General features: G+C 38.2%; 1 protein-coding gene across 1 annotated transcript; it reads right to left on the bottom strand.

The window, feature by feature from the left end:
* Positions 1-19865: 19865 nt before the first annotated feature.
* Positions 19866-65476, bottom strand: LOC145984911 (uncharacterized). The gene is made up of 9 exons (XM_083118299.1): positions 65150-65476; positions 63729-63838; positions 60718-60813; positions 59300-59456; positions 35721-35914; positions 30154-30292; positions 29510-29640; positions 27048-27285; positions 19866-23569 (listed from the first exon to the last, which is right to left on the bottom strand). The coding sequence occupies exons 1-9, from the start codon at positions 65198-65200 to the stop codon at positions 21377-21379; spliced, it is 3309 nt and encodes a 1102-aa protein (XP_082974425.1). The 5' UTR covers positions 65201-65476; the 3' UTR covers positions 19866-21376.
* Between the last annotated feature and the right edge of the window lie 6613 nt (positions 65477-72089).

Raw genomic sequence — 72089 nt, 5'->3', positions numbered from 1 at the left:
CTGGACCGAATTTAAAATGATTCTGGAAAAAGTTTCTGGACCGAATTGAAATTCATCCGGAGAAAAAGTTTCTGAACTGTATTGAAATTGATCTGGAAAATGGTTCCTGGACCGAATTTTAAATGCTTTAATTATGAAAAGGTTCTACTCTGTCTAGAACTCATTTGCTGATTTTCTCTCCCAGTCCGAAATTGAATTTATTTACAATTCCTGGACCAGGGTTGACGGATTAAAAGTTACCTTCTAAAAATGTCCGCAAGTACGTTTTACATTGGAATGTCACATTGCGGTTGTAGCGAAGGAAAAAAGTCAAAACTCTCTTGTTCTTTCGTGGGTCACGTTGAAAAACCTCTCTTGTCGAAGTGTTACCGAATGAACCATATTCGTGTGCCGTCACATTGAGTTCAAACAAACCCGTCACGTGCTGCTCCGGCATCCGATCCAGGAACGCAGCCAATAGGAACTGTCGATGAGGTAACGTGAGGCTGCAGCTATCAAAACAAGGACGGGCAGTGTTGCTACGTCAATGAACAAGGTTGTTCATTGTCAAACTTTTCCGGTGTCGACGCCACCCCTGTCGTGTCCATAAATAATTACGTTTGTCACTTGGTTGCCCTACGATTTACATTGAAGCGCGATGGTGTAGCTATTCGGACATTCTTTTCAACGAAGACAACAAGCAAGCGAACGAAAACAAGTGTCTGCGCAAGTAGTAACTCGTGAGGTCTCAACCAAGGGAAGGAACACGCACGAGAGAATGGGGCTACATGGAGAGGGGTAACGTTGAGTGCAGCGTTTGCATTTCGCCCATTTCTCGTTATGCGCGGCCTTGTTTCTTAGATTCTCGAGACATCCAGCACCTGCATTAGTCTTTCATGCTCACAAGTGGATAATTACTTTTCGTCAGGTTTGTAATGAGAAGCAGGATTGTTGAAGGTCCAAGAACCCATACATTTATTCTATTGGGTTCTTCAATAGGACCGGAACTTTTTTTATTATTATTGTTTCATTTAATACGGAACTTGGACCCTATTTAAACTGATTCGGGAAAAAAAGGTTCCTGGACCATATTTAAGTTGATCCTGGAAAAAAGGTGGGGAAGGGAGTGTTGTGGAAATTTTCCAAACTGGTTTCGAGACCTGGGTAAAACACTGGCGCAAATGCATGGAACGTGATGGGAAGTATGTGTAGGGGTAACTATGAGTAGAGGACACTACAGGCAAACTATATGTATGTTCAATGTTTTGTTTCAATCTTTCCAAAATTAAATAAATTATACCTCAACAGGCAAAACGTATTGATATGCTCTCGTATATTCATCATACATGTCTGAAGTTAATCTGAGAAATGAAATTACCATTATCTCAAAGTAACTGCTTGATGTTAGAAATGTTTGTGTCAGATAAAACAGTCTTTCATTTATGTCAGCCCCATTTGGGTGCATCAGGATAAGACCTTCAGTCATACCTTTGTTCCACTCTTTATGTCGAAAGGAAATGGAGCAGGAAATTGAAAAGAAAAACATTCTATTCCAGTAACATTACACACAAGACTTGAATTTTGGAATATGTTCTGCATTATTCTAAAAAAAAAATGCTCACTACCAAAGAACCTGTAGTCTTGTGCTCATCAAAGTGCTTCGAAACTGTTGACAGTACCTTTCGTTGAAAAATTGGAAGAATATTCACAGCAACATTAATGGTTTGTTCTTTCAGCTGGCCATACTGGTCCCTAAGCTCCTTCAACCTTTCTTTGCTTAATGTTAATGTAGATAAAGCCATTTCTAGATATATATATAAGAACAGCCCAAGCCCGACCCTGTGGCCGAGTGATTAGCACATCGCGCTGCGATGCCAAGGGTCCCGGGTTCGAATCCCAGTCGGGCTTGGTTGTTTGTGAATGTCCATTCATCAATTTCATCATTTCATCACTCATCCCCATCTTCGCAAATTAGCCAAGAGGCACAAAAAGCGAAGTAAAATAAACTAAATCAATCAATCAAGAACAGCCCAAGAGGCCGAAGCACACCTGAATCACCCAATCTATTATACTCCACTCTAGAAGATGACACATTATATCTGTAGTTACCAACATTCTCATTTGTGATTCAGAATAATACCCAACCTCTCTCACAAATGAGAATGACTCTAAAATCAAGCGCACTCGTTGCCAGAGTAAGAATCATATCAAACAACTTTTCCAATACCTGAGCCGAAAATTGTTTCTCATATTTCCTGTCATTTTTCAAAGTTTCATCTGCATTCTTACTCATTTTCCATTGATCGCTTATTAAGCATGCTGAGATACGATTCTGAAATTGGTCATGACTTTTATTTGACAAGCCCTACCACTCTCTTATACATTCCCTCCAGCCTCTTTACCCTCTCCACCTGAGAAAAAAAATCCAAGGCAGGCAGTAGACTCAATCCATCACCATAACCACTTTGAAGAAGTGGTAGTTTTATAATACACAGGTGATTCAAAAGTCCCTTAACAGCCTCTATAAAATGTAAAGGATTTGGGCTAGGTACAAATGGTCATGATAGAAACAGGTTAGCCCTAGGAAAAATCAAAATGGTGTGTTCCAAGCGGACATCCACCATATTGAATTCAACTCAAAATTTATAAATGGGAAAGGGATGATGTGATATATCAAATCAGGATAGAATTTCATGTTAAATGCAATGGTGAAGATTTTTTTCAACCTATCTTTAATCAAGAAAAGTTACGACTGCATGATTGTAACAAATGTCTCATTTTCCAGGTGCAAGGAAACAGTGCCAGAATGCTTGAGGAATGCATTGTGATCATACTGCTGTCTGGGAAGAGAAATTCACTTGCCTTTGCAAATGATTTTTAATTAATTAATGACATCCCCAATGAGATCCAGTGTCGCATGTGACAGTTACACAATTACTCCAAATGTTCCAGGAGACAGGATCAGTCAGCAACAGGCAATGATCAGGACGTCTCAGAACTTCCACCGACATGTTAGGAGCATTCTGGGACTGTTTTCTCACAACTGGAAAATGAGACATTTGTTACAATCAAGCAGTCATAACATTTTCTCGATTAAAGATAGGTTGAGAAAACCTTCAGCAATGCATTTCTCGTGAAATTCTAGCTTGATTTGATATATCACATTACCGCCTTCCCATTTAAATATTTTGAGTTGAATTCATTATGGGGGCATCCTGTCCTCTTGGTACACACCAATATGGTTTTATGATTGATAAAACCTTTTCAAGTAGGCCTCATCTCCAGGGAAATATCAACTCCATGAAGCCCCGCCACCTTTGAACCTGTTGGGTGAGATGAGTCAAGGCAAGGATTTATAAAACCCTGCTCCCCCAAAATAGCCAATAGTTAGGCTGGAGAGTTCAATGAACTAACCACTCTCGAACTACGCACGGGTAATAATTAGGCTGGAATGTTCATACGAACTAACCGATCACTGATTCAACACACACCAATATGGTTTTCCCTAAACCTGTTTCTATCTTGACCATTTGTAGCCAGCCTAACTCCTTTATGTTTTACAGGAGGTGTTAAGGAACTTTTGAATAACCGTATACTAATGAAAATTACCTTTTAGTATCTGTATACCTTGAAATAGGACCAAAGAGAGAGTTTAACAATATAATGGCTAAATTTCCAGTTCAAATGTCGACAATCGAAGTGATCTTTATCAGCTGGAATCTCTTTCATTATTAATTCATTCATGAAATCACGATCACTAGAGGTAAAGAGTCTGCTCTGAGATGATTCTGATACACTGAGATCTTCTGATGAACTTGTCCTCTCAGAAGATTCAATTCTGCCTGCGCACTTCACTCGACTAGGCTATGGACTAACACCACTATGGTTAAGTTATATACCTGTGATTCTGGTGTGGGGGTTGAACTTGGTTTCTATGAAAACTCAAATTATATTTTGTGGTGTAATTTTTCTGTTTCTAAAACCTGTAATCAACTCTTAAACCTTTTGGCTGCTCCACTGGTTTAACTTCTTTCCATATTAATTTTACTACAAAATCTATCGTCAGAAATCACAAGTTGCAAGTCCCAACTTTATTCTATAAAACTTCATAAATTCCAAGAAACATTTTTAATGATAAGTTATGATAATGAATATGAGAAGGAACTATGCAAGTATTAAAAAACTTCAAGCAATAAAGTAAAAGAAGTAAAGTGCTCCCCTGTGCATAGCACCATGCCATGAAGGCGTATAGGGGGTGTGGAGGTAACGCCCCACACTTTCTTGATCCGGTCGTGAGTGGGGGTGATGTGATCAGCATCATGCCCCTGACCACCTTTACCCCCCAGGTATTTATGTTATTCGACGCTGGGTGGGCGCCGGGGCCGCTTCCATCGTTAGAAAAGTTCCCGGATCTGAACCGACCGGGGATCGAACCCGGGACCTTTAGCATGGTAGTCAGACGCGTTACCGACTGAGCCACCACGGCCAACTTCAAGCAATATGTACCATATTTGGCAAGCCACAGAACTGCAAGGTACCAGGTGGTAAAAATCAAAGTTCCCTACCCCCTGATGGAAAAAAAAAAACAGCTCAAATTTTCACCACCAGGTAGAAATGTGGTGTTGAAATACCAACAAAATCGGACAAGCAAAACTTTATTTTGAGTTTATGTCGGTACAGCAGTGTTAAATATGTATGCTAGCAATGTGGAAGACCCTCTGAAATAGTGCTACAGGGAGAGGATTTTGCTCGAATTCCTACACATTTAATGAATTATACAAATTCCACATCAAAGTCACAACGTTATGCTCTCCATTGTTTGAAATAAGACAACATATATAGTTGCATGTGGATTTGATATACTCTGAAATAAAATGACTGGTTCAATCATCCTCTTTACTAATGTATATGAGTAAATAACTGCACTGGGCTTTGCCTGAGAAGAAACTGAATACATAATTTCCTTACAAATCCAGAGTAAATGAATTATAACTTTGTATTGATTAAAAAGTACTAAAATAAAATAATTTTGCACTAATGCGCCCGGCAGTGGGAGGGGATCTGCCAGCATTTAGACCCACAGCTGTGTGCTGACCTTGGCACTGGATGCATCAGTGCTTCAGTATCCAGATAGCTGGTGTCCAGTTTGCACTTGTTTGTGTAGTGTTAAGATGTTAACAAGTGTTTTAGATTGTTTTGTTTTATTTTGCATATTACTGGTGCTTTTCTGCAGTCTAATAATGCCACGCTATGGGTACAATTTAAAACAAGGGACTTTTATGTGTGACTCTTTTATGTCATTGCAAATTCTTGTACCGAAGTCAGAAGGTGCTTGGCAACATAATTCCCAGATGTTCTGTTCCACACAGAGACAATGTTCAAGAACTTATGAGCAAATTTAGGGAAACAGAGTCTGTTCTTGATAAGAAGCAAAGCGTGAAATGGTGTGTGTCCACTGGGGAGAAACTAGATGACATTGGAGCACAATTGGTACACATTTTTCAAAAATCCCTCCAGCATCTTGCACAAGAAATAGACATTTGCATGACGTCTGCATGGCGAGCTACCAAATTTTTAAACATGAAGTTATACATTAGAGGAATTAAAAGGAAACATCAGCAGGAGAAAATTGGAAGTAATGACGGAAGAGGACCTGTGTGTGTTACTGAAAATTTCTTAAAAATATGCCACAAATGTGTGGATGGAGGATATCATTTCCAACACCTCTTGTAACAAGGTATGTGCTCATTTCAATTTCAACTGTCCCTGTAATTGTACCAGCTTATTTCATTTCATAGCTAGCGGCTCCAGTTAGAAGGATGTTGCATCAACTTTACCGGCAAAGGCTCTCTCGCTGCCCGGTGTAATAGCTGCCGCTCTGCAGAAGACTCGATTGTGAAAGGCACTGTATAACACACACCACATATCAGTACATAAAGAATCTCTTCAGCTAGGTATGTACCTTACAGATGATTGATATGTGCAACCCTGGTGAAGCGGGAGACATCGATCCCAAAATCAAGTTCCTACCACACAAGTCCCAACAGGCAGCCAGGCTCCTTGAACTTTTACCACACATGAATTGTCTTGTCTGTAGGTGCTTGTTCAATATTTTGTAAGAAATCTCCATTGTACCATCACAACCGACTCACATTTAAAGAATTCTAAGATGCTTTGTGTTCACAAGTGCATACTAGGTTTGCGTTAACTGTGTTACACTGCCATTTAGTAGCTAAATCTACAATTATGTCATGGGTGTAATACAAGTGCAAAGTGGAGAGATTCTTTATGTACCGATATACACCTTCTTGCTGTACGTTATAATTCTTGTACTATAAACCTTGTAACCCCCGGAGGGGAATTATGTCCAGTTTAAAACTGAAAGAAGAAGAGTATATTTGGAATCATGAATCAAAAGTATACACAATGAAGGAATCATACATGTTACATTTGAAAGTGGGTTCTTCTGGACCAGTCTAACCCCAAGTCTCGACCAAACATGCCCCATTTTCTACTTCTAGTGCTGCTAGCTCTGTCTCTTCCTGTAGAGAAAGTGGTAGTAGCCCATCAACATGGTAATGTAATTCTACTAAACCTATGTCCTAATGAAAATGCTCCTCTGCTCATCACTATATTGTCTAGATTGTCCAGAAAGAAATCCAGTTTTAAATGCAGTAGATCCATCTCAAGGGACATGCAGCACCACAGCACAAGGAACATTTCAATGAGATCATTGACCAGTTGCACATGATTTGATTACAGTGCATGCCCTCTTAACTGGCCTTAGTTCAGTCTTCGTCTGTTTAATCGGCCACTCAGCTGAGAATAAAATATTGTTTTTTTTATAATACGTGTAGTACTGTATGTATTTTTAGAGATGATATCTACAATTCTTTAATTTTAAAAATGTGTACACACTGTACAGTGATACATATGCCATGTACAGTAGTTTTTGGTGGTTTTTTTCTGCTCATCCTGTGAAATTTACTGTATTCCATTATATAATTTGGTTTACCAGTTATTTCGTTATCTGGCCAAGGGTCTGGTCCCGTGGTGCGGGTTAAGAGGGCATCCACTGTACTTCGTATTTCCAAAGAAGGCAGTACACGCAGTGGCAAGTCATTTCCATGCTGCTGATCCAACTTTCATTACTGCTTCGAAATCCTTGTCAATGTGACAACAGCTTATTTGCGGTCCTATAAAGAATCCCTTCTTTTCTTTAGGTTCACTCAGGAACAATTTTCTTACACAGGAAAGTGTTGCCGGCCTTCTCCCACACTTTCAAAAAAAGTCTCATCAAATCAAGTTTCATGTAAAGTGCAGGTAGGATTATTTTTGCTGGAGGAACTAAGGATGTTTGGTGAACATTGCTCTCGTCAACGTTACCAGTCCCTTGTTTCGGCCATTTATTCTTCATGTAGAAGATGAGCGTGTCACTAAAGTCACAAAGGTAAAAAAAACAACAGTAATTTTTAAATTCTCCTTGCAAACCAGAAACTACTGCCACAACTTTGCTTTGTAGTTTATCACTTTCAGTAGTGTTACCATGGTGACATAGGTTTCCTTGATACCTACAGCCACATGAGAGGGAAGGGTAACTGCATCCTGTTATGAACAAAAGATTTTGTCATCGATTGAAGTTGATGTTATGGTTGGTATGGAAAACATTACACACAGGAACAAAGTACACAGCCTGAAACAACGTCACACGTCTGAGGAAAAAAAAAAAAAAATCTCTGCAAGCAGCTATTGGTTGACTGTTACCTAAAAAACTCATCCCTATATATTGACACAAGTAGGTTAAACAAATTAGATTTGGTGTTCTTAGGATTTTTCTGTGTGAGAAGGCTGCAAATATTTTGGTGGTAAAGTTTGTTTAGTCATATTAACCCTTAGTACGCCGCACGGTCTGACGAAAGTAAGCCCAGTGTCGCCGAGGCTTTGAGCGGGAAATTTGAATTCGTATACATAATGGAGAAAAATCGTAACAACTCTGGCACTATGGGACCAATCTACTTCGGATAACTTTTGTTTTGCAGGCAATACATCGGTGCATGCAACCATGTAAAATTTGGATGCCCCAACCGTGGGGGGGTTACGGGCGGAGGCTGCATCCCCCCAATTTCAATGAAAAAAAAAAAAAAATTGGAGTTTGCCCCCTCTTCTCCAGCTACTTTGGGGAGAAAACCGGAACTTTTGCTTTTTTTTCAAAGAATGGACCTTCCGCAACAGAATGAAACTTGATTCATGTTCGTGGGTGCAATACAATTTGAATAATAAGGCAAAACGTAAAACTCTAGCGAATTTTAGCCAATTTGCATATTATTCATAAAATTGTTATAACTGACACTATGGGACCAATCTACTTCGGATAACTTTTGTTTTGCAGGCAGAACATCAGTGCATGCAACCATGTAAAATTTGGATGCCCGAACCGCGGGGGGCTTACGGGCGGGGGCTGCATCCCCCCAATTTCAATGAAAAAATCATAAAAATGTGGAGTTTGCCCCCTCTTCTCCAGCTGCTTTGGGGAGAAAACCCGAACTTTTGCTTTTTTCGTTCGCACTTGCATCTTGTGCAGCTACTGTGAATCTATTTCTCCCTTTTGACTCGGCTCTTTGTGGAAATATGTCCGGAAGGAAACGTTTGTGCGTTAGGGAAATCGATGAGCTGTTATATGATACGAAGTGTTCATGGTGAGGCGTTTGTTAGTCCTAACAGAGGAGGGACGGAGCCTTTGCAATCCTTTCTTTTGTCTATACTTCTGGATAGACGCACGCTTTAGACTCATGCTTTTGGCCTCTGGCTATCGTCAAGCTTCATTGCATTTCTAACATAGAGGCGACAGAAAGCTGACAATGCCAAACCTCATCCAATCCCCTCTCTCCTTCCCGTACCCCCTAATCCCCGCCACTACTTCAGCTCGATCACCAGTTCTAAACACAAAGAAGAATGTGTGCCTTATCAGTACTAAATCACAGCGTTGGAAGCTTGGAGGAAAACAGCATCGTAAATACCAAGCATTTATTGTGTCTGTCAAATGAAGAGCGAACACGTGTTTGGGTGAACCCAAACACGTGACATATTCCGAGAAAGGAGGGGGTGGGGGAATTTGGAATTTTCGAAACATGATTGCAAAACATGTTCCCGAACGAACTGTCAGTGTTTCAACCTCAATATACAAATATAAGTGTGGCAAACCCTCGATAATTGTATCTAAAGCTGTTTGTAACATGTGTTACAGCGGCTACAAGGGACATACTTTTTTTGTAACATATGTGTTACGGCGGCAAACTAAGGGTTAAATGTTGGTTAGAGGCATGTTTGGTTGTGACAAATTTCCTAAAATTCATAATAATAATAATAGAAGAATTCATGCTAGTTTCCATTTTTCAAATACTTTCCTCATTCTCCCCTTTACAACTTGTAAAAAATCTATTGTTTTGTTAACAATGCTTCTTTGTGCTTCAGCAACTTTGGGATTAACACGACAGACACATTGAATTGCATAGTACTTTGGGCATGGGTGTGATCTCAGGGCCAAGCCATGACAACTTCCTGGCATTCTTGAATAAGATCCTTTGCTCTGTGGGTTTTACTTGTTTTCTCACCAAGGATTAAATAATATACATAAACAGAATGAAAGATACTATATACATTTATTGTATAGCCTCCAAATGTTTACACACAAAAAAGCCAAAAAAAATTGCTACACTGAAATGCAGGAACTTGGATATATTTACACAAAAGTTGCTAGCAAACTCCACACTTTCTCGCAAATCTAAGACTTACGCATATTTGTCATACAAGAACATTATATCACAACTATCTCACTGACTTTCTTCAATTTTATTACCATTATCAAATAAATTTTCAAAATAGCTGACATTTTGTACCCGAATCTTCATTTCATTTTAGAAAAACATTTTCAACATTTATACACTTTCTTGGTATTCCAGACTGTTCTTACCTTCAGAAACATACTGTACAATCTTCTTCTTACCTACACACAAACAGTATATTACACACACACATTCTTTCAGCCATTCAAGGTAAAATTTCAACAAATTTACAAAAGAAACTACCAAAATAATGGAAGAACAATCAATTATACTTAAGTACAATGTATCACGCAGAGTTTTGTAATCATTAAGATGGTAACTAAATACTGAAAATTATAGGTGGAGGTCAGTCTTTTTCAAAAATACAGTAATATTTCATTTATCATAATAATCACACATGCACAAATAACAATTTAAAAAACATGGGATATATTTTGCAATTTTACCATCTAAAGTAGTATGATGCAAATTAATGCATCCTCTTCAGTTCTTACTTTAAGTGGGATCTGGAGCACTGTGCAATGTACTATTGCACGAGATTCAACCCACGGCTATTTAAAAGCATTCCCAAACCATCAGGAACGGCCCTCTAGTAGTTGAAAGCCGAGTAATTGAGTTCAGTATTGAACACAGATTTCTTTTTTGTTGAAAGATATTACAACACCTGCAAATGTTTTATTGCTTTTTGCTAGTATAGATATGTCTGGGTTTCCAGAATTTAAAAAAGAAAAATTCTGACAGGATTTTTAAAAAATTAAATATACTGAGTTAGTCAAAAAAGAGCAGATTTCAAAATGTTAATTGCAACATAAAATACACAACAGGAACATAATCCGCACATCATTGGATAGATTAAGGTTCAAAGTATTGTTGTAGGACAATCTGTTTCGTTCATGCATGAACAGTGACACATGAAAAGTCATTTTGTGTATGACAATTTATGAAGTGTGAATCTATTGTGCAAGTGCAACGCAAAGTTCGAACCTTCTGTTACGGTCGCTAGGGTGCAATGCCTGCATTTACTGCAACTTGTACGGATGCATATCCACAACACAGGCAAGCCTACAACTGTTTCAGATCTTGAAGAGCAGCAGGCATGCTGTTTTTTGAGGAATGCCCAGATTTTCTAGGGCTCAGATACGCATGACATTTTCATCAGACTTCCGAGGGTGACCAGTGCTTTTCCCTTTGCATATGTAACCATCTTCAACAAATTCCTTATGCCACTTGTAAATTTGCTTATGACGAGGTGGCTGTTTGTTGAAACTACGGCGGAATTCATGTTGAACTTGCACAATGAATTTACACTTCACAAATCGTAGCACACAAAACGTCATTGTTAGTGCAGAAATGAAACCAATTGTCCTACAACAAACTCTGAACCTCATCTATCCAATGTGGTGCAGATTATGTTCCTGTTGTGTATTGTTTGTTGGAAATAACATTTTGAAATCTGCTCCTTTTTACTAACCCTGTATTTTTATAATGACCACTCCTGCATTACTTTGCAACAGATAAAAAGAATAAGGCCTATCATTTTGAGTGGGAATCTAATTGAAAAATGCCACAATCATGAATGAAAATAGATAACCCTCATGTTAGATTACGTTAACTTGGATTATTATTGGGAAAGCCTACATGAGTAAAATAGATGAAGTCACAGGGTGTACCTGGACCATAAAGCCTAAATTTTCGGACCAGCTTTGGTCAGTCTCCAGGGATGAAAAGGAATCTCAAGATGTTAACACATCCTTGTCATCTTTCATAATTTCCAGCATAGAAATCAAGCTTCTACATCTGTTCTTCCACCACACCTCTTGTTCTTTTATGAACCAATCCTAACCTCTTCTCACACACACTACTACCTAAATCTTTCCACCATCAACTTGGTCATCATTACAATTCATGGCATGAAATACTAGATTTTTAATAGCATTTGAAGTGCATTTTGCATCATTTCATGACAAAACATGGTAGGAAAATTCATCTCATACCTTTCAAAAACATGAAAAATTAACAATACAGTCTGTTGTTTCACATCAAAAACAAAATATGCATGCCTCCATTAATTGAATAAAAGCTCACGTGGGTCTTCAAGAGCTCATAGTCAAATTTGAGAACTGCCAGTTACACAATTTTGATTTCAGCAAAGTTAATAATTCAGTAGATTGAGTAGAACTTGAAATTTGAGGAATCTATTTTCCACTCTTGAGCAAAATGGATTTGATTTTCAGGAACTGCTTTGCTACATTGGACATTACAATAGTGACAAAGACAAATTTTGCAAAACTGCTGTTTCTGACTGATTGAAGAATGGGGAATGAAAAGTTTTGACAATGTTTCTTCCCTCGGGGAAAAATAAAAACATAGGCAAAGTCCAAAATAAACTTCACTCGAGAAAGCAGAGTTGAAGAATATAATTACTGTTTATGAAATAATAGTTGCAGTTTAAATGTTATAATAAACTAGAGCTGGAAGATCATTAGATTAACGATGACAGCTCTAAATATTGGAAATGTGTCTGTGAATCATAAGGTCAATAAAGAGATATACAAGACTCATTCATGTTAAAACCAGAAACTGCTTCAATACATGCTTGGTATTTACAATAACAACTATTCGGCAGCATTACTTATGGACTATCAGCACATTTGTAGTTTCATTGCATTTCAGTGATGAACATTATCACTTTGACGTCATCGCCTATCACATCACTGCCATTCTTTTTGTCGTCAAAGTTTCAAAATGGTAGTGAAAGTCAGGAAGTGCTTGTCTGGTTCCCCACACCACAACAAGCATTTCGTAGAGCTTCTGGTATGTGACTCAAGCTTCAGGTCACGCAAAAGCAAACAAAAGGAGTTTATCGCCATACAGAGGCAATTATTGACCTTTGGAAGCAATCTTTACAGCATGTATGTCTTGTCCATCATTTTCTGTCTCCTCTTCAAGTTATTCTTAACTTTGGAGACAGAAATTAATCGAAACTGAACAACTTCATGATAGATTGAACACAAAAACGTCTTGTATTTAATTATTAAAGGATACACCCCTACAACTTTTTAAAAAAAGATTATAGCGATGGATGATGATTAGACAAAAAAAAACATGATAGAACATGCAGACGCCATTACAGCAGGCTACAATTACCCACAATTCCTCAAGAACTCGCCACGTTATAGGGTCCTTACCCTATCCCTTTTTTTTTTTGCCGAAACCAGAATGCATGCCACGGTTGAGTCGAAAGCATTGCTACACCTTTCTCCCTTCTCGTCAATCAGCAGCCAGCACTCTTCTGGGTATGGTCACTACATTGGCCAGTGGCATGTATATGAGGGAAGGATGAAGACATGAACGTTAAAACAGAAAGGGACTGAACAGAATCTTTTGTCCCTCTCGAAAAACATCCACCTGCACCACCCTCTGCCTGCCCTGTTTTAGGAGATGGGAGAGTGTGTGTCAAGATGCTTGGCAAGTCTGAACTAGCCATCCTTTGTCGGTGTGCACTACAGCCCTAGATTTAAGGCTGTGGTGTTCTAGAGATTGGGGAAACGAAGAAAGTTATACCTTGGCGAACCCTGTAAAATCCATTAACAATCATCATCATCATCTGCATGCGATAAAACTGGTGGACAGAGATAGATGCATTACTGAATCCATTGATGAAATAACACATAATTGCACTTATGATAAAGTAATCAAATCAATTCAATTCAATTCATGCAAGTTATTGATTATCATCTTGGGAGTGAAGTTGTTAAATTTGCTGAAACTTTGAAAATATCAATAGCACAGTTTAAAGGAGGGCATGAAGATCTTTGTGACAATGCTGGAAGAGGAGGCTCCGATGGGACAGTAGTGAATGGTGTCAATATTCAACATGTACAGAACATCATCTTGATCAATAGAAGTGAACGAATATCCATATGTATTGGAATTATTGGAAAGATTTATCCAGTATCACCTGCACTTTTGTAAAGTATCCACTAGTTGGGTTCAGAGACTACTGATGACTTCTCCGAAAGCAAGGTGAAGTTCTCGGCTATTTAGAACTGCTTGATAATTGCAAGGTGGCCCTTCTATTTTGAAATAGGTAAGGCACCAGGGATGAGACAGTGTGACACACAAGTGTGAAATGGAAGAGTAAAGGGCCCACTACACACACATTCAGATGTGTTACACTGTGTGTTAAAGTGATTCCGATATCAGGACAAGTCCTATTCTGAGGTATAAATCCTCTCTCGCTATCGACCAGGTCAATTCTGGAACAGTGTCTGAGCTTTCGAAGGCTAAGATCACTGTCATCATCAGGATAGAAGTGAAATATAAACTTCTACCACTAAACTGGCAGTAACCTTGCTACTGGTAGTGTGAACCATGCCGAGAAGGGTGGCAAGGAAGAGCCAGACTAAGAAGGAACCTAACGGCTCCAAAGGTGGAATAAGATGAATGACCATGTCAACAGCAGAGGAGGCAGGAAACCAAGAGGAGTAATACCTCTTTAAAAAAACCTTGGTCCATCTGGCTCCAGATGGTAGCACCTTGTAAGGGCCCCTTGCCAGAGTTACGGTGAAGACCTCAACGGCTGATGCGGCGGAGGAGGAGTCCTTTGGTACGGTGCAGAAGGTGGAAAAGGCAACCCTCCCTTCTAGGGTTAAATAAAAAGGGAACCACTACCTTGTGGTGAAGAGGGATCTTCCTAGGCTAAGGGTGTAGTGTCACTACAACCCTGACAGAAAACAGCATGCTTGGATGCTTCAGGTGGCAGCCCCACCACTAAACTCGGGTACTGTAGGCCAATAACCTGTACACCTTAAATTGCTTTATTAAAAAAAACTAAAGTGAAACGCAACCAGACAGATGCTTTGACGACAACCTTTGATGTTAAAAGGAAAACGAATATAGGATGTTGGAATATCAGAACTCTGAAAGAAAACTCAAAACTAAAACAAATGGAAAGAGAAATGAAAAAATACAAACTAGAAACTCTTGTGTTGAGTGAGGTGTGATGGATACATTTTGGTGAAATAACAACACAAGAAGGAAATACAATTTTGTATTCAGGACAAATAGGAGATAATGCAGAACACAGGAATGGCGTAGGGATACTCCTAAACAGACTGGCAAAGAAGAGCCTAATAGAATGGAAGCCCATCTTCGACAGAATTATTACAGCTAGCTTTAGAACCCGCTTTAGAAATATAACTATAATACAATGTTCTGCTCCCACAGAGACGACAGAAATTGAGAGAAAAGATTAATTTTACCAACAATTAAATGACGCAATAAAAAATGTGAAGAAGATATATATTTTGATCCTCATGGGTGACATGAATGCCAAGGTAGGCTCGCAAAATGAAGGATTGGAACATATAATGGGGAAACATGGTTTGGGAGACATAAACGATAATGGACAAAGATTGGTAAACCTATGTGCATATCACAAACTGGTCACTGGAGGAACAATCTTCCCTCATAAAAACTGTCACAAAGTAACTTGAGTTTCACCAGATAGCATTACAGAAAACCAAATAGACTATATAACAATAAGCAGGAAGTTTAGGAGATTGCTAATGGATGTAAGGAATAAAAGAGGAGCGGATGTAGCCAGTGATCACCATCTTGTGGTAGCCAATTTTAAGCTAAAAATATTGCCAACATCCAAGAAGTTTGAAGGAAGAAAAAAGAAAATTAATGTTCAAAGATTGACAGAGAAAGAAAAACAAAAGGAATTTAAATTAGAAATAAATAATAGACTCCTAGCTCTCTCGGAAAGTACACAGCATGAACCAGATGTTGAAACAAATTGGGAAACTGTAAAGAGAATCTACTTAGAAACTGGAGAGAAGGTACTTGGAATTAGAAATCAGCTACAAAAGGACTGGATGTCTGAAGACACTTGGGAAGTAACAAGAAATGGGAAACAAGCAAAACAACAAATAAACCAAAGCAGAACAAGATTACAGAAAGCAGCAGCCCAAACAGAGTTCTCGGAAATAGATAAAAAGGTGAAGAAATGTGTGAGGAGAGATAAGAGGAATTTGGTGGAGGACTTAGCACAAAATGCAGAAGAGGCAGAAAAGAGAGGTGACTTAAAACAGTTATATGACATAACTAAGAAATTACCCAGAAAAGCATTCAGGAGAGTAAATCGGTGAGAGATAGAAATCGTAATTTATTGCTAACCCAAGAACAACAAATGGAAAGATGGAGAGAATATTTTTCAGACATATTAAATAGAGATGGGAAAAGAGAAGAAGAAATTTGTAACAAAACAAGAAAAGAGAAAAGATACCAAAATTAAAATAGGACCCCCAACTAGAGCAGAAGTTAGACTAGCAATAAAGCAAATTAAGAATGGCAAGGCGCCTGGAATGGATAACATTAATCCGGAACTAATCAAAGCTAATGTGGAAACTTTCATTGAGCTATTACAACTGATGTTAGAGAAAATATGGAATGAAGAAAAAGTTCCATTAGAATGGAGAGAAGGTTTGATAGTAAAGCTGCCAAAAAAGGGAGATACAACTAACTGTAAAAACTGGATGGGAATTACTTTGCTAAGTATACCAAGCAAGATACTATCGAGAAAAATCTTAAATAGAGTGAAGGATGTTGTAGAATCAAGATTGAGGAGAGAACAAGCTGGTTTCCGCAGACAACGTAGTTGTGTCGATTTAATATGCTAAGAATAATTCTGGAACAAAACAGTGAATGGCAAGCCACTTTATATCTTACATTCATCGATTTTGAAAAGGCTTTTGACTCACTAAATAGAAGAATCACATGGCAGACACTAGCAGACTATGGTATTCCAACAAAAATATTAAACCTAATGAAAGATATGTACGAAGGTTTCAGGCATAAAATCCTACATGAAGGACAGTTTACAGAATACATAGATGTTACAAATGGAGTGAGACAGGACTGCATTCTATATCCTGCTATTACTAGATGTAGTTAGGAAGAAAATGATGGGTTGCAGAAAAAGAGGAATACAATGGGGACTAAAGATAGACTAGAAGATTTAGATTTTGCAGATGACATCTGCTTAATAGCACGAAGACTTAGCGACATGATGGAGAAACTAAAAACATTACAGGAGGAAGCAAAGATAGCAGGACTCACTATTAATGTGAAAAGAAAAGTTGAATGTTTGTCATGAGCTGGTTGAACAAGTAGCGTCATTTACATACTTAGGAAGTGTCATAACAAAAGAAGTTAGGTTCAGATGAGGACATACAAAATAGAATCAAGAAAGCCAATGTGGCATATATACAACTGTATCCCATTTGGAAAGCCTGCAATATTTCTAGAAAGACAATAATAAGGATTTTCAATACAAATGTAAAATCAGTTTTACTGTATGCTTGCGAAACAGGGAAAACCATACAAGCTAACACAGGCATATGCCCAACATAAAATGGCCAGATATAATATCAAATGAAGAACTTTGGACAGAAACTAAACAACAGCCAATTGCAACCCAAATAAAAAGAAAATGGAGTTAGTTAGGAAACACCTTACGAAAACCAACTGTAGCAATAGAGAAAGCAGCCTTAGACTGGAACCCCCAAGGAGCTCAAAAAATAGGACGTCGAAAGAAAACAATGGAAGAGAACAGTAGAAGAAGCAGCCGAGAAAGAAAAAAACATGGAGAGAGGTCAAGGAGTTGGCAGTATCAAATGGAGGCGTTTCACTGAAGACCTATGCAAGTCAAGTCAGTAATTCGTTGCCAGGAAAGCATCAAAACTTACTTCAAGTCCTATTCTGCCAGTATAACACATTTGTATGGCAAATGTTCTGTGACACAAATGGAGACTATGTTGAAAAATAAATGTTTTTTACTCGTCACAATTTTAACACTCTAGCTGACTAAAATTTAAATTCCAGCTTTGATGTGAATGACATTTCATATTTATATTTAAAAAAAAAAAATCAGTTATCAGCTGCCATCCGTTTAGCATACAGTACTTTTATTATAATTTTTATTGGCATAGTTTACGAACCATTCTAAAAAAGGAACAATTTGAAATCTAAGGTAAAAGATTTTTTGGGATTACAAAAGCATTTACAAAGTGAGGGAAATTAAGGAAATGGTGAATCTGTAAAAGAGAAATCTCTTAAAATATAGCCCAAATTTTACAAGGTGTCAAAGATGAATATGTAATATTTGAGATAGTTCAATATGGAATTTTAACCATTACTGATAACTCTCACTCACTCTCTAGTCTTCTTAAACCTGAAGGCTTATGGCTGCAGCAACACAAGCCTTCCATCTGTCCCTAATCATGGGCAAGATCAATCCAATCTTTTCCATCCTTACTGATTTCCTTTAGGTCTATCTCAACGTTATCCCTCCATCTTCGTCTTGGCCTTCCTACAGGTCTCTTACCATCAGGTTTCCCAACAAGAATCCTGCAAACTCTTCTTTCCTCTGCCATTCGTGCCACTACTGATAAAGTGCCAATATAAAATTTACTGATATCCTTATCCAATATTAAATAACATACCATGAACCTGAATGGATCATTCTCCATTAATTAACAAATGTAAACAGATAATATGTGTTTAGATTGGCAGAAACAAAGTAGCAGAATTACTCCGTTACAGGTTATTCATAGAAACACTGATAAAATTATATAATATGGCTACACTCCACAATAACAATAAAGTACCAATCGTGCCCTACCTGTATTGTATGTTATGAATCTTAAACAGTGAAATGCACAATTTCCATGAATTTTGCAATAAGTTGGTGTAATTTCTCTCATGTCAAAAATGTAAGTGAAATAACATATAACATTAATGTAACATTGAGTTATTGTGAAGTCTTAGGGATGTAGAAATGGGGAGGAAAATTTGATGACAAACAATAATATATGAAGAAATAATTGTTGAAACATTAAATGGCAGGCTCGGTTGTTGCTTATTACTGAAATGTTTCTCAGAGCATAAAAATAGTTACAAATCATTAGAAACATATAACCACATACACATTTTATATAATGTGCAAAACTCATAAACTATATAATGCAACATTATAACTACACTCGATTAAAATATAACTGGGAAACAATTATAAAATAGCAATACTATCATTAACAATACAATGAAAAAATACGAGATCAAAGATTGTTTTACAATGTGCTTAGATGTCAGGTGCTTTTTGCAACATAACAGAAATTTTTGTGAAAAGAAAATAATTTGCCACAGAAGTTGGCTAAATAAAATGCACATGTATTTCATACATTTCAAACAACATAAACTCGCCAAAATGTTTATAAAACTGATGATCACATGATAATTAAAAAGGTAAAGAGTATCTTATGTGTCCATTACAATGATTTCTAATTTAACACTGCCCTTTATATTGGGCTGCATTATTGCAATCAACAAAATTTAAGTTTGTCTTAGCAGAATACTAAATATGATTAACTCTTCTTTGCATCTGTAAATATGCAGGCTAATATTGTACTATATTGTACAATGCTAACACAAACTATTTCCTTTGTGAACAAAATGTATTTTATAAAAAGTAATGAACGACATTATGATTGGTAAAATTTACATTACTAGTGATTAATTTTAATTGTACAAGCAATTTTTATAAAATTCTTTGTACTTATTAATCATTGTTAAAAATGTTATCTTGAAGCAGAAAGAAAGGGACAATTCATAAAAAAATGGAAGCTGAAATACTCAACTGGTTACAACTATAAATGCAAATTTTGTGAAACATGTCTCCCTATGGAATAAATGTAGCTTTTTGAACTTAAATTATAATCTGGTTTTTCCAACACAATGTAGGAAATCTAGTCTAAGTACATGTAGAATTGTTCACGAAACCACAAAACTGAATACACTCAGGCATTGGGCTTGTAAACTAACTATAGTCTGGGTATTATCTTGATCATCCTGAATTTAATATTCTTTAGATGGCATTCACAGTAAGATTGATTTTATACTGATCTGTATAATCAAATTGCGAGCATGTTACAACATAAATACCACATTTCCCATTCAGAATGTATGGAATTAGGCATTAGGCAATGTTAAACTTGATAGCACTTGAAATGTTCACAGGAAGCTAATAATTTATATGAAGGGAGAGAACAATAAACAGTATTTTTTAAAAATCATAAATGCCATTCTCATACGTTTATTTGTACCTTAACAGCTAAAAATTCGTAGTTAAACCATGCAGAGACCACAGGAATGTGCACCGAGATGGAAAATAAAAACAAGTCTCTTCATTGGCTCTTACAGCAAAGACATTTGAAAGTTTCAATGTATAATACTGTGCAAGCTGCCTTCATATATATATATTATATATTTCAATTTCTTTTTCCATATTTGTTAAATGCGGTAAACTGACATTCATTTTACCTTTGTTAACATGGTTTAATTTCAAATGCTCGAAAAAATCCACATTTTAAAAAGAAATATTGTATTTGTCCACTAGAAACAATACTGCAGGTGTTCAATGTACCAGAAGAGTGATTATTTACCAACTAGGTACTGTTCACCTAAAATCATAAAAACAAGCTTCCATTTAGAGTTTGAAACACTGGGATGATGCACACATCAATTGTAAATCAAACATTGGGTTTGTGAAAGCTACATATACAATTTCATGTGTACAAGCATGGTATTACTTTACTTTTGAGCTAAAACACACCTGATCCTCTCTAAATTACATAATTTATTACATGTTGAAGAGGACTTGAACATTGCTGATGTATGTAATTTTGTAGCACCACTTCATTATTACATGCCTTCATACTCATGCAATATTACAAGTTAAAAATACATCACAGTTACATGAATTTTTGCTCTGTACATATCTTGTATGGACAGATTCATATAGCACAATGATCAAAATAAAGTACTCGGTATTATATAAACCAATAGAAAAATACTGCTAATGCACCATACTTTCCAAAACAATTCAGCTCCGATTTAGCCTGTATAGCTTAATATTTACATTTTAATTTTTCAAATATATAAATTAAAATCGTAACTTTTTAGGTAACAATGGAATGTTTCATACATTAAAAAAATCAGTCACTGGTGACTAGATTATGCAGTCACTGCCAAAAGCTACATACTCAGTTCTTTTCCTACAATGCACAGTGTTACCATAATGTAACACACATGCTTGTTGAGAAAAGTATCATATCATCAAATACATTTATATCAACAGAACAAATCAAATACGGTTATTTCCACAGTTTAAATAAAACATGGCTGTAACATAACAGTACAGCTAAATCAAACAGAATACATAAAATTTAAACATTTGTGCTTCTTTCAAAATTCCATTCACCAAAAAATATATAAAATAAATATTAATACTTTTAAATATCTTCTATCCTTCAGTGAAAGAGTTTGTGCATAATGGATATATTATGCAAATGATTACAATATACTCGCTCCTAAGTATGCTGAATACGGAGTTAAGTACTACGGTTATTACTTAAATATTCCCTTTGCAGCTGCTACAATAAAATTAAAGTTTTGTAAAAACTAATTCATACATGCACCTGAAATTGCATTTATACATTCAGGTCTCCATTCATTTGTGCAGAGTTATTGTTTTGAGAGGAATTTTGCCTTAAATACGCCGCATACATTTGCCTAGCTTGATTTAAAACCTTAACAACATTATGCTTCCGAACCATTTTATCGAAATGCATTGCAAGCTCATTGTAGTCCATGTTATTTCTCATAATGTGGTCCCTGTGTTGACGCAGCACTGTCAGACACAAGAACATAAGAAACGGGTTACCACCACCAAATTCATTCGGAGGCGGTAGTTGTGCACCAGAACGAGGCTTAAAGAAATTGAACGAGTCTGCCATACTTGTCAACTCGGTAACTTCCTCACACGAGTTCGTCATCGTATTTTCTTTAACACCCGTGACATCTTCTTGGGTTTCTTTACTTGATGTGTCCGAGTTGCCTCTGACGTTTGAACTTTTCTCCGGAGCTTCTCTCGCTGAATGGATTTCACCCGTAACCAAAGGTGGTGGGGGAGGAATTATTTCCCGTACGGGCGTACTATGACCCCACCTTAGATCACTGTCTGAGCTATCACTTACATCCGAACTTGTTCTCTTGGGTTCACGAAGAAGCTTTATTGGTGTGACAGACTTCACTTGAACGCGAGCACCCGACTCACCAACTTCCTCATTTTCAATTATTTCACCATTGTAGCTGCCTGGGTTTTCCGATGTTTCACTTAATGTTCCATCATACTCAAGATCAGCCTGTTCGTCTGGTGTCGGACACTGCAAGGGGTTTTCCCATACAAATATTTCTTCTCCTTTCGGACTTTGCTTATTAGGATCTAACTTGAGGAACAGCGACTGCTTCTTCACAGACACTGAAGTATCACACACAGCAACCTCCGTCGTGTCGCTCTCGATCGATTCCAATTTGGACATAATGCAATCGCATTTCTGTCCTTCTATCTTCACTTCAACCGATCGGAACGACTCGCTACGAGGTGATTCAATATCTTCCGAATCAAGTGTTATAGTTCTCTTAAACTTCGAGCCAAACACTTGCCGGTCCAGATTTTCCAACTCCAATCTGAGTTCACGAGTCATCGAAGTTGTCATCGGGAAATAGTCGGTGGAATCGTCATTTGAGCTTTCGTCGCAGAAGCCATCTGAATGTGGTTCATTGATCCGGGCATGACTAGGTGTAAGATTAACGGAATGACCATTGTGATCCGCACCTGCATGAAGGGGCTGAGAAAATTTCCTCCCTGGTGCCGGAGAATGAGAATTACTTAAAAGTGGTTCACTAGCCATTACACTGGAATCATCACCACCACCTTTGGAAGTTCTTCTGTTATTGCTTATGCATTCATCTTTCTGAGTATCAGGTTCTTCTGTAAGCACTTGGTTTTTGTGGTTGCCACTGGATATAAACTTATTCTTATTCAACGACGCGAAATTCAAGAACTCATTTAGGTTTTTAACCACCCTCTTCTTCTCAGCAGCAATCTTCTCGTCACTGGAGGAAGACGACTCGCTTCTGTCGAAAGAGGAAAACAGACTTTTGCTGGAAAATTTTTCCTTCAACTCTCTTAAATTTACCTTCTTTTCTAAGGCTTTCGCTATGGTTGGGGTACTTGTTTTCACGGACAACGGTTCAGTTTTGACAGGGGAAGTTTTTTCACAGTTGTTTATTGTGTTATTGACAATGACTGAGTTAACACTCGAATCAGAACTTGCAGTAGACAGCACTTCAAGGGAAACACCGGTTGAAGCTTTCGACTCCAAGCTAAGAAGATCTCCACTGCCACACAATGCATCACTGTTCGTTTCATCGAGACTTATAAAAGGCTTAACCTTCCCGCCATCCTTCACGATGCCGACCCTGTTCATTATAGTTTCCAGATTTGTCTCGTCGAGAGACTGAATCTGCCGGTACGTGCTTGCGGAACTTACTTTCCTGGATGATCTACTACTACTTACCAAAGAAGCTGCTGAGCTTTGTCGTCTTAAAGCACAAACTTTGGTGTACTGGTTTTCTCTATTCTTGACTAGCGGACTACAAGGTGGAGGCTGAGGGGAGTGTGGTGAGAACCGTGATTCAAACAGAAACAGCTCCTTGTCTGGTGGACTGGCAGGGAGAGAACTCCAAAGAACTTCTAACATCCTCAAGGCATCATCAAATGCAAACTCACGCTTCATTTCAAGCAGAAGCCATCGATAGCAGAAGAGAAGATCATCAGCCTGGAAAGTAATACAAGATTTGAGAGATATCTTCAGGCAGACAAGACAGCATATTTTACAACTTATATTAGATCTGGGATTCAAATGCAGGACCTCTATCTTTATAGTTCATTATTGAGTGTACTTTCATTAAATTTCAAAGCTGTTCTTTTCTTCAAGCTCATATACTTCTTTACAAAGTATCTGAATTCCAGTTTAGGCATGTACTTACTTTTCAGTTACTCACGCTTTCACCATATCCTGCGGCTTCATAACAAGAACAGTCAATGTTTAAAACATGTGAAGTTGGGTTAAAAAAAGGTTAAAATAGGAGCCCTTTTACCTTCTCTTTTATCCTTTTATTACTTTGGTTAGTTGATTGATTTGGCGTTTTAAGTCCACTTTATGCACAGTAAGGCTAATTGGGACTGGACCTACAGCTTAAAATGGGATCTGAACCACTATGTGCCTCCACCGGGTATCGAACCCGGAACCCCTCGTTTACAAGATGATGATGCTACCACTGCACCATCGGAGGGGCCCTCCATCCTTTTATTATAAAAGAGCAGCCACACCTTAAAACATGTGGAGATTAAGTTGGGTTCACTCCTGAAAAAGCAACATGCTATGGTGAAAGCTTGAGTAACTGAAAAGTAAGTTCATGACTTCAGATACTTAGTGAAATGATGGCATGTAGTGTAAGGTATGCCTTATTTATTAGGTGCATCCAGAAAGTAAGTTTCCCTGGGGTCGTGTACAAAAAGCGAACATTATTTCATTCAATGATTTATTGCCACAGATACAGCACTTGTCCAGTTACTTGTAAACATAATTTCCGCTGGAATTCAGGCACTTGTCATAGCGTGGGACCAACTTCTGTATACCTGCATCGTAGAAGTCTGCCACCTGGGTGTCGAACCACTGTGTGACAGATGTCTGAACCTCTTCGTCGCTGTGAAAATGTTGACCGGACAGGAACTTTTTGAGGTGCAAGAACAGGTGGTAATCACTGGGAGCGAGATCCGGGCTGTATGATGGATGATCGAACACCTCCCAACCGAACTTGTCCAGAAGGGCTGCAGTGCACCTAGCCATATGTGGCTTCGCATTGTCGTACAGTAAGATCACCCTGCCACTGAGCTTACCGCATCGCTTAATCTGAATGACTCGTTGTAATGTCCCCAGTGTTTCACAGTAACGGTTAGCGTTCACAGTCTCACCTCTGGGCAGAAACTGTATGAGCAGAATGCCTTGTCTGTCTCAGAACAGCGTGCACATCACTTTTCGCGCCGACAGATTGGGAGACCAGCACAGGAAGTTCCATAGATTTTTCCTAGAAACATTGGATAAAACCTCACCCTCCTGGGAAGCAGATGGCAAGCTGAACCCAAATGTGACCATGAATGCATATAACTGCTTAGTTAACGCTGTGGGAAATAAACTATTCATTGCCAATTCTTGCTTGAAGCTCGTGGTAATAAGATAGGTGGATGTTTTTAAACCACCCACTTCGCTAATGCCGAGTAAGGTAGTTGCGTAGTTCTTGGAAGAGAGGGATGAAGGTCACTGTGAAATTAGCATTGTTTTATCTACGTTCAAGCAGGAAGAAGATTCAGCAATTTCTTCTTGTCCTCTTTCCTTCTGTGTCAGTCTTTTGTGTGACTGCAGGTATTGGCCAATGAAGGTTATTTTTTTCTAGCGAAATTAAATTGGGAACATGTGGCTTTGAATGACAGTACTAAGGAAGATTGAGTTTTTGTTTGAAATTCCCTTTATGCACAGATCGGTTAATAAGGACTGGACCTACATTTTAAAGTGGGACTAGAACCACAATGTGCCTCAACTGAGTATCGAACCTGGGATCTATTGATTACAAGGTGACGGCATTATCATTACACCATCGGGGAGGCCCCTCTAAAGATTTATGTACACCACCACTTACAATAATGTACATAAAATATTTATCAGGAACTTTACTTTTCATCAAATGGACGTATCATCATTCTTTTTGTTATTCAATAAACATTCAATTTTTTACTTTTGACATTCGTTTCCTTGACATGACATTTGTTTCTACACAAATTTTAGCAGTCTTAACTCCACGTAATCTAGATGATGAATATTTGCTGTTTTATCTCTGATTTTATAGCATCCTTTTTATTATTTATGTAATAACAATATTTTTTAGTCAAGAAACAAAGAACAAAATAGTATTAACGTTGTCTTTCCTCCGTTTCTTAGTCTGTAGTTACATGCAACAATACTCCATATGCATCGGAGAAATTAAGTACTAATAATTAATTTACGTATTATTATGTATCGACCTATAATTATATTAACATATTAAATAGAAACATTTTTATTATTATATTCCTGAGACACTTGGCTAGGACTGGCTCCCCAAATATATTTCTAGATACGTGCCTAGTGATGTGACGAGTTAGTATGACTCGGTAACCAGCCTTTGCTATTTTATACTAGAATTATACAAGTATTGATATCGGTAGAAATCGGTATCGGCTCAGCTCTAATTTTTATTCAATGAAAAACCTCTATTACAAGGCTGGTTAAGATGAAAACTGAAGCTGTACTTCACAAGAGATTTAGACTTGCTTTATTATTAATGCATGTAAAAATTAATGCTTCATACTTCATCCTGGATGGGGAATGGCCACATTACTTTATTTCATATTTTTACAAAACTTCATACATACAAGAATGTATAATTCTTAAGAAACAGAGTGAACAAATCTTAACCACAACTCAATACAATTTAAGATTTCCAAATATTCAAATTTATTAAATCTCAGTACTGGTACATAACAATCTAAATTCACTATACATACTGTAAAAAAAATAGCTAACATTCTTGACCACAAGCATAATTTCTTGCAGAATGTCAAGTTTCCAAGTTTGAATGTTGGTCAGGGCACAATATTCCAATTGCTTTTCAGTGTATTGGCGTTGAATGAAATCAACTTATTTTTATGATGGAATCATTATGTACGAGGTGCATCCAGAAAGTAAGTTTCCCGTATGGCCAACAGATAGCAGGACATGTGTCAGGTGTATGGGACAGACATCGTGAGGAAGCAGGCGGTGCGTCGCTGGTGCAGGCCATTTGCAGAAGGTCAGCAAAGTGACGAGGAGCTGGAGATGGCTGTCACACACTGGTTCCAATCCCAGGCAGCACACTTCTATGACACAGGGTTACAAAAATTGATTCCACAGTATGACAAATGTCTCAATTCTGGTGGGTAGTATGCTGAAAAATTGCTGTATCTGTTCCAATAAAAAAATTCCATTGCATTTGTGTTCCTTTCTGTAGGCGGCCCTAGGGAAACTTACTTTCTGGATGGGCCTCATAGTTTCAAAACTCTGTACACATGTAATTTAACAACTGTTTTATATTCTTAGAAACGACAGGGTGGGGTAATATGGTCTACATGCTAGACAATGTAATATCTGCTTGAACATAAAAGAGAAAATATATACTTACTTGATGTATTTTAAGATAGGTATAGAACTCTGGATCATAGTAAGCCAGTCCTTCTGCCAAATGCTGAAACTTAAGGGTCATCATGTCACCGTCCAGCATGAAATTTGAACGTAGTCTTTGCATTAAAGCACAAAAGCAAATATATGCATGAGCTTCGTCACCCATTGTTACCAACAATGGTGAAGCAAGATCACTCATTCCTTGACAGTAGCTAACAGTGGGATGGTTAAGGGCAAATCTGAAAAAGAAAAATTATATTCTATGTTTTATCAATGACCTTATTAAGGTAAATATTTATAACTAACAAATAGGTTTTTTCTAATAAAATTTGTCAACAGCCATGCAACTTTTATAACTTTATTTACGTGGCAATTACAATACAAAAATATATACCCTTGAAGTTCTAAAAATATATTTTTTTTCATATAATACTGGTGCAAAATAATGCATTTTTTACGATATTTAGGCTTAGTGTGCCACGTGGAATTTTGCGAACATTTTCAAAATATAGATCCATTACCATATTTGAAACCCTGGCATGAAAAACCGTGTCACTATTTTAAGTCAAGGGGAAGCCTGTAGTTTGCATATTTTCTGAGGTCTCAGGAAGCATGGCATTAGCATCAGCCAAGTATCATCCATTATCGGCGATTAAATTAAATGGATGATAGTGAATGTTAGTTGATTATAAAATGTCTATCTGTCAATGCTCTGGTATGTGTAAACAATTACTACCAGTGAAAATTAAACATTTATGTCATTGCTATGTGACGTTTGTAATAAAACCTTTGTCAGAAAAGTTCCACAACGAATTTTTTTATTCTTTACCTGCGATATTCAAACACAAGGAATGGGTGTTATTCAGTCACCTGATATGTGTTCTGAATAGACATGGCCTTGGAAGTGTTTACATGTAAACTCACTAGGTGGCAGGGCTGTGCTTAGCAACCTACTGTTCGGCTTGTTGGCACATTTAGTTGGAAGTTACACGAGTGACGTGATAGACGTGGATTCCGAGCAGAGAGTTAACATTAAGCTCTGCGTTAAGCTAGGAAAAACCTTACTGGAACATGGAATATGATACAGCAAGCATATGGTGATGAGGTATTATCGAGAAGCCGTGTCTTTGAATGGCGCATAAGGTTATGGGAGTGCAGAGATTCAGTGCAAGATGATCCCAAAGTGACAAAGACAATGTTGATCGCATTTTTTTATGCTAAAAGTTTGGTGCAGCATGGATATCTGCCTGAAGGTCAAACAATAAATCAAAACATTTATATTGATGTCCTGAAACATTTGAATCAAGCAATTCGGCAGCGCCGTCCTGATTTGTGGGCATCTGGGCAGTGGTTCTTATTGCACGATAATGCAAGGCTCCATACTTCTTTATCAGTCCAGTTATATCTGGCCCAGCATTGTATCCCCGCTCTACCACATCCCCCATATTCACCTGTCCTGTTGCAGTGTGATTTTTTATTCATTAGTGTGAAAATGTCGCTGATGAAAATATTGAAGCAATCCAAACAGCTGTGACAGATGTGCTGAGAAGCATCCCAGATGAAGCTTTCCCTGCTTGCTTCCACGACCTCCAGAAACAGTGGCAGCAATGCATAGATAGCTGAGGTTACTATTTTGACAATACCAATAGTTGCTAAGTTGAATAAATTAATTTTTACGAGCTCAGTCCTGGAACTTTTCTGGCAAAGGTAGTATTTGAAATTAAAAACATGACCAAAAATTTTACAGGATATTAATTTCAATTACCTTTCCGGTTGCCACTATACCTCTACATTTTTCTCTTGAGATCAACTATTACTTGGGTATGAAGTATTAAAAGGGACAAGACTGGAAAGATTCCAACCTTAGATTACCCACTCCAGGATTTGAACCTGGGCCTCTTGGTTAACACACTGATACTTTGTGGATCCTGAATGGTTCATTTACCTTTTAAATAGATTGATTGATTCATTTAGTTTATTTTACTTCACTTTTCTGCCACTGTTGGCTAATCAGGAAGATGAGGATGGAAGTTGATGAGACGAGATGAATTAAAGGACAGTCTCAAACCTCACAGAAGATTATACTGACTATACTACATGGAAGGGAGGTTGACATTTGAGTGTCTTCTGAAAGGGTCACCCCCTACACCCCTTGTAAATAAATGTTACGCTGCCATGATTGACGTATTTTCACTTACAAAAGCTATGTACAGCTACTTGAATTATGCTTGTCCATTCATAAGAAATGTAACAAAATTGCAGAATTTGGCACTCAGTTAAATTTTATTAACTTATACTTGATGCACTACTTTGATTTGAACATCAGAAATCCCAAAGAATGAAGCATTTGGTTGACATGAGCCCTCACAATAAGAAAAAAATGTCATAGCTTAACACTTACACACAAATCGTGCATGCCAAATTACTATAATGTACAACATAAAGAGCACAAATCCTTCTTACGTAGTTAATATATTGAAGAGAGAAGCAATATTCTGATTATCATCACTTCCTGCATAAAACTTGTGATGCCGGTCTGTTCTCAACACATCCTTCCGCACCATTCCTGTCACATAATTCAATTCTTCTGTAAGCTAGAAAATAAACAGAACTTTTTTTTAAATACATACTTACATGCAATGGTATGCAACAGCATGCCATATCACCACCTCTTTTCATAGCTAAGGTACAACAATCATTTGTGTTAACAAAAGAAATATCAATAAAATAAATTTGTATCAATGCACATCCATACCCTTATAATTAACTTTGTAAAATTATAATTTGTCACCATTGCAAACTGACTTGGAAGATTATCGCCCCCCCCCCCCCCCCCACCATACTTTCATGGAACTCCACATCAATTAGCGCAATAAGACTATACTGACTGGGAAAACATAATACATTATACACATATACAGAATATATGTTTTCACCAAATACAGCGGACTCTATTAAATTCAAATTTTGGATATTTCTAATTTTTTCGTGTCTCCTTGTAATTGAGATCAAATATTTACTTATATCGTAACACTCCTCTTTCAGCTTCTCATTTCTTTTACAAAATTTCTACAGATACACCATTTAAAATGAGAAAAAACACCTACCTGGCGATTATGTACCATATCTCTCCATGTATCACGTAAAGCTTCATATTCATAAGATTTCTTTTTCATATAATCCATTCTCTCTTTCCCAGTCATTCCATCTGGATATACATTAAGAATATGTTTCCACACAACTTTTCTGCAACACAAAACAACTCATCACTTAATAGCATTTGTGTTACATCATTAAAGTAACATTTATATAAAAATGAAAGTATTTTCTGCTTCCTATAATAATACACTGACAACAACATGTACATTATATTTTAATCTGCTTTACAATCTACTTCTCTCAACTCCATTGATTTTAATGTTATATGCAAATTATCCAAGAAATTAAATACTGTATATTGGTTTTAATGCATGTTTGCTTAATGCATTATACAACATTCCTACAATATTAATCAACATTTATATTAACTTTTCGTCGCTGCAAGTAGCAGGCTTGGGAAATTAGGCATTCAAATCAGTATTCTACTTGTCGAACTAAGAAAAGAAAGACACTGGTCAATTTGCAAACTAATGTGGACAGTCAATTGTTTACTCCTCTTAAAGTAATCACAGACAAAAAAAATCCTCTTTGCTTGTGCCCAAATGCCACACATTTAGATAAGACATCACCCATGGCCCTCTCGCTCGCTTAGGGCTGAGAATTTGACAACAGTGCCAGAGATTTCCTTTTCTTGATAAAGCAGTACAAATACATACAAAAACATGTAAAAGCACAATGAACACTTTTGAATTATTCTGAGCATCATGAAAAATTCTAAAAATATTGATTAATAGTAGAATTTTCAGATGAGAAAGATAAACTTAAATTCCTGTGTACAACCAGTGGTGATTTCTCTGGGTGTGTAAGTCATGTGTCAATGCCCAAAGGAAAATGAAATAAAGAATAAAGTATCTGTACTTTTATAAATTACGATTTTGAGCATTTTTCTTTAATTGCCAGTTTCGAATGCAGTGCGCAGTGGTTGTCAGACAGGCAGATCGGTCTGGAACGGGCAGGACGTTGGCGAGGAAATCCAGCTCTTACCACTGCCAAAAAATAGAATGACCGCGCATGCGTACCCTGCCACTGTCCACCATGGTTAGCTTCTCAAGGCGTTGTATTTGTTCTCAACAATTTGGCTTTCATTCACCCCGCGTTGTTTTGCACGTGATTGTTGTGCATTATTTTTTAAACGTGTGGTGTGAAGTGATGTGATTATTTTAAGATGGAGAATAGTGAAAGTGTTGTGCAAAAGTATTTAAATAATTCCTTTTCTTCGCTTTCGTATTCAAAGAAACCATGTCCGAATCTCACGATGTCAACATGTGTTAAAGGCAAAAGTGGTGTTGGAAAAGGTTTTGAGAGGCATTTTCGAAAATAACTATGAAATCTCAGACTGGCTTTGCGGGTGTGATTTGGTGAATAAATTTTACTGTTGGACATGTTCATTATTCTCGACTAAAAAAAGTGTTTGGAATTATCAAGGGTATGCAGATTTCAATCATCTTAATACTGAAGTGAAAAAACACAGTGAGTCTGAATTTCATCTTTCTATTTTCTTTAAATTTAGTAGTTTTCTTGCCACCCCTACTAGAATTGACGTTCCTTTGGATACTCAACGAAAAGCTGAGCTACACAATGAAAAAGGGAAAAAGAACAGGGAAATATTAAAGAGGTTGATTAACGCAGTCTGCTACTTAGCAAAACAAGAACTGCAATTCCAAGACCATGAGGAAAATGCATCATCTCTAAATAAGGGCAATTACATGGAATGCCTTATTGCAAGTACAGAGTTTGATCCCTCATTAAAAGAACATTTATTAAATTCTACAGTTTTATGTGGTACTTCGGCAGGCATTCAAAATGATTTAATAAATTCAGTTTCGGATGTTCTAAGAGATGAAATCTACAATGAAATTCAAAACACAGACTTTGTGGCTATCATGGTCAATGAAACATCAGACATTAGCAATCAGGTGTCAACTGTGTTACATTTTTTTTCAGCCTCACAGAAAAAAAGTCATTGAAAGATTTCTTGGATTTCATGACGTGAGCGCCGATAAAACTGCAAGAGCTCTTTTTAGTCACGTGACTGAAATAATGGATAAGTATAAGAGTGGGGATAAATTAATTGCCCAGACATACGATGGATCTTCGGTAATTAGTGGCCATTTGAATGGCCTTCAAAGCAAAGTTTTGGAAACGTATCCAAAAGCTTTTTTTACGCGTTGTTATGCTCATGTCATGAACTTGGTGCTGCAACAATCATTAGAATGTAACAAAGAGCTTAAGGTGTTCTTTTGTGGTCTTAAAAATCACTGCCTACATTTTTCTCTCATTCTCCAAAGAGGTTACACTAACTTTCTGCTTTCATGTCCAGAAAGCTCCAGTCATTAGCTCCTACCAGATGGAATTTTACCTCTAGGCTAGTGTGGACAGTCAATGACAACCGAGAAGCACTGCTTATGTTTATAATTTATGTAAAAAAAAAATAAAAAAAAATATAAAAATATAAAATATAAAAATAATTTACGTAATTTAATGTTATTCTAAATATTTCTAAATTTACACCAAAAATGTTCGTAGAATATTTGTAATATTTGTTCACAGAAATGAGAGGGGGGGAGGGGTTAAGATTCCTTCTTTGCCAACGCCTTAAGTTCAGGGTCAGGAAATGCCACTGTGTACAACATAGGTGATGATTATACCTGCTGGAAAGAAAATTCTTGTGTAAAGTTATAAAAACAACTTCAGATTTTATTCATCATAACAACACCACAATAAACAAATTATAGTTACATTAACATTAAGAGAAAAATTCTCTGTCCATTATAACCAGGTATCATATACTGTATTTACAGTTACAAGAAGGTAAATTTATTTAAATAATTAGAATAGCAGACAAAATTAATAATTCAGATATCACTTTATCGCAATGCAGCAATTGGTTAGTATAAAATGCTGTAAAGTCTTAAGTTCAAATTGCGGAAAAGCATGATGTGCCAGTGTGTTTTTCCCATGAGCTATTTCATCTCAGTGCATCACTCATACTCATTTTTGCTGTTAACCCAAGATGCAAAGAATAAAATAAAATAATTTTAATTGAATTGTTGAGAGGAGAGAAACGTAAGTAGATCCTACTCGTGTTTCGTCCCTTGATGAATTAAATACACATTTTTCTCTCTCTAATTCAATGAATAACGATGCTAAAAATGTTACTATTAGAGCTATAGCAAACCACAAAACAGAAATGATAGAGTTCAATTTTAACCCAGTCTATGAGTTCCAAGTTGCAACTGCAATCGGTCGGATCAAATCTGGTTCTGAAGGAGCCGACAACCTCCCATTGCGACTAATAAAGCTGATTTTACCTCATGTATTGCCATACATCACTGACATTTTTAATCTTTCTCTGCGCTCTGGTATTTTTCCAGATAAGTGGAAAATAGCACACGTTCTTCCTCTCGCCAAGACTTACCCCGCCACTTCCATTGACAATTTCCGACCTATCAGTATTCTTCCCGCGCTATCGAAAGCATTAGAATACATTGTTCACGACCAAATCAGCCGACATACAAATGAAGTTCTGGTTCCGTTTCAGTCGGGATTTAGACCTAATCACAGCACTAGCACCGCCATGACTCACATAACCGACGACGTCAGACAAGCTATGGACTGCAGACAGGCGACAGTTTTAGTTTTATTGGACTACACGAAAGCTTTCCAGTCACTCGACCATGATATTCTCATTTCCAAGCTAAAATAATTTTTTAATTTCACCACCTCTGCAACCGACTGGGTCAAATCCTACTTAACTGGACGTAAACAAAGGGTGGTTTATTATGGCAAGTGCTCGGCGCTATCTGAGATTACTTGTGGCGTTCCGCAAGGAAGTGTACTCGGCCCTTTATTATTTTCTTTATACATTAATGACCTACCAAATACCTTGAAACACTGCCGTTATCACCTGTATGCCGATGACCTCCAGTTGTACTATTCTGCACCCCCAGTAATGTTAAACGATGGTATTTCCAAGGTTAATGAAGATATAGAGAGGATTGTTAACTGGTCGCTAGACAATGGCATGTATATTAACCCTAATAAAACACAAGCAATTTTGATTGCTTCCGATAAACTGAAACGTTACGTAGATCTTAACATTCTGCCTTCCATTCTTGTAGATTCGACTCACATTCCATTTAACCAAACTGTTAAAGATCTGGGAATTGTATTAGACGGAAATTTATCATGGTCACATCACACAAGTTCGGCGTGTAGAAAAGCTTTCGCATCTCTGTATTCTATAAGACGCATGGGCAAGTTCCTCCCCACCTCTATCAAGGCCAAACTATGTCAGTCCCTAGTTTTATGCCATTTAGATTATTGTGACGTAGCGTATTCCGGCTTAACAGGTGAGTCAGCTAGACGTCTGCAGAGTGTTCAAAATGCCTGCGTACGATACATTTTTAATTTAAAATATTGGGACCACCTATCACCTTATTTTTTCTCAAATTGGGGTGGCTACGTATGCAAGAAAGACGAACGCTGCACACTCTGATTTTACTTTACAAAGTTCTCAACCTCAAGTCACCTTCCTATCTCCTCTCTCGCTTCCAATTTCTTCACGAATTTCACGATCGCGACACCAGATCACGCAGCTCCTCAGTTCTCTCTATCCCTGTCCACAGATCAAACTTCTTCTCCAACTCTTTCTCCGTATCGGCTGTAAGACTATGGAATCAGCTGCCAGAAAGCACTAGAGCAGTAAGCTCCGTCGGTTCCTTTAGCAGACGTGTTCGCCACTCTCTTCAGAGTAGTCGTTAGATCTTCCCCTGTCAAGCAGACTAAAAAGCATGTGCAAGTGAACGAATTCTTAAAATACCTTGCAGTTACTTAAATACAATTTTAAATTTTGCATTCTTTCATTCCATATTTAGTTTTTTGTGTATTATATATTTTGTATTTTGTGTGTTATATTCAGGGCTTTAAGACTTGTGTGTATGAGTATAATGTGTGTGTGTGGACCTATGTGAAATGACTTAGTGTACTTGTGTATAATATAATAATGTATAATTTTAAATGTATGGTTGAGTGGAAGAAAAGGCTTTGTATGACCTTAACTCCGCCATTTAAAACAAGGCATTAATAAATAAATAAATAAATAAATATAAGTCTGCTTGATGCACAGATATGCTAATCGGAACTGGACATACAGTTTAAAGTGGGATCTGAACCACTATGGGACACCATAGGGTAACGAACCCAGGACATTTTGATTGCAAGGCAATGATATTCTCACTGACACCAGCAAGGCTCTTATCCAATAAACAAAATTGGAAATATAAATAACTCCTCGGGCTATAAGAATATTAATGCCCTTATATGTAACTAAAATTCCTTAAAATTGTAGTTACCGGCACGTCTATGTAAAGCCTGGTGGATGCACATCACAGTGATTTGGATCCCACTTTAAACTGTAGGTCCATTCCCAATTAGCCTAATTGAGCATAAAATGGACTTATAACAAATCTAGAAATTGTATGCATAACTAAAATGACTGATCAGGATTCCATACCTTAGACTTGGCTCAATCCCTCCTTTATAAATGACAGACCTCAGTTCACGTGGCTGAATGAGTTGACCCACCGGATCTAGAAACCTCCTGAACTCTATATCTGCCAAAGGGATACGAGGAGGCTGAAGAGGTATTGGACACTGGTCCTCACATAAATTCAGAGCTCGCTGGACCATATTGAATGTCTTTTCAACCTGAAAGAGATAATTAACAAATGTTAAATTTCCATCACTACCATACACATACTTGGCATTGACCATAAGATTACCAACCAAGAAGGTGATAGTAACTTGGCTTAGTTATTTTCTATTTCCAGGCCAGTTGTAAGCTTGATAACACATGGAATAGTGTTTTTGCTATTTTTGCTACCTCTGCATAAACATCCACATTTCACCTTCACACCTGATTTCTTTTTTTCAATTCAAACAACTATCATCGTGTAATCATTTTATCAGGGTATCAGATAACAAAACAAATTATAGCAGTGCATAAGATTAATTTTGTTGAGTCCATACTTCACAACACTTTAGTCAGTTTTCCCAAGTGTAATATTTCAACTATAATGCACAAATCAATAACAACTAACATGTTAACCTATTCATACCACAAAAATGTTTGCTAAACTGTCACAGAGAAACCATGTCCAACGATTAGGATTATTCAATTTAAACATACGTGGGTTAAGTCATAAGCCATGGCAACTATTTGTTTCTCGCGAATAGGGGACAACACAAAAATCTAAGATATATGTTTGAAAGTGTATGGAATGTACTTTTGAAAGAAACCACCATATGGCGTATGTGAACAAACAGTAGGGTAGTAAGCACGCACCCAAGTTCAGTCGGTGAGTGACATCGTTCGAAAATGCAGGTTATGAAGCAGGGGCAATGTTCGTACGTTAAAATAGCAGTTCTCCGTGACAGAAATGCACGGAAATTTCATACAGAGCTACGGGAAGCACTGTGTGTGCATGCCATGCCCTATCGAACAGTGGCGAGGTGGATGGAGGGCTTCGAATGGGGCAGAGTGTCAACTGCCGATCTGCCTTGCAGTGGGCATCCTGTGTCCAAGGACAAAGATGTACGGGTGATGGTGATTGAACAGTGTTTACATGAGGGCAGGCGCTGGACTGTGGCGGAATTACAACTGCATACAGCAATAGCGGCATCGACAGTGCATCGCATTTTACACAAGGACCTACAGATGCGGAAACTTTGTGCAAAGTGGGTGCAACATCACTTAACAAGAGGTACAGAAGTGGACTCACTACGAAACATTTCGCATCAATCTGGTGAGGTTTCAGAATGAAGGACATACCATGTTGAATCACATCCTTGCAGTCAATGAAACATGGGCACATGTGTATGAACCCGAACTCAAGCAACAGTCAAGTGAATTGCATGATCCTGGGTCACCACGGAAACATAAGGTTCGACAAAATCCATCGCCCACAAAAGTTATGGTCATTCTGGCATACGACTGTCAAGGTGTTCTTGTGTGCCATCCAGTGTGTGAGGGGCACACTGTGAATGCAGCATATTACACTTCATTTTTTGTGTCACAATTGCGCCGTGAAGTACGGACCAAACATCTAAGAACTTTTGGACATCGCCATTATCCTACACGATAATGCAACAGCTCACATGGCGGACATTGTTAGCCATCGCTTACAGAGGTGGGGATGGGAGGTTGTTCCACACTCACCTTATTCTCCTGATCTAAGTCCATGTGACTATGAACTCATCCCCAAAGTGAAGAAGCCATTGCGTGGAAAATGATTTGCCAACAAAGAAGAGATCGTAACAGTATTTCGGCAAGAGATGGCAGACGTTAGCACTGCACATGCAGCGGATGGTATTCAGCACCTGCCCCATCACTGGCAACGAACAGTGGATAACTTGGGTGAATACTTTGAAGGTTGTTAAACAGTGTAGTCTTGTGTACTTATTGTTCATGTCATAATAAAACACTGCTGTCCAATGTCCTGCATTCTGCCTCTTTCCTACAAGAGTCTCCTTCATCCAGACTTCATCTGGTGGCTTCATTCCAAGGTACATTCCATACATTTTCAAACGTATATCTTAGATTTTTTGTGTTGTCCCCTGTTCGCGAGAAAAAAATTTGTTTCCACAACTTATGACTTAATCCTCGTATATTCACAAGTATTCCGTGCATTCAACAGAATGTTGTTATGGATATATCCAAATGACATTGCAAGGCCACTGCCATCTGTGGGATTGAACTGGAGTGATGGTGCAGCTGTTGTTATCAGTCGTGTACCGCAGCTTGCAGATGTCATTGTGTCGTGTGCATAGCTGTCAAATGTCACCAAAAGTGAACAGTTATTGGCAAGGGTACATCTTCTCTTATGACTGAATAGTAAAACTGTCAGGAGAATGGTCTGACCACTGGTAAAACTACTGTGAAAGAGACAGTGCCCGGGTGCACACAATGGGGAGCTGTTGGTAAATATTCACCCATAAAAGGACACCAGTAAAAGTATCGTCTAATACTATGCTCTGAGAAACTAGACAAATGGCATGCAAGGAAATCCCACCAACCCAACATGAAATTGCCAGGAGGGTGCACATGGAGCTCAGTGCACCACCTCCTTCCATGCCACATGGACGAAGCATACATTTACCTCACTGGTAGTGGTCAAATACCATAACACTGATGGCAAGAGGTGCAACAACTTTGTTTGCTACTTCTGGGACACTTTTCCAAGGGGCTTCTTGGTTGTCACCGGAGTCAGGGAAGTTGGGGATACGTAAGGTGGACAGGAACATGAAGATGAGGGCTACTAACTTTCAGTCATCCATTATGACCCCAGCTAACATACAGACATCTCTAGTTTATACGGTGAAAACACTCAACAAGTGGACATTCAAATGGAAAGGCCTCAAGCCATACTGCCCGAACATCCCTCCACTTTTATAAGGAGATGGAGCAGGAAACAGGTATCAATCTTATCCCATTTTAGGACATTCCTATGAAAGTCATGATGCTAATCCTAAGGGTTTCTGTGCATTCGGACTCGATGTCTGAAACATTGCCATCCACGCACCCTGCCAGATCTTTGGAAAGCCTGCAGAGAGGAATGGGATAGGTTTCCCATGTCCATTCTCCAACGTAATGGAAACTCCGATGTGGGGTGATAGTACACAATGCTGGTGTTCCGATAAAACACAACCGGTTGTGGTGGAATGGCATTTCATGAGGTCAGTACACCTTGAAAGTCATTCGGATATATCCTGATCAAGCTTCTGTAATCTTTCACTACAGTCAGTTTAGTAATAATGCTTTTTTTTAAGTTCCGGTAATACAGGTGCACTTTTTTTAAAAAAAAAAAGAAAAAAGCTTCAACTTTTTGCAGTGAAATATGGTACATCATACCAGTCTTGTCAAGCGTTAATTTAATTTTTTTTTTTTAAAAAAAAAATCTCTTTAGAATTGTAATTACATGCAAACTTTTGAGAGGAAATTCCCAAACTCTACAAACAAGTTATGTCATGGATAATAGGTTCATGTTTTGCCAACTTGTGATTGTACTTCCCATTTATGATTAAACGAAGAACATAGAAACTGTTTATCAACTTGGAAAATGCATTCTTTTACAGAATAATGAAGATACTATATCTTTGAAGATATAGTTTTTCTGATACAGTTTGGAATAGAACATAACATGATACGTTCAATCATCACAATTACTTCACGCGTCGTATTATTTTACTATTAATATTAACTTAATAATACTCAGCGGTGAACGATGAGACTCGGTGAAGTACACAGACTCCTCTCAGGTACAGGGATAGTGTTAGGCAAAGACAATATTCACAGCACAGAGAAATAAAACCACATTACTGCCGTATGTATAAACTGAAAAGTTTTATTCTTTATTTATTGCAATTATAATGCAACTATACTTGAGACGAAGGCGAGGATTTCGCTTTGTCGATGAATTGACTCAATTAAAACGCATAAAACTCAATGCGTGGCTATCGGCAAGCCTATGATCACATAGACCTAGCTTGCGCCCCGAACTACCACACCAAGAGATATGCAATGATAACTGAGCCAATATTTTCTCTTTAGCCTTTTATTTCCAAATTAATCTTTAGGCTAACTTTGTTATTTGACGTAGAATGGTTGCAGTATTGTGCATATCATCAATGCATGGCTATTGGCGTACCTATGTTCACATAGGCCTAGCTTGCGCCCCGAACTACCATACCAAGATGTATGCACAACACCGAGGAGTTCTTTTTAAGTTTAAAAGATTCGTCGATCCGTGGCGAAAAAGTGTGATGATTCTTAAGCGACATCCTCGCTTTTATACTATTTTCGAGAACACAGATTAAAGTACAGATGAATCATTCACTATCTACAAAAGGATACTATCAACAAAACTGACATCTATACATCTTTAGAAATACAAATTCGTATAGTGCACTCTTGCAAACAAAGATACATTAAATTACCTATAATGTAGCATAAAATACAATAAACGATAAACAAAAGATATATATTACAAACAAGGTGCATTATTACATATAATAACAAAGAAATTACGCTTTCTTTTACAAAAATAAATACATTAGTGACATATCTTCTACTGGTGACGTCACATAAAAATGTGGATCATATCATCTGCCCCTTCCTTTCGGAAACTAAGTTTCAGGAAGGAAGTTATCTACCTGGAGGAAACTTAGTTTTAAAGTACAAACTCTTTCTTTTTATCCTCCGAAAAACGCACCAGTTTTAGGTTATCCAAGTTAACCTTATCATATAATTCTTTAGTCCTTGGAATTAGCAATGTCACAACATTAGTTTCCACTTTGTCCACTAGATAAGGTCCTATCCACAACATAAATAACTTTTGAATGGTCCTATCTAGTGACGGGCTTAAGGAATGGTTTTTAACCATCACGAAGTCTCCAACTGTCACTGTCTTGGCGTTTCCCTTCTGTTTTAAATCATTCGACAGCTTCTTCTTCTCCCTGACTTGGGCTAAGAATAATTTGGACTTCCAATCCGGTTGGGCTTCTTCCCGTTCGGGCCAATTGAAATGTGTTAGGATCTCTCTGGGTATAGGATGATTGAAGAATAGTTCAGCAGGTGAATATCCAGTTGTTTCAGAAATAGAATAATTAATTAACCAAACAACTTTTGATATGTATCGCGACCAAGTCTGATGTTCTCGATAACAAAATAAACGAAGTAATCTGACTATCTCTTGATTTGCTCGTTCTACCATGTTCCCCTTTGGTTTGTAAGCTGTTGTGCAAACATGATGGATTTTGGTAAATTCCTCCCACTGCTTAGAGGTAAACTGAGCTCCTCTGTCGCTTAGGGTAAACGTAACGTTTGGATAGTGAGCAAAATATCCTCTCTGAAGCGTGTTTATAATTTCTGTGGTGCTGGCAGTCCGTAAAGCATATGCGGAGACAAAACGTGTACCCACATCAATAAGGCTCAAGATGTACTGGTATCCATTAGACCGAGGAAGCTTCCCAATCAAGTCGAGAGAAAGCATCTCATGAGGTTGCTTGGGACTCATATGAAGGGTCTCCTTGAGTATCCCCAATTTGTCTGGTTTACTCTGGGCACAAATTTCACAATCTCGGATGTACTGTATCACGTCATCCTTCATGCCTTTCCAGAAGTATCGTACTGCAAGTCGCTTCAATGTCTTGGATACTGCAAAATGTCTAGCTTCATCATGAATTACTTTCAAGAGAGGTTGCTTCATTACCACCGGAACACACAATTTCCAAAGGAACTGATTATCCGATCCTTTCTTAAATAAAATCCCTTCCTGAATGCGATAGGAACGATGCAATCTGAGGTTAGGTTCCTGAGAATTTAGAGATTGGAGTAAAATTTTGCAGAATTCATCTTCAGATTGTGCCTCTCTCCACTTGTCGACGTCATCTATTTCTCCTCTTTCGGCCCACAGGTAGTTTATTCTGAATGTCTGCTGGCTGTTTTCAGGATGAATCTGGGGTATATCATCAGCAGGATACCGAGATAAAATATCTGCCAGATCGTTTTGGCGACCAGAGACGTATACTATTTTATACTGGTACTGTTGGAGTTTTAGAGACCAGCGAGTCAAACGACTGTTCCAGTTACGGGCATCTTGTAACCATACCAACCCTTTATGATCACTGTAGATAGTGAAAGGCCTACCTTTCAAATAAACAGCATACTTCTCAACTCCAAAGATTATGGCCAAACATTCTAACTCATGGATGGAGTAATGGCGTTCGTTCTCCTTCAGTTTTCGGCTTGATTATTGAATGACCTTCCTCTCTTCACCATCCATTTGGAAAAGAATACTACTCAAACCTTTCCCAGAAGCATCGCATTGGATACAGAATTCCTGTTCAAAATCAGGCTGTGCTAATTCAGCATCTCTTACAAGTTCATTCTTCAGTAGCTGGAAACTTTGTTCTTCCTCGTCTCCCCAAATCCAACGTTGATTTTTACCTAACAGCTTGGTGAGCGGTTCAGATTTAGCTGCAAAATTTTCAATGAACTTCCACCTCCAGTTGGCGAGGCCAAGAAATTTCCGAACATCCTTTCTAGTTTTAGGTTTAGGAAATAATTTAATGGCTGAATTTTTGTCTGGTTGGATTTTGATAGCATCTCCAGAAACAATGTGACCTAAGTAGGTAATTTCCTTTTTGACAAATTCACATTTTCGCAGCTTTACAGTCATCCCCACTTTTTTGGAGTCGCTGCAACACTTCGTCCAGATGTTCGAGATGCTTGGAGAGTTCTTTGTCGAAAATCAGCAAGTCATCCATATATTGAGTTAGATACTCTTTGGTTTCAGGACCAAATACAGCATGCATGGCAGCTATGAAAATTGACACAGCACTAGAGATACCAAAAGGCATTCGAGCAAACATCCACTGACGTCCTTTATAGGAGAAGGCAGTACATGGTTGGCAGTCAGTTTTTACAGGGATCTGTAAATATCCAGAAGCCAGATCCAGATTTGTAAAATAACGAGCACCTTTAAATTTTTGTAAGGCATCCGAAATGGGCTCAACTGAATTTCGTGGAACACGTACAATTTTATTCAAATTTCTGAAGTCAATGCATGGGCGTACTGTACCGTCAGGCTTGTCGACTACAATTAAAGGGTTCAAGTAAGGGGAATTACAAGGCATTATAACACCCCATTGTCTCCACTTTTCTAATTCTTCCTCCAGGAGTTTCCTTTTTGCTATAGGTATGGGATATGGAGATCGATACACAGGTTCTGTGGTGGTGAGTTCAATCTCACACTGGAAGTTTTTAATAGTACCTGGTCTCTCGGAAAATACATCTCTATGCTTCAACAAGACTTCTTTCAATTGGCTTCTACCCCTTTCGCATAAAATCTCATTCGCATTGACCTTCTGCAGAATGTCGTCAGGACTAGCCGTCCACTGATCGACATGGGAATCTTCACGGACTTTTCTTACATACGTCCCTGTCGAAGATCCATTATTCACGAGGTCCTGCTCTACCGGAACTCCGTCTACGGTGAGGGATAACTTCTCGCGCTGTAGGTCATTTCCTGCTTCATATTTCCTGAGGAATGGGTAGCCCAAAATAAAGTCAGCTTCGAGACCTTTCAAGACAAACATGTCCTCCAATAAATTTCTTCCAGCAATCTCTAGATATACTTATCTACATCCCACAACTCTAGTTTTGTTTCTCCCAGTGAAATCAGTCAGCCTAACATCTGGACATGTTTGTAACTGCAATGACGGCAGCTTCTCTTTCATCTTCTTCCAAATGGCGTAGCTCATGAGATTACATTCGCTGCCAGTGTCCAGAACACAAATAAAATCGACGCCGGTTACAGTTGCTTTAATTAATGGAGCCCTGGGTAAATTTTCCTTTCTAACTGCCTGTTGTAGTGCTCTATCAAAACTTTGTTCTCCTTCATTGAGAGTCAGCACAACAAAAAGATGATTGTCTTCACTATTTATAACGCTGTCATCTGTTCCCAGAGAAGTCCAAGATATTAGCCCAACCGTGATCGGGAACGAAGAATTCACGTTGGGCGACTGGCTAAATCTGACTGCATACCACTCGGATTAGCACTAGTCGATGGTGCCCAACAAAAGTCTCTGGTTATGTCGACGCTTTGACGTTGCTCGTTCGTCAAACGTGAAGCAGAAGGTTCAAACGGAGGCGCCGTCGCTCTGAAGTTACTGGGTTCAGAGGCGTTACGTGAAGAGTCACGGGAATGTTCTTCTGGATCAGATCTGGAACGACGCGGCCCACGTGCGTAGTTGTTCCTGCCATCCCTTCTCGGAGGATTACGCTGCCTGTTGTAATTGGAATATCCATTCCTCTGGTTCTGCATAACTTGTCTGACTCTGGGTTGTTGGTTTCCAATTCTATTTTGTCTGGGAGCATTTCCCTGGCCTGCACCTTCCCTATTCCACACAGGCTTCCAACTGTCCTGTTCCTCAAGCACCTCGAACCTTTTCAGAAAGTCGGCTAGCTGCCGTACAGTTTGAGGAGAATTAGCTAGACTCAGACTGCGAGCTCTATATGGAAGCTGGGAGATGATTAAATTCACAATCTCAGGTTCTATGTAACGGGCAGACAGATTGCGGTAGGCTGAGTAAATAGACCAGGCATATTCCTCCATGCTCATACCGGACTGCTTTAAGTATCGGCGAGATCTCACTGCTGTCAGCTGCCTCTCTTTGGCCTCTTCTGAAGCATATTGTTTGCGAAAACGACGGCAGAAATCAGAATAGGATTTGAACTCTAACTGGTTTGCTCGAAACCAATGCTCAGCCTGGCCCTTGAAAAGCCGAGGAATAATTTCCAATCGGTATTCGTATGGAATCTGCATTAAATCAAAATTGATATTAAGTTCTTTTAAGTATTGCTCAGCATTCTGGGCTTCCAGGTCTCCCTTGAACTTCGACAAGGAATTAAGGTCTGCCATCCTTGGAGTTCCAGTCATTGCTGATCGCTGAGTTGTTGGCGGCGACTCGTCTGGCCCGCTCCTTGAATTTTCATGCCTTCGTGTTCGCTTCCTGATTTTTGCTTGATACTGAGAGTCAGAGCTGGTGCTGGAAGAGAAGGAACTGCGATCTTTCTTCCTTTCTAGACGTTTCCTCTTTGTCCTTTCTTCATAAAGACTGTGCCGGGCCCTGCGAGATTCACGCTCTCTGTAACCTCTGTCATCGCCCGAAAGACTAAAGGTAGGTGGAACAGCAGACGCCACTTCATTAGCTCTTGAATCAGCAGTAACTCGTGGGCGACAGACTTGTTTGTCTTCTCTAGTTCTCTCTCCACTGGCTCTGTCCATCGCTTCATTTAGTTCAATGTTCATGGTTGGCAACGCTGCACTCTCTGCAACTGCAGACGGATGACCAGCTGTTCGAGATCCAGTTTCTGTTTCCGTTTGGCGGGTAACGTGCATGGTCTCTAACTGATTCGTAAGTTGTTCTACTTGAGTTTTTATTTCCTCAACGTCCTTGCTTCTTTGAGACACAACTACTGAAATGTGACTAATATTTTCTTGGACCTCAGCCCGGAACTGTATTTTGTCAGTCTCGGCCTCGGCCAATATCTGTTCCATCGTCAGATGTTTTTCAATAATCTTATTGCACTCCTCAGTGAATCTCGAATTAATATCCTCTACATCGATGCGAACACTTTCCGTGGCTTTATTAACATCGGCTGCCAAGCTACACCGGAACTCATCAAAGTCCATCTCTCTAGCTTGCCGAATTTCTTCAGAGAATAGGGCCCTAGTATTCTCGTTCTCAGACTTTAGTTGTTGTATTTCACAGGCCATGTCGCCTATATCAGCTCTTAAAGCTTTCATAGATTCATCGTGCTGCTTACCGATAACATCCTTTAACAACGCACATTCTCTGAGGATATCTTCCTTCAATATGTCAGATTGTCTAGATATCAGCCTTCAGTGCTTCAGACTGTTTACACATATCAGCCTGCAATGTTTCAGACTGTTTGCAGATATCAGCTTTCAGTGCTTCAGACTGTTTGCTAATATCAGCCTGTAATGTTTCCATACTTTCAACTTGCTGCTTGCTAATTCCTTCAATCATGGTTTTTAAAGCTTCAAACATATTTAATGGATCAGATGTAATAGTTGTAGACAATGATTCACATTCTTTACAAACGAAATCGGTAGATTCATGGCTTTCAGATCGAACATCTAAGCCACAACATTCATAATGTAGAAGCTTTGTACATTTCTTGCACACAAATGTGGTTTTATCTTTATCAATGTTCCGACAACAATCGGGAACATTAAGCTCTGAACTTGAAGCAAGATTTTTATTTGCGCTATGCAAATGTTTTCTTTCCATTTCGAACGAAGTAGTTCTGTGCTTTTCTACAAATATAAAAGTTTAGTGCTCTTGCACAATGAATCTCAATTGTCTTGCCCTTGTGCACTACAAAATCGAGCCAACACGTTGAGCTGCCACTTGGTACGTTCTCAAGCACAATTACTTCACGCGTCGTATTATTTTACTATTAATATTAACTTAATAATACTCAGCGGTGAACGATGAGACTCGGTGAAGTACACAGACTCCTCTCAGGTACAGGGATAGTGTTAGGCAAAGACAATATTCACAGCACAGAGAAATAAAACCACATTACTGCCGTATGTATAAACTGAAAAGTTTTATTCTTTATTTATTGCAATTATAATGCAACTATACTTGAGACGAAGGCGAGGATATCGCTTTGTCGATGAATTGACTCAATTAAAATGCATAAAACTCAATGCGTGGCTATCGGCAAGCCTATGATCACATAGACCTAGCTTGCGCCCCGAACTACCACACCAAGAGATATGCAATGATAACTGAGCCAATATTTTCTCTTTAGCCTTTTATTTCCAAATTAATCTTTAGGCTAACTTTGTTATTTGACGTAGAATGGTTGCAGTATTGTGCATATCATCAATGCATGGCTATTGGCGTACCTATGTTCACATAGGCCTAGCTTGCGCCCCGAACTACCATACCAAGATGTATGCACAACACCGAGGAGTTCTTTTTAAGTTTAAAAGATTCGTCGATCCGTGGCGAAAAAGTGTGATGATTCTTAAGCGACATCCTCGCTTTTATACTATTTTCGAGAACACAGATTAAAGTACAGATGAATCATTCACTATCTACAAAAGGATACTATCAACAAAACTGACATCTATACATCTTTAGAAATACAAATTCGTATAGTGCACTCTTGCAAACAAAGATACATTAAATTACCTATAATGTAGCATACAATACAATAAACGATAAACAAAAGATATACAGGGAGTCCATAAAGTCCTGCAAAAAACTAAAACTCTATAACTTGAAAACTATTAAGTTTATTAACAAAATATTTTGTGTGTACTTACAGCAAGGTTCAAAGTTTATTTCCTGCTTGTTAGGTTCATCGCCAAACCTCCAATTGTGCACCATTCACGTCCAGATACTGTTGCAGTCTTTTTGCGAAACCGAGAATTACGTGCTGACGGTGCTCTCCGGGGATATTCAGAATCACATCTCTTTTTTTTTCTTTTAGTTTCATCCAGATTAGCTGGTTTCTGTGAATACACCTCGGTCTTTACATGTCCTCACACCCAGTAATCGCAAGGTGTCAAGTCTGGTAATCTTGCAGGCCAAGGTGTGGGCCCTCATCGGCCAATCCATTTCTCCTGAAATTGTTCGTTAAGAAACTGCCGAACTTCAAGGGCAAAATTTTAACTTGTAGGGCCAGCCTTCCCCTTCTTGCGTACGATCTTGTGTAACGTTGACTTCGGTATTCCCAGTTCCAAGGATCTTCGTTTAAGCGATTTCATTAGACTCCGGCCCACGCTGTCCTGCACTGTCTGAATCACATCGTCACTCGTTCCTGGCCTTCAACTGTTTGGCAAATCTTACACACTTCCCGTTGCCTTCATACCATCTCTTGATACTTGTGTCTGCTGGAGGTGGTTTCCCATACGCTGTTTGGAACTTTCTCCGCACTGGAACGAAAAATTTTAACTCTGCAAACCACAGAACACACTGTGCCTTTTCCTGGATGGACGCCATCTTAAGTCACATGATCACGTGATTACCAGTGCAAGCGTCACTGAGCAATGTGGCCAGAACAAAACTTTAAACTTCCACCCTTCTCACCCAAAAAATGTGTATTGTTAAATGCAACAGCTAAAAAGTTATAGAGTTTTACTTTTTTGCAGGACACTATGGACTCCCTGTATATTACAAACAAGGTGCATTATTACATATAATAACAAAGAAATTACGCTTTCTATTACAAAAATAAATACATTAGTGACATATCTTCTACTGGTGACGTCACATAAAAATGTGGATCATATCATAATAATCTTGCATTCTAATCAAATTCTAGTATGCACAATTTTAGTTTTGTATTTCTAGTAGTTTTATAAAAAGCAAAACTGATATAACCAATATCTTATATAGTTAAAAAAATATTTTTCAATAATTACAACAAAATATTTGACCCATTACGTCGTTCACTTCATTTCTGGGGCATGGCATGGACGTAGGCACTTATCTAGAAATATATTCGGGAAGGGTTCTCGAACGAGGTCAGGCCTCCCTGATGGCGCAGTGGTAGCGTCGTTTCCTTGTAATCAAGGGGTCCCGGGTTCGATTCACGGTGGAAGCACGTAGTAGTTCGGATCCCACTTTAAACTGTAGGTCCAGTCCCGATTAGCCATACTGTGCATAGAGTGGACTTAAAACACCAAATCAATCAATCAATCAATCAAACGAGGTCAATTGTATCACATGTAATAATAATATCAAAATTGTTTTAATTTTACAATATCTGTTAATAATTCTTTATTATAAGACAAAGAGCGCATAAAGTGGTCGACTTTCGATATCGCCACCGCATTTCCCAGGTCAGATCGTCTTGATTAGCCAAAAGTGCCAGAAGAGCGATAAAATAACTAAGTGGAAAGAAATAGATACAGAATAGGTAATACCGTAATAATTATAGATTATTATGTGAATAGAGGCAGGGAGCCGCAGTTATTTAGTCGGTAGGGTGTTTGACTGCTACGAGACCAGAGTTTGATTCCCGACATGGGTGATCTAAGGTCGGAATTCTTCCAGCCTTGTCCCTGCATGAAGCGACTCTGGGTTCACCCAGCCTCAAATAAATGGGTTCTTGGGGACAACCATTGGGGTGGGTTAAGTCAGCCAGAGCATGATGCTAATCACACATCTAAAATGACGAGATCGAATAAGTGTGGTTAATGGCACGGTGAAATGCACAATGGGAACTTTACCTTACTTATATGAACAGTGAAGAGATGGTGCAAGAATATGCATTTAACAACACTCATTCCTCCTTCTACTTACTTAAGACCACTATCATTTTTATCAGAGAGAGATGTTCTACCTAGACAATTAGTTTTAAATCCACTTTATATACAGATAGGCTAATTGGGACTGAGCCTACAATTTTAAAGTGGGATCCGAACCACTATGTGCATCCACTGGGTATGAAATGCGAGAATCCTTGATTACAAGGCGACGACGAGATTAATGAAAATGTTGATAGATTATAAAAATGTAATGTATTACGAGGGCCACTATTTATATTTTGAGCCTTGGCAACACTGATTGAAGTTAGGCGCGATTTGACGTTTGCATGGAATCGTCTGGCATTATTGACCATAACGTACTTCAAATGTTTTGTCAATAGCTTCATTTGTGTTGTTTATGTTGCCTTGGAGATTGCGCGACAACAATAAAATGGAATTAACTCGTGAACATTTTCCTGCGATGATTTTTTACGATTTTCGACGTGGATTATCATGACAAGAGTGCATCGATCAACTTACTTCCACATTTGGCGATGAAGCCCCATCCTTTGCCACTGTGAAACGCTGGTATAACGAATTTAATCATGGCCGCCATTCACTCACCGACGAGATTCGCGAAGGTCGTCCAAAATCAGTTGTTGTTCAAGAAAACATTGATGCTGTGCAAATCCTAATACTGCAAGATCGTCATGTGACATACTGTGAGATTGAGGCAACCATAGGCATTAGTTCCACCAGCATATATAAAATATTACATGATCATTTAGCTGTGAGAAAGGTATGTTCTCGTTGGATCCCACACAATTTGACAAAAACTCAAAAAGACGCTCGCGTCAATTGGTGCAAACAAATGCTCAATAAATACAATTGTGGTGCTTCAAAAGACGTATATAAGATTGTAACAGGTGACGAATCATGGATATATGCATATGAGCCGGAACGTAAACAGAAGTCGACTATATGGGTGTTTCAAGATGAACCCAATCCAACAAAAGTTGTTTGCGCTCGAAGCACATCGAAACAAATGGTCGAATGTTTTTTCAGGAAAACTGGTCATGTGGCCTTTAGAGGAACGTAGAACGGTTAACTCTGAATGGTACACAACAATTTGTTTCCCAGAGGTCTTCGGTCAAATACGGAAAACAAACAAATGCCGTCGGATCATTCTTCATGAAGACAATGCCAGCTGTCACACATCTCGTCTAACAACCGACTTTATGAACAGTCAAAAAATCGAATTGATGGGTCATCTGCCGTACAGTCCTGATTTGGCACCCAATGACTTCTTCTTGTTCCCGAATGTCAAGAATAAATTGCGTGGACAACGATTTTCGTCGGCGAAGATGCCGTTGATGCGTTCAAAAACCATATTATGGAGGTGTCTCAAGAAGATTGGAAAAACTGCTTTGACAAATTGTTCGAACGAATGCAAAAGTGTATTGACCATAAAGGAGAATACTTCGAAAAACAATAAAGCAGTTTTCAATGCCAAATTCCTGTGTTTTCATTGTTAGGCTCAAAATATAAATAGTGACCCTCGTATTATCATCATGCACAAATTTACGCAGGCACTGTCAATCAAAAACTAATTCATTCAGTCGCCGGAATTCCAATCACAAATGAATAGACATGGGAACTACGTACTTTGATTTACTTTACTTTTCTGCCACTTTGGCTACTTGCGAAGATGGGCACGAGTGATGATATGATGAAATTGATGAAGCGACTCTCACATTCACCCACGCCCAGATTCGAACCCATGACCCTTGGCATCGTAGAGCAATGTGCTAACTACCCCGCCACCGGGGCCGGCTCATGGGAACTACTACTTCTACTACTAATAATAATAAAAATGTATTAAAGCAATTCATTTTATTTACTATATTATTATATATATCATCATTAGTGATTATTTTCTGGGAAGAAAGGTTTCGGTACTCTTTTGGTTGCTTTATTTTTATTATTATTTGTTATGTTCATCATAAAAACTACTCTTAAATATTGTGGTATGTTCATAAATGATCCTGCGCGGTGTAAGGAGTGACCCCTTCTCAAGACACCCAAATGTCATCATTCAGGGGCATCTGAATCCATGGCCAGTATATTCCTCTATGAGGCTTGTGTTGTGTGCTGGCGATATGTATTTGTGATTGTCCCTCATCTATATACATATCTTATTCCTAGTCTTCACAATTAGCCAAAAGTGGCAAAAAGCCCCAAGTAAAATAAAAAAAATCGTCATTCATAATTGATCGTGCAAGAGAAAAATGGAGTGATTATATTATTATTATTATTGCATCCTATAAACACTAGATCTATCGCGTCTGTCACTTCAGGAAATTAGGTTCTCAATTAAAACTTTAAACAAATTGCACTGACTGAAATGTATATTTATTTCTAAATTTTGGACACAATCACCGACAAGAGACACATTTAGCTCTCTTTCCTCTATACCTATTTTTTACAAGGTGTTACAAAAAGTGAGCTTTCGTGTATTGTGTCGCAGCAGAAACTGAGTTCTGCCAGCAAACGGAGTTCTGAAGCATTTCGGCTCACTTTAAACCCTGCATACTGTAATCAAGTATTTTGGTTATTTAATTTTAGTACTTGGCAACTTTTCCTGTGGAGCTTGATCCCCCCGGACCCTCCCTCTAAATACGACATTGCATACAAAAACTCCAACAACAATTGCATACACATACGTCTGTATACTAATTGAAAATATTCATGCCTCCAATACGTTTCCATGTAAAAAGACTGGCGAAGGAAGGCCAGTGCTTCCACGATGACATCACAGTATTCTCAACCTTGGGGGTTGTTAAAAAGCCCAGTTATGGCCGAACCTTCTCAGGCAGGGAGGAAGACTGATTCCACGGACCTTGGGTCACTACACTACCAATTGTAATTTTCAATGATTTGAATTATGCAAACCTATATGTCTTCATGACATGGTGCAAAGCACTTTTTACTTTACAATGATTTAACTCCTAATGTTCGAAGATTTATGTAAATTTACAATCAACATCAAAAATGTGGTAGGTGGTATAATGACTTGCATCTAGCAGTCAGGCTAAGGTAACAGAGGTTTGTACTAGGGATAGCGAAATCCAGATTTTTTAAAATCCAGAATCCATATAGTAAAAATGAAGAATCCAGATTTCAGAGGGAATCTGGATTTCAGAGGCAATATGGTTTTCGGAGGGAATTCCGATTTTCAATGGAATCCGGATTTCAAATTCGATCAATCCTGGCTCACGCTTATTTTAAATGTTCCATAGCATGTAACTAAGTCTACTGAATAGGTTTGCAGCTAATCCCAAACTGAGAAAGAGGAGTAGTTGGCTAACTGAAAAGCAATGGGATCAGTGTTGTTGCAGTAGTATTGTAAAGCTACAGCAGTTCTTTGTTTCGGCCAAACATGCCCACATTGCTCAAGGGCTCCTTATCTGTTGTAGCAGTTGCACAAGAGCGATATTTTGGTAGATTGGACAAGTTCACGCTTCAGTTTACTGCAGAAGCACTTTCGTCATTTGCATCTGCTTCCCGAGATTACATGCTTCGGAGCTCAAACAATGAAATCTATGAAACACAAAATGTCAAATGTATTTCTTTCTGCTTTCGACCCAACTTTTCTTTCTCTCATGCATGGGTGGCACCAAGAGGAAGGTGCAAAGGGATTTGTATGTATGACTTATTAAAACTTTGTGGTCACATTGTAGTAACACCGTTGTTATTGTCGACAACAGACATTGATCCTAATCTGAAAGAGAACCTCATTTACTATCCTCTATTGGTTGAGTGGGGGGGGGGGGGGTCTCTACAATGATTAGTGGCTGTTGTCTTTCTTCCACCATTATTTTTAAGTTAAAAAAGTTATTTTTCTTTTTTAAGACAGAGTATATGATCATTGGCATGCATAAACAGGCTTTGTTCATTTAAAATTACAAAACAAACAAAACTGAAACAAGTCACTAGTAGTCTTCAGTTTAATTGGCATATGTTCATAAAAGCCTATTCAGTGTGGCTACAGACAAGCAGAAATGAAATTTTCCAGGTTTTCCAGGACAAATTTTATATTTTTCCCTGACAATTATGAACTAAATCCATGTTTTTCGTAAACAGAAATAATAAAGTCATACCGATCCAATTGTGTTAAGTACTAATATTATCTTCAGGGAAATTGACTTCATTTCTCTATGATTTGAATCAGAATACATAGTGTCTTAAGGCCGGTCAAATGAAAACCGCAAAAGTGCCATTAAAAATCTTTTTTTCTTTCTAGGTGTTTCGAAATTTGCAGACACAGTCCTTGACATCTTTCAAAGCTGGTAGTACGAAGCAGTGCCGGTAGGTGCGGTTGGATGTGAGTAACAGATGATTCAAGATGGCGGCACAACTACGCAGTTGAACCAAGCAGGAACAGCGTGGAGTTATTAGATTTTTATGGAGTGAAGGTGTGAAACCGGTTGATATCCATCGGAGATTGCAGACGAAGTATGGGGACGCCTGTCTGTCACAGCGGCAAGACTACAATTGGTGCAAGAAATTCGCAGAAGGTACGACTTCATTGACTGATGCTACCATCTGGGTCAGGTTCATCGAGTTGTGACAGAGGAGTCCATAGCCGCAGCAAATCGGCTTATTCAGGAAAACCGGCGTGTCACCCTGGCTGAAACGGTTTCCTTGCTGAATATGAGCTTCAGTTCAGTACAACACTCCAACATAGAAAAGTGTCCGCCAGGTGGGTTCCTCGACAGCTGACACAGGAACTGAAAGTCCGTCGGGTTGACACAACTTAAGAGCTGCTGAGGCATTATGAAGACGAGGGTGAGGATTTTCTAGCTCACATTGTCACCGGATATGAAAGTTGGGTGCACCATTTTCAACCGGAGACGAAACATGCAAGCAAAAATGGCGACATTCGTCTTCGCCGAAACCAAAGAAGTTTCGCAGCCAGCCCTCTGCAGGGAAAGTCATGTTGGCTTTATTCTGGGATAAGAAAGGTCCTATTCTGGAACACTACATGCCCCCATGTACGACAGTGACTAGTGCCACCTACACTGACCTTCTCAAGAACCATTTGAGGCCAGCGATATGCACAAAGCAAAGGGGATTGCTGAGTGCAGGTGTTTTGCTTCAACATGATAACGCCCGTCCTCATTTTGCTCATGCAACCATGAAAACCATTGATGACCTATGCTTCAAGTGCCTACCACATCCGCCATACTCACCAGATTTGGCACCATCTGATCTCCACATCTTTGGTCCATTAAAGGAGCACCTTGGAGGCCAGAGGTTCAAATCTGATGAAGATGTCCAATCGGCAGCACACAAGTTGCTACAGTCAACCGAAAGAATTTTTCTCACGCAGTATCGAAGCACTACCTATCCGATGGTGTGAGTGCATTGAACTGGGAGGGGACTATATAGAAAAATAATGTACAATCAAACATTATCCCTGCATTAAAATAATGGAAAAAAATTAATTGCAGTTTTCATTTTATTCTCCCTTACTTACTACTATTATGTAGAATCAAGGGATAACATTGAGGCTAACATTCATTATGTAAAATTCAACTAGTCGTAATCTTGCTAAGCCAAAATGTAAATGCCAAGACCAAGATCTGTAAAATAGCATATGATAACTTCTCTTTCACCAACCTTTCTGATAATTATGATCATACTGTCAACCTACTTCAGTTATCAATCAGTATAGCTGGACCAAAACTTTTACTTTGATATTCTTTCTAAAACCAAGTATAAAAAAAGTGAATATTTAATATATTACCTACGAGTCCATGTACAACCAAAATTCAAAGGAACCATAACTTTGTACCAGATGAGAATCATAAGGATGAGAGGAACAAGTTTCTGAACTGAATCATTTTGGGGAGTGGAATCACAGGAACCGAATCTGAAAGTGGAAATGAACCACTTGTTCATTTTGCAACTCTTTCTCTTGCAGACTCCAAAATACATGTCAATTACAGATGATCTGCAAAATTCCCTGACATTTCCCTGTTTTCCAGATGTGTAGCAAGCCTGGAGTGTTTACTTAAAAAGGTAGATTGATGGATCAATAGGGAAGATGGATACACAATCACATAAATAATTCAAGTTGTTTTTTTTCTTCCAATTTGTCAAACGTCATATTTGAACTTTACAATTTGGTACAGATGGGAGATGTACTATGCACAGGGTGGAATAAATGAAAGTGGCTGTCATTCATCTATTGGCACGTTTTGACCCTGGTCACAAGGTTATTGAAAACTGAAGGCAATTGTACTGGTGCAATATCCTCAACTACTGCATAAATGTTCTGCTGCAGTTCATCAAGGGTGTGATGATTTGTGGGGCAAACAAAATGTTGTTAGCGCGACTCGCTGGTTGCACGATCATGGTTCCATTGCGATAGCATACTCCAAACAGGTAAAATAGTGACAGGAAAAAAATAATCAATTGATTGAATGAGTTGGTGCTTTAAGTCCACTTTATGCACAGTAAGGCTAATTGGGACTGGACCTACAGTTTTATAGTGGAATCAGAACCACTATGTGCCTCCATTGAGCATCGAACCCAGGACCCCTTGATTACAAGGTAGCGATGCTACTACTGTGCTATCGGGGAGGCCCAAGTAAGTAAAAAATTAAGGTAAACCCGGACCAGTTTGGAAGCTCAGTTGGTAGGGCAATGGCACGATATGACAAAACCCCTGGTTCAAGTCCTCTTCAATGGAACTTCTTCACATTTGTAATGTGAAAAGTTTCAAAGATATCACCACATTAAAAAAAATGATCGATTGACTTAATTTGAGCCACTTAAAATAGCATTTGATAAATCTTCAAATTTAAAAAATATCAAATCTTCACATTTCTTCTGGGACATCAACAGGCAACTTTAGACAGAACATTGCCTCTTATCACCAGATGATCAAGTTCATTTATGTTGCACTGAACTACTCTTCCATACGCATATCAGCCACCAATATTCATTTTTAAGCTCAGGTATTTTCAGTGATGCTAATAGTTGACATGAACAGATGGGCATGACTAGCACATGAAGATTTTTTTTTCCAAATTCTTCTTCTATTAGTAAAAATATAACCCTTGGGATAACAGCCTGCGAGGAATAGTGGACCCACGTGACCATAACCATTGGACTAACTGCAGTTTTCACATGAGAATGTTGGGTTTACGTTGGTTGGCAAATTCAAGTTGGCCTTACATTGGGCCAACAGTTGTTGACATTTGCCTAACTATGGAAAAGAGTCAAAATCAGTTTTCTGGGTGTCTACCAGCCAAGAATGTCAAGAAATTATGCTTGTGGTCTAGAATTTTTGCTATATTTTTACAGTATAGCGAATTCACATTGTTGTATACCTGTACTAGCATTTGATAAAATTGAATATTTGGAAATTTAAAATTGTATTGAGTTGTAGTTTAAGATTTGTTCACTTTGTTTCTTAAGAATTACATTATTGAAAGTATGAAGTTTTGTAAAAATATCCCCATACACGATGAAGTCTGAAGCATTAATTTTTACATGCATTAACCTTTTGAGTCCAAAGGCCATTTTCACATGTAACCCCCTTGGTCCCGAGCCGATTTTGAGCAAAATGCAGAGTTTCAATTAAATGAGTGTAGATCGGAGGTTAATTGCGAGTTATATGCTGTTGTACGTGGAATGAACCAGAGATTCAGACTATATGAAATTTATGTAAATTCGGCGTATATGTGGCAGGGGAGGGGGCTAACTCTCAAAATTCCAAAATTTCGGGGGGAAAATGGGGTCCCCCCTCCCCCCCCAAGAAAAAAGTATATGACAGTGTCGACATGCACATGGAAATGATCGCTGACATGTAAGGAACACAAAAATATTTGCATTATTATCATATGACCAATGTAACGTGAGTTGTACCCCCAAAAGGAATGGTCGGCACGCCACTGATTCAAGCTTCAAAATGCACCAATACCTTGACATGACTTTAGCTCAGAGACTATTTGCCCTGGAGATATGAACGATATGCCGTTGTAAGCAGAATGAATCACAGATTCAGACGATATATAATTTATGCACATTCGGCGTACATATGGAGGGGGAAAGGGGAGAAATCCCCTGAAAAATACTTTTTTTTTTAAAAAAATGGGGTTTCTCCCCCCCCCCTGAAAAAATGGATTTGAAAAATTCAAAATGAACATAGAAATTATCGCTGGCATGTAAGAAACAGAAAAATATTTGCATCATTGTCATATGACCAATGTGAGTTTTTTCCTGAAACGAAAGGCTGTATATGCCACTGTCTCAAGCTTCGGAATTGAGCGAAATGCAGAGTTACATTGAAATGACTATAGCTCAGAAACTAAATGCCCTAGAGATATGAAAGATATACCTTTGTATGCAGAATGAATCACAGATTCAGACGATATATAATTTATGCACATTCGGCATACCTGTGTTGCAACTTGTGGAACACTTGTGCTCAAAAACAAAGGTTTGCTTCAGTGCGCCTGAAAATTCCATTTTCAACCAGTCTTCCCACTCCCCCCCACCTACCTGCTTGCGCCCGCATGGAAAACTTTCATTTGGCATCGGATACTGATAAACAAGCTTCCTTCGAATGCAGTTACCAGGTGGGAGTGAAAAGCATTGCTTTAGAACAACAAAGCCGGTCTTCCTTTTTCGGCAAAAATTTTCCCTTGAAAAGAGACGCAAAAGTCCCATTTCCCCTCCATTTTCATGAAGAAAAAAAAAGTGCAAGAAACATTTCTGTTAAATACATTTGTTAGGAACAATATTAAAAAAAAAGAAATTCTAGCCAAAAATAGAAAAGTTATAACGTAAAAACTACGACCTTGACACAGCGTCTCGATCAAAACACTTAGGACCACGAGGTTACATTTGGGTATCTCGACCGAGATGCTTGGGACCCAAAAGGTTAATAATTAAAGCTAGTCTAAATCTTTTGTTAAAGTACAGCTTCAGTGTTCATCTTAACCGGCCTCGTGGAAGGGGTTTTTACAATCAATAAAAATATATATTTTCTCAATTTCCAACTATACATAAATGTTAAGAAAAAGAGGAAAAAAGGTCAAGGAAAAGTCAAGATTTTTGGATTTGTCATTTTGATAGACACCCTGATTTTACAAACTACTTTCTCCTTTAGAAGACGTGAGTGAGTACTAAAATGATTTCTGCGCAAATAATTTTATAGAGCAACCAGAAACAAAAAAAAACCTTGGGCTAAAATCGTTCGTGATCCTTACCCTCGTTCTGTTCAACTCTGGCCATAAGGAAGCATGGTTCACCCTGCCCCTTGGAGGAGTACGGTGCACAGGAGTTATGGATCTGCGCAGGTTTCTTTGTCATACTACTCACTTACGTCCTCTAAAAAACTTGCCAATTAATATCTCCAAACATAGATCACTTTCATATGCATTGCTTTTTTACTGACAGAGTAACCAACAGGAAACAGGTTGCCAATACAACACGAAGATATGAATGCTCGTCTTCAACGTTCTGAAACCATGGTAAAATGGTTTCATTTGGACGTACAGCAAGTGCTCATTGTGCATCACAGACTGAAATTTGGGTGTAAATTACACACAAACGCACACTAGTGTGAGCCCTACCAGGTATGAAGAATTTGCAGATAATGATCACCGATAACATTTCCTGCAAAGAAAAATGGGCCATGAAGATGATTCTTGGAGATAACACAGAAGACAATCTCTTCTGGTGAGTCTCTCAGTTGCTCGAGTCTGGCATGAGGATATTCTTCGCCCCTAATGCAAACATTATGCTTGTTGGCTTTGCCATTTGTGTGGAATGTGGCATCATCACTAAAAACAAGACTTGTATCAAAGTTGTCTTCATACCACATTACACATTGACTTTTGAGATGTTTCAACACCTACTGTTAAATTTTCAGATCATTTGCATGAGAAGTAGTTACATTATTAGATTACGAAATGATATCAAATTTATTGAAACATCCGGTATAATGTGTAGTATTGCTGCCATGTTTGTAGTGCAATTAATGTAGCAACCTATATATTAACTGTCCATTCGTTGCTTCAAAGGATAATTTCTCAATAATACGCATATTTTAAAAATTATATATGTATTCCTATGTAATGAAATTAAACAGTTCATTTGTCACTATCAGGAAAGCATTCCCCTTCCAAAGAAAATACAAATGAAAGTTGCAAATCCATACCTGATTGAGAATGATGCCGGGAAGCCTGTTTTGAACTTTGGTTTCATTGATCTGAGCATGTGGAACCTCAACAGAACCAATGATATCCCAGTCATCCACCACAGTCTCCTCAAATGGTTTAATATCCACACGAAGACAGAGACAAGGGTCTGATGCACTGTAATGATCACAAAAAGGAAGACATTAATTAATGGATGCATCCCTAAACCGACACATTAAGGCATGTTTGGATCTTGGGCTTGTCTCACCATCTCTTCAAAAAAAATTCTCCTAAACAAAAGCAATATTCTAAATTTTAACTACTCAGATCCGTTTAAAAATTTTCCCAAACGAGTCAAAAGATAGTTTTTCTTGTATGTACACATTGCTTGCATTATAGAATTATTTTCCTGTAGTGCAATTACTAACCATTGTTATAACTGTATCTTTAGTCAAAATGAAAATAAATGTCTGATGAAAGGAGTGTGTGTTCTCCTGAAACGTCACAAAGAAAAACTGTTTTCTTATGCTTGTAATAACCGTAAACTACAGAAAAATAATGAGTCAAAAGATGAACTACTTTTGTCATTGTTGGGATACTTACAATAGAGAACTGACTTGCAGAGCAGGCAGAAAGTTATTGCAAATATCCGGGGGAAAACAAAGTGAATGACAAAGATATTACAGAATTGCAACACTGGCATTGGTTCTGAGAAATTATTTTGTCATTGCTGGCACAATTTCCAGTCAAGCTTAAATTAATGTTAGATTTAAAAAAAATGGATACTCGAATTTGTAAACTCACAGTGCAAAACTGATTTTATACAGATTAATAACAGATGTGAACTGAACGTGGCAATATCACACATGCTGACCCAACCCAACTGGCAATGGTAACGGGTTTTATTAACAACTGCAAAGAACATCAAAACAAAACCAAATTGTACTTTTTCTATTGAGAGAATTTCAAAAAATGCAGTTTGGAATTCACCAAAAAAACAGCACTTTTTATTTTGTTCACATGACGATAAAAAGTGAAATGGATACTAAAAATATGTGACCAACTTAGATTAACACAGAATTGAATACGCTAAATTTTGATGTAACTTGTGTTATGTAGAACTCTTGTTAATTTTCGATTGGGAGTCCAAACTGATGAATCCATAATTTTTATTCTGTCAGTAAAATGTTAAAATTAGAATCAAAGTGATTTTAGACATTTAAATTAAAAAAAAGTTTTGTTATGTTGAATCAGGAGTCACATTGCGGAAGAAATTAGCATCAAAAACAATCCCAATTTAAGAATAGTTCTATTGTATCTGTCAATCATTGTTGCATATATTGGAAACTAAAACTCCATATGAAATGAAAATTATTCTCATTAAGATTTCTACCTATAAGAATTCTATTGCACTTTGAAGAATACAAAAACACTATACCTGAGAAAAGCAGCATCCAAATCCCAATCAGACAGTAGTGACAGGTACGTCTCTTGCCCATAGTCATCAACAGCTCGGTAACTTATTGTAAAGTCCCTGAAATTATTAATTCAAACATATAACAAAAGTCATGGTGCTTCTATTTATTTATTTAACAAAGAATTCCATATACAGTGTTGGACATTTTACATTGGAATGTATGACAGTAGAAAAAGAACAACAAAAAATAACAACAAAAAAATTACATCCGATAAACAGCCTTACACATTTTTGTACAAAAGTCTTCTAAAATGTGCCAGAATTTCAAAAATGTCTATTTGCTATGTTAAATTGTTGTATTGGCTGGGTAGTATTGCAAAACTGTGTGCAGGAAGGTGGCATTATTAAACATAATTTATGTGTATGCTATTGAATTCCTTTTTGTATTGGAAAACTGCAAAATCTAATATTACATAATTAATTAAGTATTGATTTTTATTTTCTGTACAGAACTCCTGGAATTCATAATTATGAAGAGTCATTATATACATATAACAACAAAAAAAATCATTATTTTCAGAATTAATAATTAATTTACCTGCTCCTATTTTTATTAACAGAGTAATACGAGGTTTATTCAAAAAGTATCAGACCTTAATTTTTTTTGCCATAAAAAATTTGGTTTGATGCACGTATGTAGATGATCCTAACGTGCATTTTTTTTATTTTTTCCAGCCTGCAGAAGCAGTCAGTCGCCGGCAGACTGCCGATGAGTGAGGAGGTGTAAGTGAGAGGCATCGGAATTTCGTTTTTGACAAAATTACTGAAAAACTTCAACAATGCTACTGCATTAAATTTTGTGGAAATTTATCCGCAAGATTCGACAGACTTTCAGGGACGAAGCAATGGGAACCACACAGATAAAGGAGTGGTACAACCGCTTCAAAGATAGCTGCACATCAGTGGAGAGTGAAGCACATTCTGGTAGGCCCTCAATATCCAGAAATGAGATAGTCATTGATCAAGTGAGGATCCTGGTGATGCAGGTTCGTCAAATCACGATCAGAGAACTTTCAGGCCAGGTGGGCATCAGCATTGGATCCGTTCATTCCATTTTGACTAATGATTTGGGCCTCAGGAGAATCTCAGCGAAGTTCGTGCCGAAGCTGGCACCTCTATCACTATAACGTACCCGCCCATTCTTCACATTTGATACAAACTTTCCTGGCCAAACACAGCACACCTGTGCTTCGTCAGGCTCCCTACATGGCTCCATGTGATTTCTAGCTTTTACCCAAGCTGAAAATGCCCCTGAAAGGAACCAGATTTCAGTCCAGAGAAGACATCATGCAATGGCTGATTTCTTCATTTTAAAATTAAGAGTACATCAGCACATAGGCTTATTTGTGCCCATCATGCATGCACCTTAACTAAAACAAAACTGAAGACAGAACCCTAACAAGAAGTAAAAATATGTCTGTTAAAAACTTCCTCAATCAATTTCTAAAACTAATATTGTCATAAACTACTATCAACAACTGAAGCTATACCGTCTCCGAGGATAAAATCTCCATAGATTGTAAAGGAGCACACACAAGGAGAAACACAGGACATGACCCATAGAGGATAATACTGGCAGTGGGTCAAGATATAGGAACCTCATTGGCCAGCAAGCAATGGTTAAGGGACGTTCTACATTGACTTCTGGGTGCCTTCACAGGTCACCCCCCATTTTAAATTAGTTTTCATATTTTACATTGGGCTCCCAAGGAGCCAAATGGTTATCGCTCTTGCCTTTGGTGCTAGTCATCCCAGGTTCGATTCCTGGTGGGAGACCCCAAAATTTTTAGTACTGACCCAGCATCGTAAGGACAATTGGGAAGCTGCTTGAAAATAAGAAGTAGCAGGCTTCTGTGATGGGACACAATGCGCTGCCCATTTGTGACCAATGAAAAGGTCACTCTGGCAGGCCTTGGCACTAGAGGACTGTTGTGCCATGGAGTTTTGTTACAATTTTACATTATTGTAGACAAAGTACTAAATACCACACCTCAAATTCCCATAGCATCTTACACAATATTTCCGTGGGTTAAATGGGAAAAGTAGCTGTATTTCACCTATTTGACCTCATCTTTTCTCCTGCCTGTCACAACTTGATTCTGTAATTAGTTTTAACTTTTGAACATTTAACATTACCATAATAATGTAACTGTTAATTACCACATTTGTTACTGATTAAAAATGAATATAACTAGTATTCTATTTACTAATTCAGGGTGGCTACACTAAGACCATGATAAAATTCAAGTATAATTCCTGGTTTTCAAGTCGAACTTTCCAAAAATTCAAGGCTACAAGCAGATATTTTCTCTATTTCAACCTTACGTATTACCACCTCTCACCACAAATATATTAAGAGTATAAAGGAGTCTGTGCAATTCCAATATATCCATATATATATATATATAAATATATTCAATTTATGGTGTGGAGTTTACATTTGCCATTTCACATACTCAGACTAGAAATACATCAACAAACACAAGTCACAAATGTCACAAGGCATAGTAAGCTACGAAAAATTGTTAATTGTATAAGAATTTCAAGAAATCAACTTTGATCTTGCAATAATCTTCCATCTGCAGATAGATTGTTCTGCAAAGGACACTAACAAAGCAAAAGGATTGAGAGATTTCGGTTTCATTTTCCATTCAGCTTTCTTTTCTTTTCCATCATCGATAAAAATAAACTGTGAAAAACTTGCCTAAGAGCACTAATAAATATGTATAAATTCAATGGGATTTGGATTAATAAAAGCTGAAATATTTCATGAGTATGGAGAAAAATTCAAGCAGAATTCACGCATATTTCCCAAAGCCAATAATTCACGGAATTCCCAGTGAGTAGCCACCCTGTAATTATATATCATCCTGAATTAGTACTAAGATCACATGACTTAAAAAAAAAATTGAAGCACAAGACATTTTTCAATGTGTAGTAAGAACTACCACCCAAATTTAGCCTATACTTACCCTTTGATGTCGAAAGCTTTTGCAAGAATGCTTTTTAGAACTTCAAAAGATGTAATTTGAGGATCTACACTAAATTTACGAAATTCTGGTTGCAACACTCCTTCATGTTTCTGTAATTTAAGAGTAACATAAATCAAGGTACAGAAAATTATATCACAAGTGTGTCATTACAACAATTATACAGGCACTACCATTGACCTGAATTTGGATATTTGATTATAAAGGCGGTACTTGTTTACTATTCTTCGGACACATTTATTTATTTTTACAGAAGAAACTACTTACCGTAATAAGTTCCTGTAGCATTGTCGAACATCGGAAAGGTGTTTCGTGTGATGTGGGAATGTTTCATAGCTGAAATTCATGTTGTTCGTTGAAAATTAATTCTCCGACGGAGAATAGCTAGCCCCACGAACCATTGGCACGTGGATAGGTTAGTTCTGTTAGGTTAGGAAACATAGTTAAAATTTGGTGTCGTGTTAGTATCAGGATCTAGAAATTGGAAATAATTGCGAACCATTGGTGCCAGCCCCACGAACCATTGGCACGTGGTTAGGTTAGTTCTGTTGGGTTAGGAAACATAGTTCAAATTTCATCAAAACAACGTTGATACTCCTTCAGGAATGTTCCGCGAAGCAGATACGTAAGTACAAATGTCAAAAATTGACGAAACCAAAAAATTAGAGGTGTCCGAAGGATAGTAAATTTTTACCAAAACTTGCATGTATAAAAATGTTCCCGAATTTCACGTCGGGCATAATGGTGTTTAGGCAGGATTTGCACTGCCACACAGAAAAACAGGTTTCACAAATTCCTCGTTAATTATACATTAACTGCAAATCAAATTTATATCTTCGCTATATTTATTTTATATTTTTTAATATTTAATTTATGGACCTATTATTACCTTCGATTTATGCGAGGAATATTGTGGAAACTGCGACAATCGGACACTGAAGAAGGCATACTTTATGCTTGAATTTGTTAAAATGAATATAGGTAAACTAAGTACCCCAAACACAATGCATTTTCGGTTTTTGTCAACTCTGAATTCGAAATTGTTCAATGTATACATATAATTACCATTTCAATTTCAGAGTTACTATTGAAGTTGAAAACAGAAAAAACGTAATGAGGTATATGGTACAGGAAAGTAAACAGACATTATGGTACTTAGATCATCTTTGCACATCCAACTGCCGTACGAGAATCTGCGGCATCTTCATTTTCCACTAGTAATATAATATTTCACATAAAATTGGTGTTGTCTAACATAAACATGAACCTTTTAAAAATTTTCGAAACACAAATTAGGATGGGCAATTCGCAAAAATCGTTGAAAGAACGCCTTAAGCGAGAAATTCGGTGTGAAATTCTACATTTTGAACTAGCTCGTCACCAATTTCAGACATATAAATTACCTTCACTTTCACACGAATAGCTTCCCGGCTATAGCCAAACATTCCTGCCATTGCTAGCTTTAACTTGTAACTAACACATCTTTTCTACTGTAAATATTATGGCTGTCAAAGAGTCACACACGTCAATACCACATCTGCACTTTCTGTCTGCCATCAGCTGCTGCAAAATGACGTCACGTCGTGAGGAGTTTCTTGTCGGGCACGGAAATGGCCGGAAAGAATGTGCTTCTTTGATACGATTATACGTCTGGTCATAAAAACGTTCGAAACGTGTAGAAATTATTTCATGCCTTTGGCACGAGCTATTACACAAGGTACGAGGCACAGCAGTAGCATCTCATTTGAGGTTTTTGCATGGATTCTCATGCAGGTCAACGTATTGAAAGTTGACATGCGAGAAGCGAACACAGTTCCGTAAACGAAACAGAACAGGTGAGATCCGTGGGCCGTAGCAATTCAGGTGAATTGAGTTTATGGTCAAGGGCCAAGGCTATCTTTGGAACATTCATGTTACGTAATGTAGGAAAAAGCAGGTCTTAAAATTGATATATTTATCCCACGGTGCAAAGCATAACATTTCTATTTAGAAAATACTTGCAAAAATAAATTTATATGTAAGTTATATGTTTTGTGAAAGTTTTCACTAATTTCATAGCTTATATTTTGTATTTCATGCAAATATCAAAAAGCGTGGATGTGAAACATTATTTGTCAAGTAATCACATTTCATAAAGTTGAGCGAGGCTGTAACATTGAGATGAAGAGCGAAATCTTTTAAAATGAGAGTCTTTCTCAGGGTTTTTGTTTTTCATTTGGAAGGTGTAAGGGTAAATATAGAGCCAAGATAACCATAAGTTGTTCATTTGTAAAATAATAATAATAAAATAAAAGGAGCAAGACGGGCAGGTTCACTTATCCTCCATGAGATATCTGGAAAAAAATAATGCAATTCGAATGATGAAATTATAGTGACACTATATTACAAATAACATTGTTATCTGTGATTTACAGGTTGTAAGCAATTAACTGCCGTGTCCAATAAGATAACGAGAAAACGTTTTCGAAACAGACATTAGAATTATGTTGACTGTTGTAACTAGAGGTGGGGGGATGGAAAATTTTTGGTCTGGATGGGGTTGGGAAGAAAATAAAAAAAATTCTTGCTGCACGCGAAATTCCAACTTTGAAATTTCCCCTTATTATAAAACGTTTCTCCCTTTATTTTTGTATGAAATGAAGTTAAGATTATCGCACTGACGTTTGATGACCTTTTGGGTTGGGTAAGCAACTGAGTATGGCTAATACAGAGTGTCCGAAAAGTCACGCAACCCGGTGTTTACGACCGTATAACGGAATAGCGAAACGGAATTAGAAGAAACGCTTTCTGCCAAGAGAATGCCCTGTATATTGGGAAAATTTAGAGAGACAAACATATGTAAGAACATGCATGTTTTAATAACAAATAAGCAAAGTGTTGCCAAAGGCGGAAAAAAAATATTTGCAAATCGTGTGTATTGTTGCACAGAACTCACTGAGGTAAATTATTGCAACATTTCACAATACCAACGAACAATTTGGATGGCCATCTATTGAATTTGACAGAAAAAGAACTTTGACGAAGTTTCAAAAACATTGCAGAAGGGAATAAATGGGCTGTTCCAAAAATCGATGTTTTCACAATATTACGAGGGACACTGGCAACACTGTTGGTGTCACGTGTCACTAACAGACGTGTTTCACCTCAGGCTATCACACTAAGTCACTTTTAACGACAAAGGAGAAAGTTGGTTATTCTCGAACATATGCAATAAATTACATACACCTTGTAACCCTGAAATGTGGGTATCCCTAAATGCTTCTCTTACGCAAGAATATGACGATGTTCGGATATATTCTTCAACAATAAACACTCTTTCCTGTGTAGAATATGGCATTTTAAAAACACACACACGACGTCAGCATAAGTAGACACAATCTGGAATGCCGTTCGCTGCAAACAGCAACCACCTAAGGCAGAGAAAACATGACAATTGATACACGTTCTTCTGAACACACATTTCAGGGTTACAAGGTGTATGTAATTTATTGCATATGTTCGAGAATAACCAACTTTCTCCTTTGTCATTAAAAGTGACTTAGTGTGATAGCCTGAGGTGAAACACGTCTGTTAGTGACACGTGACACCAACAGTGTTGCCAGTGTCCCTCGTAATATTGTGAAAACATCGATTTTTGGAACAGCCCATTTATTCCCTTCTGCAATGTTTTTGAAACTTCGTCAAAGTTCTTTTTCTGTCAAATTCAATAGATGGCCATCCAAATTGTTCGTTGGTATTGTGAAATGTTGCAATAATTTACCTCAGTGAGTTCTGTGCATCAATACACACGATTTGCAAATATTCTTTTTCCGCCTTTGGCAACACTTTGCTTATTTGTTATTAAAACATGCATGTTCTTACATATGTTTTTCTCTCTAAATTTTCCCAATATACAGGGCATTCTCTTGGCAGAAAGCGTTTCTTCTAATTCCGTTTCGCTATTCCGTTATACGGTCGTAAACACCGGGTTGCGTGACTTTTCGGACACTCTGTATTAGCGCATGTATACACTATGTGCTCCCACCAGGTGTTTAACCCGGAACACTTTGATTACAAGACAACGTCGCAACCACAGGGTCATCAGGCACCCTGGGCTGACAGGTTTGAAATGGGTGGGCTGATGAGATTTTCGAAAAATTGTAGGTAGTGATTCTCTATTCCCCTCAGTGCCCAGGCGCGTATATTCTAGGCTACCTTGGCCTAATCTGTGACCTAGGCTATCGCCGAAGCCCAGATTAAATACAGAAAATAATCGACTATCAAATGTGACTGATGCTTCACTCTCAAACAACGACCGCGGGAAAAAATGATAGTTTAAAACCCGAGACTCCTGTGCACCGTACTCCAGAGACGAGAGGAGGGGGAAAGTGGACCATGCTTCCTTATGGCCCGAGCTCAAGGGAAGAAAAGGCTGGGCGGGGATTTTTCGTCCAAGATTTGTTTTCCTTGTGCTCGCTCTATACATGGGGATGGACTTCTTTGCTTTAAAACTACCACCAGACTTCAGCGGTTATATTCTTCCCCGACCAGCGCTTGGGGGGGGGGGGGGGTCGGTGACGTATTTGTAGTGGCTTCTTAGACAGGGAACTCTTCGTATTACAACGGTGGTAAAACCTTACAGCGATGCCAATGCACTAACCAGCATGGGATTTTCCCATATAAGGGAAATTTTGAAACTAAACTACTATTACAGGAACGGGAAAAAGAATAGCTGGCATGTGATAGGGAATTTTTCCTCTAGGCCAAACCTCGCGCTGCGACGCCAAGGGTCCCGGGTTCGAATCCCGCTCGGGCTTGGTTGTTTGTGAATGTCCATTCATCAATTTCATCATTTCATCACTCATCCCCATCGCAAATTAGCCAAGAGGCACAAAACGTGAAGTAAAATAAACTAAATCAATCAATCAATTAATCTAGGCCAAACAACACTGTCCCATCGAACACATGCAGAACTCACAGGCCGCTGACGTTCAACCAACGACGTTTTCAACCCCTCTGCTGCTTTGTTTATGACTGGCTGAGGTAGACTGACTGACCGGAGATGACAAAGGGCTTTTTGCTAGTGGAAATCGCGTTGAAAGAAGTTTAAGAAAATTAGGTTTCTTACTGTGTGGATTTTCTTATGTGTATTGAGTGAGTGAATTACGTATATATGTTTTGAATCATCTGTGCTGCGTCGTGTAGTGAACGAAAATAAATGACATAATTAACGAACTATTGCCGAAACAATTTACTCTGCTTTTGCATGAGGATAAACTTCAAATCGTGAGGATATGCAGGCCTCTGGCATCGCAAAGAAGAGAAGAATGGATTTGATTTGTTATTTTGCGTTGCTCTTCTGCCACTTTAGTTAATCGCGACGATGAGAATGAGTGACGATACGATGAAATTCATGAAGGGTCATTCACAAAGAATACCAATCAGTGATTTATCCACACCCCCTAACACCCCCCAACACCCTCCCAAATTTTGGTGAACACACCCCCAAGCAGAAAAGTGGAACCCCCCTGTAAGGGGGGTGTAAATATGGATGTTTATATGAACAATAGAATAACAATATTTCAACATTAACAGAAATAAATTATTTGTAGCTGAAGAAGCGTAGTCCAATGGACCTTTCGATCAACTAAAACCAAAGTGTCAAGGAAGGAGGGTGGAATGTGCAGCATGGTCATTTCCTGGAAACACGAGCTCCCTTGACAAGGCTTCGGTCAGCTCTAGGGAAGGAGCACTGCCATCTGGAAAATGTCAAACTGACCTCTCGCCCTCCTTCCAGGGAGCACATTCCGCGCACAGTGTTGACAGTTCAGCGTTTGAATACCTTATATATTTCTTAAATACGTTACAGATTCGTAAATTCAATTATTCAAGCCCTGAGTCAATGAAATTGACATTTTGTTGCATTTTCCTTTCGATTCTTGCATGTGAAAAATGTACGATAAAAGTAAGGGAAGAAATTCAAAGATACAGGTTCGACTCCTTGTAGTGAATTAATTCTGTTACTATGGTTAGCAACACTATTTTCTGTAACTTGGCGAGATGAATGATTTTGGAGTGGTAGAGAAAAGAACAGTCAAATGCCTTTGGCCTTAGGTCAGTCTCAGTGTAGCATCTCCGTTCGTGTGTTGTCGTTCTGTTTAGTGTATAACAATGTATGGAACTTTACTGCAAAACTGTCTGAAGAAGATAGAGAAAATGAAAAACCAGACAGAAAGAAACCGAAAGTGGTGAGTAGAAAATCAATGACACTATATGTAGGTATAATTTCTTCCAACCGTTATTCATAAAGCACCAATATAAAATTTACTGACATTGTATTCGATATAAAATGGCAAGTATTTCATGAAGAACCTAAGTGATTCATTCACGTCTATAGTTGATGGCCATTTTTGTGGCTCCAAGAGTTCTTACCTTTGTAAAAGAAATTATATACTATTAGAAAGAGTTGTAAAAGGGGGAGGGTCCACGTGTGGTGCTTTCCTGGGCGCTAAATACAAATGGGGTGCCGAACAAGCAAAACAGATAAAAATAGAAAAGCGTTAACGTCGTGGTGCCCTGTGAAATTACTGGCATCCTATTAAATTAAAGTTATTGTCAGTTTGCAAAGATATAGCTTTAGTAAAAAAATGTATTTCTCTTTGTATCTAGTCGGTTCCCTGACATAATGACATGTTTAATTGTATTCAACTTTTCAGAGGAAGCAAAGGAAGTGTAAGCAGGCCCGTAGCTAGAGGGGGGCAGGGGGCAACTGCCCCCCTGAGAGCCTGCTTTGCCCCCTGTGAAAAACAGAGAACACATGGAATTCTCACTAATCTTTACAATTACTCTAGCAACATAACAAAGACACTTATTGATTTTGTGATTTATGAAGGTGTGGGGGATTCAGTATAATGTCGTATCAGGATTGGGGGCAAACATTTCCTTTTTAGTAATAGTGATTCATGTGGTAAAGAGAGGGAGTGGATATTTGATTTTTGTTACTTAGCGTTGTTTTTCTGCCACTTATAGCTAATCGCAACAATGAATGATGACGTGAAATTAATGAAGAGACACTCATAATCAGTGCCGCAACCACAGGGCGGCGGGGGGCATAGTCCCCACCCCACCATCCCGACCTTGGGCGGAAGTCCATTCTAGGGGAAGCAAACATTGAAGTAAAAAAAAACAAGACTAGGAGAATCTAAGAATAGTAGGACAATTGGATACCAATGATGGAATTAGTTTTTATCAGTGACGTGCAGTGACGTCGACACTTTGGGTAGCAGTCAGTGGCGTGCTCAAGAGGGGTGGGGTTGGTGTGGGTCACACCCTTCCCCCCTTTAAGGCCCAATATTCCTAAAAAAAGAATGTCAATAACTGGAAAAGATTGCAAAATGATGAATGAGTACTAAATATAAGTAAACGTAAACCCACCTACATTCGAAAATAAAAAACGATTTGATTTGACTACTATGCCAGAGATCCTGGGTTCGAATCTCGGCTTGGCCATGGATATTCTTTGTGTGTGTAACTTCTTCAATTTTATCGTATCATCTTCGCGATTAGCCAAAAGTGGCGGAAAAGCGAAGTAAAATAAACCAAATCAAGCAATCAATCAATGATTTGATTTCATTTTTGTTACTTAGCGTAGCTTTCTTGTCACATTTGGTTAATTGCGAAGATGATACGATAAAATTAATGAAGTGACAAACACAAAGAACACCCATGCCCAGGTCGGAGTTCGAACCCGGAACTCCTGGTGTCGTAGCGCGCTGTGATAACCACTCCCCCACGGTTGGTTGATTTGGTGTTTTAAGTACACTTTATGCACAGAAACAAAACAGGTAACAAAACACACTTTTTTGTAGTTTCTTCAATAATATTCATTTGGCTTTTTGAGTTCTGAGATACATTTTTCATTCCAAAATATTTCATTATTCACTGCAGAGTACAGCACATAGGACAAGAATGCGCACTCATCACGGGTTCGAATCCTGATCTGGATTGTTCATATGAGGTCCCTTCATCAATTTCATCACTCATCCTCATTTTCGCGATAACCAAATCTGGCAGAAAGGCGAAGTAAAATAAACCAAACCAACAACAATATGAACACGTGTTCTCTTGCCCAAATACATCCGTATTTATGACTGTTAGAGGCCAAGAGTAGTATATTTAAATAAAACACTACTAAAACGAGAGTGAGAGAGAGCCCGAGCACATATTTGTAATTTAATCATTATATATTCCATACTTGAAAAAAAAAAGAAAGAAAGAAAGCATAACATTATTGTCTGCACATAACACGTTCCCATTTCATAAATAATAAAACTACATCCCATATTATACATACATAGTATTGTA

This window comes from Lepisma saccharinum, chromosome 3 (assembly GCF_977018435.1).
Source record: "Lepisma saccharinum chromosome 3, izLepSacc3.1, whole genome shotgun sequence".
NCBI classification, from domain to species: domain Eukaryota; kingdom Metazoa; phylum Arthropoda; class Insecta; order Zygentoma; family Lepismatidae; genus Lepisma; species Lepisma saccharinum.
This window is presented reverse-complemented; position numbering and strand designations above follow the sequence as displayed.

Coding starts and splice junctions, on each gene's coding strand:
- LOC145984911 (XM_083118299.1), bottom strand. CDS start 65,200: ATGGCAGGAATGTTTGGCTATAGCCGGGAAGCTATTCGTGTGAAAGTG. Junction 59,457..60,717: donor TTGGATGCTGCTTTTCTCAG/GTATAGTGTTTT, acceptor TGATCATTACAG/TGCATCAGACCCTTGTCTCT. Junction 23,570..27,047: donor CCTATCTTAAAATACATCAA/GTAAGTATATAT, acceptor ATTACTTTCCAG/GCTGATGATCTTCTCTTCTG.